Below are 60,948 nucleotides of genomic sequence, written 5' to 3'. Positions count from 1 at the left end.
TTGAGAAGAATGTGTATTCAGTTGCGTTTGGATGTAAAGTTCTGTAGATATCGGTGAAATGCATCTGGTCCAGTGTATCATTTCAAGCTTTTGTTTCTTTGGAGATGTTGTGCTTAGAAGACCTATCGAATGTAGAAAGCGCTACATTGAACTCACCAAGTATAAGTGTATGATTATCTAAGTTTGTCTTAACTTTGGTTTTAATTGATTGATATATTTGGCAGCTCCCACATTCGGGGCATATATATTGAGAATTGTTAAGTCCTCTTGTTGGATAGATCCGTTAAGTATGATGTAGTGTCCTCTTCATCTCTCACTACAGTCTTCAGGATATATTTTGGTTTATCTAAGGATGGCTACCCCTGCTTTCTTTTGAGGACCATTTGAATGGTAAATGGTTCTCCAACCTTTTATTTTCAGGCTGTAGGTGTCCTTATGTCTAAAATGAGTCTCTTGTAGACAGCAAGCAGATGGGTCCTGCTTTTTCATCCAGTCTGAAACCCTGCGCCTTTTGATGGGGTCATTAAGCCCATTCACATTCAGAGTTACTATTGAAAGATAGGAGTTTAGTGTCATCATGACATGTATTCAGTCCCAGTTTTTGTGGATTGTTTCCTTGGACTTCCTTTTTCTTTTACAGGGTCCCCTTTAATATGCTTGCAGAACTGGTTTGGAGGTCACATATTCTTTCAGTTTCTGCCTATCTTGGAAGCTCTTTCTCTCTCCTATTCTTATTGGGAGCCTTGCTGGATAAAGTATTTTGGCTGCAGGTTCTTCTCTTTTAGGACCCTGAATATATCCTGCCAGCCCTTTCTGGCCTGCCAGGTCTCTGTGGAGAGGTCTGCTGTTAATCTAATATTTCTCCCCATAAATTTAGAGATTTCTTGTCTCTTGCTGCTTTAAGGATCCTCTCTTTATCTTTGGAATTTGCAAGCTTCTCTATTAAATGTGCAGGTGTTGAGCGGTTTTTATTGATTTTAGGGGCGGATCTCTCTATTTCCTGGATCTGAATGCCTGTTACCGTTCTCAGATTAGGAAGTTTTCAGCTATGATTTGTTGAAATACATATTCTGGACCTTTGTCCCTTTCAGCGCCCTCTGGAACCCCAATTAAACATAAATTTGCCTTCCTCAGACTGTCATTTATTTCCCTTAATCTATCCTCATGATCTTTTGTTTTTCTTTTTCCTCAGTTTCTCTCTCTGCCACCAACTTTTCTTCTATGTCACTCACTTGTTCTTCCACCTCATTAACCCTCGTCGTTAGGACCTCTAGTAGGGGTTGCATCTCATGTAATTGATTTTTAATTTCAGCCTGATTACATCTAGATTAAGTCTCTTTAGTCCTTTATACTTTTTTCGAGAGCCACCCAGTAGCTTTATAATTGTGCTTCTGAATTGGCTCTCTGACACTGAATTGTAATCCAAATTTTTTAACTGTGGGAGAGAGAGCTGTTTCTTTTTTTTTTTTTTTTTTTTTTTTTTGAGAGGGCTGTTTCTGATTCCTTCTTTGGATGTAAGTTTTTCCTTCTAGTCATTTTGCTCAGTGCAGAGCAGCCAAAAACAATTTGTATTGGGAAAAGGAGAAAAAGAGCGAAGAGAAAGAAGAATAGAAAAAGAAAAAAAAAGAAGGAAAAAAGAGAAGAAAAAAAGGGGGGAAGCAAAACAGAAAACAAGAAAACAAAAAACAAGAGGGAGTAACCTCTGATTCTGTATACTGTAAATCCCTCAACTTCCCCTGGAAATTTCCAGTGCTGCTTGGTCAATAATTTGTTTTTCCCCTGTCCGTCTAGCAGGTCTTCTGGCAGAGGGGCCTGCTGTGCTCATTCTCAGGTGTCAGCACTTGGGGGAGTTGCCCCCATGCTTGGTGCATGGCTCAGTGAAAGTTGTTTAACCTTTTTATCCTGTGAGGCCACTGTGAGCCTGTGATTATGCTCAGTGGGGGTTGTTTATCCTGGGAGGCCCCAGGAGGAACAATACTGGTGGCGGCCAGCTCTCCAGCCCTGGAGTCAGCTTCCACAGTAACTACGGAGCTCTCAGTCTGCAGGGGCCTGGATGCTCCAGGGGCGGGAGTCACTGATCTGCACAGCTCGGGGCCGCCGGGTGGCAGGAGTATTCTTGCTGTCCTGTGCCCTCCTGGCTTCTGCCTATTCGGGGGTGAGCGCCGGATCTTGGGCTGTGTCCCCGGTGCCCTGTGCTCCCGGGCCTGCGCTCTTGGAATTGCACTCCCGGCCACACAGCTCCCTTCGTGTGGAGCCTCTGCCGGAGCTGCCTCTGAGCTGCTCCCGGGGTCGCACAGCCCCCTCCACGCGGAGCCTCTTCCCCAGCCGCCTCCGAGCTGCTCTGGGTCCAGCCGGGCGCGTGCTGCAGCCATTTAGGGAGCTCGACCACGGGGTGTGGGGTGCTCTCCTGGGGTGCAGGTCCTCTGTTAGTGTCCCAGGGAGCCTGAGGGCATCCCGACTGCTCTGGGATCCTGCTCCAACTCCCTGCGACCTCCTTTCTGTCCGAGAAGATTGGTGCAGCTCCTGCTTCTCCAGGACAGGGCTTTCCCGCCCTGGGGGCTCTCGCTGGGGCCTTAGCCCGACTCCTGGTGGGGCTCCTCTCCCTTGGATTCCTCTTCTTTCTTTTTTTCCCCCATCTTTCTACCTGAAGAATGAACTCTTCTCACTATAGCATTCCAGCTGTTCCCTCTTTAAATCTCAAGTCAAATTCATCGGTTTTCAGGATGATTTGAAAGTTATCTAGGTAATTTGGTGGGGACAGGTGACTTGGCCCTACTCTTCCACCATCTTGTCCCGCCTCGATCTTGAAGTTTCTTCATTTGGGGAAGTTCTGGTGTATCCGTCGTGATGGCATATGGCTGTCCTTTTGCTTTCTCACAGTTCTCCCTATATTTATTCTGAAAAGAATAGCAGAGATTAGCCTAAAACCTGACAAGACGGTAGCAGAAATTTCAGGCAATGCATTCATCCCCTTGTGATAAAAAAAAAAAATCCAGCAAGTTCCAACAATTATCAGTTATAACAGCTTTCTTTTTGTCCCCTACTCGATTCACAGCAAAAATTATAATAGATTTGTTATTTGTTATTCCTAACATGATTGGATACTTAAGACAGTAGAAATTTTATTACAAGCTATGGTCTCGAAAATGCCCTAATATGATTCAAAGTTTTTATTGTCTGAATGCACACATAAAAAGCCTGAACCTCAACAGTTTTAGAAAATATATATATAGAAATTGAAAAGATTTGATTGATAACACAATGCAAAAATACTCAATGCTGACGTTGCAGCTGAATCTCGATGGCTTGGATAGCTGAGACACCAGCTGAATTAATGGCAAGTCTGAATTATGGAGTATTTTGAAAAGGAATGCAATTTTATTATTTCTGCTACATATACAATGAGTTCTAATAAATAAAACACTAAGAGCTGTCAGTCTAATCTGTAGGAGCAGAACCTCTGATTGACCAAAAGGCATGTGGATTTAGGTTCATCTTTGTGCATGTGTGTCAGACCTCTCTATACTGCCCATGGCAAGTTTTTGATGGTCAGTGGCTGAGGTTGCAAGTGGCAGAGAGCTTTGGGCCTGTTGTACTGCTGTCGGGGGCCTCTCCCTCTGCCAGTAGGGGCTGCAGATGCCTAGTAACCAGCAAAGACAGGGCCCTTTGGGGGCAAAAGGATTTTTTCTAGTGTGATGTTGCTTGGGAGGGCCCAAATGTTGCTTGGGAGTGTCCGTGTCTTCACTGTAATTTCTGGAAAACGTTACCTCAGACCTCCCTGAATGGAGAGGTCTAAGTTTGGAGGGAAATTTGACAAAGCCTTCATTTGAGGGAACAGAGGAGTGTGTGTCCATTTCTCTGGCCGCACCGTAACTGTACATGGAAAGTTAAGGACCGGGGACTTTCAGCAGCGGTGATTATGCACCTGACCCTGGTTTTCTAAACTACAGGTTCTTCTTCCCTATATGACTCTTAAAGACCTTTTTATATATTTTTAACTAGTCTACTTAAGGGGCATCCTGCTCAGACACAGTGTAAAGAGGTGTTCTTTAGCTTCTGTGAATGGATTTCAGTTGAATCTGTATTTAGGACTTCAGGATTCTAGATTAGCCAGAAAACTGTGAATAAATATCAATAAATGCCTCATAATAGGCCTCCTGTTTATTTTGTGGGAATGATTTCAGTAAGGAGGTTTCTCTGAAACTGCAATGGTGCAAATGAATTACATGAAGGGAAGATTCAAGAGTCACAAAAGCTTATGTTTCTGCAGATAAGTTTTTGTCTCCTACAAGGTTGAAGAACAATCTAGCTGGCGCCCAAAACAGAGTCACTGGAGATCAGTAATTTCTCTATAATAAAACCAGATTGGCACAAGATGTTAGAAACTCACCGGGCCAAAGAGGTCCTGCATCTTCTGGCTGTGTACAATGTACACAGGTCATGAACTTCAAAGAATCCAATTTCTTCCAGATAACCTTCTTCCTCTCCGCTGGATTGGCTGGTACTGGCTGTGCAACACCAATGCCGGTTTGGAAGGTCCTGATGGTTCATAGTCCAATGTGGTCGTCCTTGTGGTAGTAGTTTCAAAGATTTCTGTTATTGTCTGAAAATGAGACATGCAGTTCCAATGGTTATGGAAATAAAAATGGTGATGGCATGATCTAGTTGCATACGCATTATCCTGACCTCAAGTCAGACTTGCACCCTAGGGGTGCTTCAACATGTCTGAAACAGACCAAGGCGGCAAGCCATGTACTGTATACATCACGTTACAGAAATCTGAATGCTGATTGCTCAGGAGGGTGTGGAATCAAGAGGTCACTCCCTCTTCATTTGCTACAGTGCCTTAAAATTCCATTGGTAGGAAGGAACCCAAACACTTTCAGGTTGGATAAAACTCAGAAACACAATCTTTTTTTTTATTTTTATTTATTTATGATAGGCACACAGTGAGAGAGAGAGAGGCAGAGACACAGGCAGAGGGAGAAGCAGGCTCCATGCACTGGGAGCCCGACATGGGATTTGATCCTGGGTCTCCAGGATTGCGCCCTGGGCCAAAGGCAGGCGCTAAACCGCTGCGCCACCCGGGGATCCTGAAACACAATCTTCTTAAACATTTACAATCTTCTCAAATCGTTTGGGTAGAGCCAAAGCAAACTTGGCATCAGGGAACAAACAATTAAGAAGATCAAATAAAGCTCACCTTGTTGACTTCATATTAACTCTAAATGAGTCTATGAAAAACCTGCTTGCTTTTTCCACAGGTCTTCAGGCCTCTCCCCTGCAGTCCTAGGCAAAGAATAATGAACTTTAAAGGAATGAATCACATCAGTATCACAAGTGACTACCATCCTTTTGGCTTAGTCAGTTAGTTAATGTGAACTAGAGTGCCATTTATGCTAACAAATGCTTAGGTGGACCAGGATAAGGACGGCAACATAAGGGGGTAATCATCCTTGTAACAGTCGTACACGTGCAGTAGGTGGGAAATTACGGTTTCTTATGCCAGGGTGTACAGAAGAAACTAAGGCCAAAGTTTAGGTCTGGTCCAAGGTTAAAAGTACCGTATGTAAGAAAAAATGGTAAGCAGGCAACTGGTCCATCCATGTGATGGCAGGACTTCCTTCACAGCTAGTATCATCTCTACCAAAGCAAGAGTCCTTGCATCACTTATGGAAAGGGAAGCTGAACCAACAAGGAAACCGACATCTGGGACAACTTCCCCTGGTGTCATCAGGTCGTTGCTGATGGGCTGCTTTCTGCTGCCGTTGCTGGCAAACAGGGATGGGGAGAAACTAACCGACTGGCAGCAGCTGCAAATGTTAGGTCTCATGCAGCTCCAAGCCCTGTGACAGCCATCCTCTGTGTGCCGTGCTCAAGAGAAACAGATCTATCCAGAAAGGAAGCATGAGTGAGCTTTTTCACCCTAAAAAAAGTTCCACCTTGGAATATTCACGGGAAAGGCTTTGTGCTAAAACCTCAGTAACGTTTCGTTGCACCATCGGGGGCAAAGGCAGAGATGGTACCCAACAGGTTACAGCTCTCTACGACAAAGCTGCTGGTCACCCTGCAAGTCACCCGTCCGAGGCCCTGGGATTGCGACGGGTACCACGTGCTGGCAGCCTCTGGCATTATTGCAATTAGCACCCACTGCGCCAACAGCGCCCCACGAATGGTGGGGAATGATGCCCAAGCACCCTGGGTGTGCTGGAGAGCAAGAGCAGGGACACGGCCTGTCAGGGGCAGCATTTCTCGCCGGCTCCCGCAGCTGTGGGGCGCAGGCAAGGAACGGTCGCTGCCCCCCGACCCCGCGCGTGCCAGCTCAGAGCCCCGGGAGCCCGTGGCAGGTGCTGGCGGCCTCAGCGTGCACCTCAGGCAGCCTTACCTGTCTGGCCCTTACTTGCCCCGGCACCTCCTCGTATATGGCGTCCTCCACCTAGTACTGCAAACAGAGGCAGAGCGGGCGTGAGAACACAGCAGGCGGCCCTGTCCACTGCCCGCAGTTGGGGGCGCCTCCCGCGTGCCTCCCGCGGGGAGGGGCATTATCTGAGCCCAGGCGACTTGGGGCGGCTGGCGGTCCCGTGAGGGCCGCCAGCCTGGGTGGGGTGCAGGGGGAGGAAGGGGCTCCCCGGGTGCATCGTTAATGGGCGGCAATTTCCCTGGAGGCCAGGAAAACCTCTTCTGGGAGCCAGGGCCTTGTTCGCAGCGAGGCGGCAGGACGATGCGGGAGGCTGCTGTCTGCACAGGAAGGACCTCGGGTAACGCGCTGTGACCAACAAGGCGGTGGTCACAGGGCCGGGGAAGAGGGCGGCACAGAGAGGAGAGCCAGAGGAACGCAGCACCCAGACCACCTTTGTCCCCAAGGCCCCCAGATGTCCCGGGGACGAGTGGCCCTCCGGGGAGAGGAGACGGAGCCCCGAGGCCGGGTATGAGGGCGGCAGGGACCGGGTGGCACAAGGTGCGGGCAGGCCAGGCCGCCACCTGCAAGGTGCCCCAGGCCCCACCCAAGGTCAGAGCCACTCTGTACTCCCGGCGTCACCGCCCGCCGCAGGAGCAGGTGCGGTCGGGTGGCCGCAGACACGGGGGGCCGCAGTCCCGGCCCCGCCACCCAGGCCCCCGGGACAGGCACGCGGGCCACTCGGCTCGCTCTCTCAGGCCACACAGTGCACCTCGTTCTATGCTTCACGTGTCCCTTCTCTGCCACCAAAGAAGACGCTCGGGGAGAGGGGAAAGCCAAGGACCAGACCTCCTGCAGCCAGGGTCCCGCCTGTCCCCCGGGTCAGCCAACTCTTTCAAGTTACTTGGCCTTTGCCCCGAGGCCACCAGCTCTAGTCCATCAGCAGGGACTCGCCCAGGGTCCCCCGTCTTGTGCTTCCCCTGCTCCCGCACCGTTTCTTAACTTCGACCCCAATACCCATCTGGGTCCTTAGGCAGAGCCAGAGATGCCTGGGCTCCTGCAGGACACCGGGTTCCTCCATGACGGGCTCAGCCTTCATCACATGGGAAATAGCGTTTGGCCGCTTGGGGGCGGCTGTTTGGTGGTGAGCCACAGAGAACCCCGCCTCTGGCCATACAAAGCATTGTCAGTGACTTGAGAAGGGATGTTACATCAGAGTGAAGGATTCACGATTTTGGATTTTCTTAGCACCCAGGGAAAAGCAGTCCTTTGGTAGCTATCCAACTTTACCTTTGTGGGACTCTCACCCTTGGCAGATGAAGCTTAGAAATAAGCTGATAAAAAAGCAACAATACCCAAATGGTTGGCATTAACTTACGTGCCAAATCCCACATAGTTTTTAGAGCTATGTCCCTAATTGGTTAGTGCATCCTTGCTTCTTTTCCTTTCTGTCCAAATTTCAACTGGAGTCAAGAGTGATAGTATGATTTTATTTAGATGTCTGAGACCCCTAACAGATGTTTTTAAAGCTAGTTCCTGGTTTTGAACTCTTCCCTGACCATCTTCCCAGATTTGCCACCATTCCATTCTCTGTGACATCTTTTCTGAGGTCAGGGAGACCTTGGGTGAACACTCCCAGGCAGGGAGTCTAGCAGTTAAGCAACTGCTGGTCAGTAATAGGAACAAAATGGCGAGGATGAGATGCCGAAAAATAGCCCCTTCCATTTTTTTGGCATCTAGTTAAATCACTCAAGTCTAACACCAAGGACAACTTCCAATGACCACTGAACACCGTTATTTTAAGAAAAACAAGGGAATTTTTTAAGTTGAAGGCTACAAAGTATTACTGGCATTACTACCAGAGGGAAGGCAATTTAATTTATAACTGTGTCAGCGCTTAATCGTGATTATTCTGATTTTCAGATTATTCTGATTATTTCTTTGCAATTCTAAATCCCACATAATTACAGTAAAACTGAACGTAAAATATTCCCTTCTCATGCTCTCCTAACGATGCTTTGTGAAGTTATAATAGATGATGTATTTTATTTTGCAAATGATTGATTCACCTACAGTACGGCTTTGATTGTCGCTACATAAAATACTTGGCTGTCAGAGTCCGTTTTTCTCATCTTACCTCCACCACCTCCTCATATTCTTCATCAGCTGCCATTTTCCCTGAGTAGTAGTGGCACCTACAAACTTTTCAGGTTCCAGACAAATGAAAGATACATTAGAATCTACCCTCGGACTGAAATCAGAACATCAGAAAAAAAGAATTTAAGACGTATCCACGCTACACATCCCTAGATCTTTGTAGGCTAAATGAAAGGAGAGATCTGAGTACAGGTCTAAAGAACTCGGGCCCCAAATGCCTTTCTCTGGATTCCCTCAGCAACATGCCAGGTATGGCTACTTCTAGCTACACGATCAATTTAGTTCAAGTTGTGAAAGGAAGTGGAGGTAAGAAAGCGAGAGTTTGGATCCAGAGAAACGTTATTTAAATTGCTAAATACTTGCAGAAAAACACTTTTAAGCAAAGTATTAGTTAAAGGGAGGTCAGCTCGGCTTCCAGAAGTTAGTTTTGGGCCAGCACCAGGATGCTACGAGGGTGCCGTAGGTCTCTAAAATGCTTTCCTACTTGAAATCAGACACATACAAACAATCTGTCAGTAGCTTTAAAAGAAAAATAGAAACCTCAAGGCAATGGGGTTATTCTTTTCCTAAACACCATTGGCTTGTATGGATTTTTCTCTTTTGTGTCTGTAGCCCTTCCTCAAACCTGAAAAACAAGACACGTTTACACCATTGACTGAAGCGCATCAAAGATCGTGGGCCTTGGGTCTAAGCTTCTAATTCGGGAGCTAGGGAAAGGGTCTCCCGGGGCCTCTTAGGTTGATGCCAGAGAGTGGGACGTGCTTGATAAAAGTGGATGATGACCTGGAGCAGCTGTCCCTTTCATTGCCTAAAGATATTTGCCGTGTAGACCAATACCCCACCATGGCTAGTTTTGTTAAGCTAGCGAAACCGCCGCCCCTTCTGAGGCAGATGAGGCCCAGTAGGATGGGATAAATATATAGGAAGCCAGATCTTAGAGCCCTTTTCATACTCATACATTTAGAAAAAAAAAAAAAGGCAAAAATTTTTGAGATTTTTTTCTGTTAAATGAGAAAGTCCACCGGGTCAAGCAACCAGGGGATAGTCCAGGGCCTGACTAACCTCACAGCACAGGGCAGATGCGAGTAGGGCCCGGGAGGGCGACAGGGCCACAGACTTCGCTAGTCATGTTCCCATCGCGATTTCCCCAGTTAGGATACCAAGCTTTGGAAAACACTTCAAGGGAAGCTGCAGAACGTCTCCAGCAAGAACATTACGAGAAAAAGCCACCAAGCAGCCTTCGCTGTCCTCTAGCACATCAATTTCCTCAGCAGCAAAGCCTCTCCAGACTCTCCCCTCCCGAGAGCCCCAGGCAGAGCCAGCGCGATGCCCAGTCTCCAGGTGACCACACGGCCGCGGCAGCCAATCAGACCCTGAGTCGCTCGAATTTCAGAAGCTAAATATACTGAGTGATCCCCTGAAAAGCAGCTGTTCATCAATTCCAGTAAAGGATAAAGGGTAACAGACTGCTTGCTTAGAACTACTCAAACGTAATGGAATTGCACTTAACTTCCAGCATACGGGCTTCCAGTTTAGGTTTCATCTCTCATTTCCTGCAACCCTGTTTAATACCACATTCGTGCAAAAGAATCTAGGATAAAATAAGCATGTCTTTGAGGGGCTGTGACCCTTCTGTAGCTGCTTTCCTAAGGTCACTTGCCTCATTTTCATGGAGGTAAACCTATTCCCTCTTGTACAGCTCCCCAGGTGAGCTACAGGTAAGTTACAGGTGCAAGAAAGGAATAAAATCCATGAAACCTCAAGTTGGCAAAACCAATGTCTAAAATCATGAACAAAAGAAATGACAGTGGGAAATGGTTGATGTGACCCTAGATAAGCTGGCCACAGAGCGTAAATAGAGAGAATAGGCTCCATCCTTTTTCTGTTACTAAGCCAGAAAGGGATGCGGAGACCTTACTGATTATCTTCTCCCTCCCTGGGTAAGGCTGCCTGCTAGCAATACCGAGCCGCTTTCCTAGGTAACCCAGCTTCTGATTTACAATTCAGCCAGGTAGCTTCTAGAGGCAGAGTGTGAACACAAGCACAAAAGCGTTCAATTTTCAAACAGCAGAAGCAGATACAATCTAAATCAATTACTAGGAGAAGATAATGCCCTATTAGGTAAGTCTGAGTGTATGACACTGAGTTGACAAAATTGACCCAGCAATTTTCCATCTGAAGACAATTTTCACTGACTTGGTCTCTCTCTAAACCTCTGTACTAAAGCAAAACCCCTTTTGGTCACTGGTTTCTTGACATGGGTTTAAAATTAAACATGTTCTTTTTTTAGCTAAACGTTAGGAAGCATTGCCACATTTCAAACATATGTACCTCTCCGCCTTCTGTGATTCAGACGGTGGTAAATAAAATTGAACAGGACTTTTAACCATCTAAACCAATTAAACCTTGTTCACTTCCTATGTTCTCACAGGTTTTATGACCAAGGGATATGTGTGTAATAGGACACCATTCCATTGGCAGATGTAAACTAGAACTGACTTACTCTTCATTATGTTTTAAAAGATGGTGTTAAATCGGAAAAGAATTCAGGCCCATTTTCTATGACACATAGGATAAAACCATATAAAGTAGAAAAATAAGCATAGACACTCGAATGCTAACCTGGAACTCTGTCCCCTAGGCATGAAAGAGCCAGTCTATATTTCTGTCCTATGTATGACCTTTCCCGTGGAAAAAGAATAAATGATCCCTGATCTATTGATGGGCTCTTATCACACGCCTTGCACGTAGTAAGTGCTCCATAAACATTAGCTATTATTATTTTTATTATCATATTTAATAGTTATTTTATTTGATATATATTCTAGCTAATAATCAATATTATTAGCAATAATTATAATCACCATTTTAAAATATTTCATTTATTCATTTCAGAAAAAGAGGGTGAGCAAGGGAAGGGCAGAGGCAGAGGGAGAAGCAGGCTCCTGGATGAGCACTAAGGCCAAGGCACACCTAAGCCGAAGGCAGACGCTGAACCCACTGAGCCACTCAGGCGTCCCTTATTATTAGCGTTTTACGACATTTTATTGGAATCTTCATGCTTTACTCTGTATTAAACTGAAATATTGTGACACTTCTGAAATCAGACAGTAGTTTGTCCAGGAATTTATGAACCAACAGGAGTTTGACGATAAGCCTACACAATTGACAAGAGCAAGGCAGGGTGAAGTTAGGTGCCAGGAGCAGAGTTTCAGACAACGTGTCCCTAAATGTCAGACAACAGAAGTATCCTGTCTGGGGACCAGAGTAGACCTGATGCACAAGATGGCACTGTAACAGAGCTTTTGTCTTTGCAGTTTCCTCTTCTTTTTTAAGGTTTATTTATTTGAGGGGGGGGGGGGAGAGAGAGAGAATGAGAGCACACGAGAAGGAGACCCAGAGGCAGAGAATCTCTTGCAGACTAGACTCCGTGCTGAGCGTGGAGCCCATCTCACAGCCCTGAGAGCAGGACCTGAGCCGAAATCAAGAGTCAGAGGCTGACCTGACCAAGCCACCCAGGTGCACCTGCTTTTGCAGTTCATTCTCTTCTATTTATAATTTTAATCAAATCATACCTACATATCATTAAGAATCAAATAGTTTTTGTGAGGCTTGTTCCTAAATTGATGCTCCCTGTTCCCACCATTCCTCTACTTTCTCCCTCCACACAGACCATCGTTTTAACTCTTTTAGTTGAACCTTTCATGATTTGTCTGTACACATTTAACAAAATGTCTCTGTAACTTTTTCCTGATATTTCTGATATCTCACAGACATTATCTGTTAACTTCCCACCTTGGAATGTGAGGCTTTACAGCTCTTCCCTACGAACCCCCACTCTTACCAGACATACGCCTCATCTCAGCCCAGCTTCCTCCCCAGAAAGTCCTTTCTATTTGTGGAACTCAGAATTCAATGCTTATGATTAGCAAAGGCTATTCACAGAGGAACCCCATACACTATGATTATTTTTCTTTTCCTGCACAAGTTTGTTTTTCTGCAAATTGGGATTTCTCTCCTTCTCTTTCTCTCTTTTCCCTTGGCTCCATTCTTCTAGGCAAGCAATCCTCAACAGAACTTTCTGCAACGACAAGAACATTCCATACCAGCGCCATCCACCACGGAAGCCACCAGCCACGAGTGACTACTGAACATTCAAAATGTGACTGCAGAACTTAGTTGTTCTACTTTTTATTTAATCTAAACCTAAACAGCCACATGTGGCTGGTGGTGGTGGCACTGAACAGCGCAATTCCAGAGACGGATCACAACTATCTCATACTTTGTATATGACTCTGCTCTCAGGGTTTTCAGTGACCTCAGGCAGCAAGCATGGCATCACTGTACCCACCTCATCCTTGATCTCAAGGAGCCTTCTGTTCCGTGGGCCCTCGTTTCCTCTGTAGGTGATGCTCGGCTCTCATCTTGGTCCCCCCTTCACTGTCATTCTGGGGGATTGTGTAGATGATAATATAAAAAAATCCCATTTCTTTAACTAATGTTTATTGAGCATGTTCAACGTACCAAGGACTAGTCTCGGTGCTTCCTTCCCACAGCATCACTAGTTGACCAAGCAAGATATATGTTCCACTTCTTGCTTGTTAACAAAACCACATTTTAGTTTGGCACAAAAATATCTTCATTTAAAAGATATGCTCCTCCTCAAATCCCAAGAGTTAGGAGTAAACTATGTCACAGTTTTGCCAGTAAGGTTGAAGTGTCATCCTAGAGATTAGGCTTCTAGGAAAGGTACAAGTTTACTGATGTGTAGGTCCAATCCAGCTGGCATGTACGGTTCTCCTCTTGCCATTCTTCCCTTCTCTATGCCTAGAACCCAGGTGTAATGTCTGGGACACAGCAGCCATCTTGAGACTATGAGGATAAGTTGTACATTAAGAATGGTAAAGCCAGAAGGAGACTTAGCCTTTAATGACTTCCTTAGTTCTTAGATTTTGTGATAATTTTATAGCTTAATACATTTTGTATATCTGTATTTTATAGATGATTATATTCTGATTACTTTAAATGACCCTATATTTTACATATTATTTTTTCTATTTTGCAGTTTACCAAATCCTAATAAAATGTATTACTTTTTCATGCTTATTGATCCTTTGCAACTTTCACTCTGTGTATTGCCTGCCCTTCCACATCTCTTTTACATTGATTTGTAGGCATTCTTCATATACTATGGATATTAGCTTTTGTGTCTTGTAGACGTTGTGAATATTTTCTCCAAGTTGTTTGTTGTATCTGCGGCCATAGAGATGTTTTAAATGTATTTGCAGTCAACTTTGGCGATCCCTTCTTTCCAGTTTTGACACTCCCTGTTGAATGAATTGAATTTGGAATTTGAATTTGAAATATTACTTTTAGCAACCCATTGAAATAGCATGTATGTTCGTCTAGTGGCTTTCATGGTCTTTTTTCTTTTTTTTTTTTTTTTACTTTCTGGGTTTTTTATTCTTTACTTTGATTATGAGGTATAATAAACAACTATCTAAATCTTATGTGTACAGTTTAGCAAATGATGGTAAAAAAAGCATCCATATAATGACCACTCAGGTACAAAAAGGTCATTTTTATCCTGACCTTGATGGTATTTATTTCCTTGCTTTTATTTTTAGTTTTACCATGGCCTGAAGCATTGCTAAACAGTATCGTTTAGTTTTGTCTGTTTTTAAATTTTATATAATATTCATGCTATATGCAATTTTGTAACTTCACTTTTTACTTACTATCATGTTTGTTGATTGTTATTATTTTGTTGTTGTTGTTATTATTGTACAATATTCCATTGTATGACTACACTTCCGTTTTACCCATTCTACTGTTGAGGCAGAATGGAGTATTTCCAGCTTTTGTCATTTAAGAACAAGATGAGATGAACATTCTCGCATGTTGATTCTGGTAATCATAAACAATTAAATGATGAGACCATGTAAGTAAGTAAGGAGTATGCTCATCTTCAACTTTAATAAAACATGCTACCTGCTTCCCAATATTGGTATCAATTTATATTCTCAGCAGTTGTGTGTCCTCCTAACTTTGCTACCACTTGAGATAAAGCTTTCTAAACTTTGTTCATCTTGTAGGTGTGTAATGGTATCATCTTGTGGTTTTAATTTGCAATTTTGTGACTTGCTAGTAAAGTTGAACTCCTTTTCATATGTTTATTAGATATTTGCGTATTCTATTGTTTTTTGAGAAGTGTCTGTTTAATTCTGTTGCCTATTTTTCTGTTAAGTCGCTGGCCTTTTGCTCACTCATCTATAAATCCTCTTTTTCTGGATAATAATCCTTTGATAGTTAATGTGTGTTGTAAATATCCTCACCCTCTCTGTCTTTTTATTATTTTCGTACTGGCATTTGATGAACAGTTGTTCTTAATTGTCATGTAGTCAACTTCATCAAGGTTCTCCTTTGTGACTAGGAGAGTAAAAATCCTTCTACCACAAGGTCATGAAGATATATATATATAAACACACATATATGATATATCATATATAAACTTCATATATGATATATTTATATCATATATAAACTTCTAAAAAACTTGGGACTTTTATCCTTCACATATAGTCCTTAATTTACCTGGAAATTATTATGTTCTTGGATATGATATAAACGAGAGTTTTATTTTATTTTTTTGCATATGGATAGCCAATTTTGCCAGAATCTTTTACTAAAAAAAATCCATTATAGCTCTTTAGTATGTTTTGATATCTGTAGGGTAAGCAGTCCTCACTCATCTAAGATTCACTTGGCTAGTTATACTTCCTTACTTTTAGAAGTACTAAGAAATAGCTTATCAAGTTTCATGAAAATTATCCTTGAGTTTTTTAGGATTGCATTGAATTCATGGATTTATTTTGTAAGAATTGACACTTTCACACTTTAATCTTCCCATCCGGGTCCTAGTTTACATCCATCAGCAAAGTTTTCTGTTTTCTTTATATAGATCTTGCACATTAAGCGGGACAAGTGAATTCATAGGTATATTAAACATTCATTTTCACGGTACACAAGATTTTGTATAGAACTTCTTTTATACTAAATTTATTTTTTATTGGTGTTCATTACCCAACATACAGAATAACACCCAGTGCTCATCCCGACAAGTGCCCCCCTCAGTGCCCGTCACCCATTCACCTCCTCCCCTTCCACCACCCCTAGTTCGTTTCCCAGAGTTAGGAGTCTTCACGTTCTGTCTCCCTTTCTGATATTTCCTACCCATTTTCTCCCTTCCCTTCTATCCCCTTTCACTATTACTTATATTCCCCAAAGAAGATGTGGTTTATGTATCCAATGGAATATTCCTCAGCCATAAGAAATGACAAATACCCATCATTTGCTTCAACATGTATGGAACTGGAGGGTATAATGCTGAGTGAAATAAGTCAATCATTCCTTTGTATAGAATTTCTAATAGTACTTATCAAGTTTCTTTTTTTGTTACTATTGATTTACCTTTGGTATTATAAACTTTTTCATGGGGATCCCTGGCTGGCGCAGTGGTTTAGCGCCTGCCCTTGGCCCAGGGCGCGATCCTGGAGACCCGGGATCGAATCTCACGTCGGGCTCCCGGTGCATGGAGTCTGCTTCTCCCTCTGCCTGTGTCTCTGCCTCTCTCTCTCTGTGACTATCATAAAAAAAATTATTAAATAAACTTTTTCATGAAATTCATTAGGATTTTGAGAAAGGTGAATATAAAAGTGGGTGCTCAGTCAGCCATCTTGAACCCCAAGCACGGACACAGCATTTAGAGCAAATTTTGGATAGGACTTGAAGAGCTGGAAATGACAGGACGAAGAGCATTCCAGGATTATAGACAGGACGAGCAATCACATAAAGGGGGGAAAGTTTGTGGCATATGTGGGGAATGAAGATTGATGTGGTTTAGGTCAAGAAAGGTATATGTGGAGATATAATGGAGGACTACAGAGTAGAAGCTCTGCTGTGGAGGACCCTGAATGCCTAGCTAAGCGGGACACAGTGATACAGACTGGCATTTCAAATTGCTCCTCTCTTCATATGGTGTAGAGCTGTCAGTCACACATTAGCAGAGCAGAAATACATCACAAATGTACATCATACAGCATACAGAGTTAAACATATTCAATGTGGGACATGCAGATCCAGTAACACAGCAGGATATAGAGATACGAATAAGAGCTTTCTCAAATTATCAAAACACCCAGGTGCTATCTGCTTTCCAAAATCTATATTGAACAGAGTAAGTTTCACCTGGGTTGCACACTTGTCTTTGTAAATACTTCCTCTAAATACGATCTCTTCCTACTGATGTTGCCTAAAGTCAGACGCCACGAAAAACACATAAACATGAAAGAGGGAGATTTAAAATGTTAAATTACCTGTGACCCATTTCCCTGATTTCTTGTAGGACTCAGAGGCTTGTTTTCTGTGTGAGCTCTTCTTTACGTTTTATTGCAGAAGAGTCCTGACTTTGAGGCAACATGTCTCTCAATCTCTGCCCTGGAATGAGAACAGGCAAGGATGTTTTGTGTGTTTGGCTTCTAGTCTCCCCTCTCCGCAACCCGATCTAAAATTGTTCTTTGAACCCCACTATGCCTGGGATGCCTGAGTGGTTCAGCGGTTGAGCGCGCCTGCCTTGGGCTAAGGGCGTGATCCCGGGATCCGGGATCGAGTCCCACATCGGGCTCCCTGCACGGAGCCTGCTTCTCTCCCTGCCCGTGTCTCTGCCTCTCTCTGTGTGTCTCTCGTGAATAAATAAAAATCATTTCAAAAAAAATGAACCCACTATGCCAGTTATTGAATGGCTATGCAAATAAATTATCAGCATCTACAACTTATTGCCCATCGCCAGTGGTACTTCACAAATGAATGTGGCCTCAAAACTACCCACCATTTGCTTCGACGTGGATGGAACTGGAGGATATTATGCAGAATGAAATAAGTCAATCAGAGAAGGACAAACATTATATGGTCTCATTCATTTGGGGAATATAAATAACAGTGAAAGGGGAAAAAATAAGGGGGAAATAGCAAAAAGGGAGACAGAACATGGAAGACTCCTAAATCCGGGAAACGAACTAGGGGTGGTGGAAGGGGAGGAGGGTGGGGGGTGGGGGTGAATGGGTGGCGGGCACTGAGGGGGTCAGTTGACGGGATGGGCACTGGGTGTTACTCTGTATGTTGGCAAATTGAACACCAATAAAAAATAAGTTTATTATTAAAAAAATAAAAAATATAAAAACCCTTACGTGTGATTTCTTGACTGGTCACATCTATACCGACATGCCCAGGAGTTTAACAAGCAGCAGAGACCTTTGGTTTCTGTGCCATTGTGGTTAACCCCCCATGGTGGTGACAGAGCAACATTCCAAGGGATCTCAAAAAGGAATCCAGGGCTGCAGAGACTGGGAGGGCCTGGGAGCGGAATGCAAATGCACCTGAGGTGCCCAGGAGGCTGAACCTTCAGGAAGAGGACAGGGCGACCTCAGTCAGGGTATTCCGGGCAACTGAACAGGAGACCCTGCAAGAGGCTCTGGCGACGCATCAGCCTCCAGGGCACATCCCGCCCAGAACCCGGCCCTCTTCGAGGTTTGTGACTGGCTCCTACTTTCTGGAACCAGCAGAGAATGTTCCTCCAGAACGGGGACAACTAAACAACCGTCCTACATGCAGGGAACGGGCAGAGAAGAGGAACTTGGACATGTTCCCTGAGCATCCTCAGAAAAGCCAGAGGAGCCCCCGTCCCGCTCCCTCCAGCTCGGTTCACCTCGAGAACTGTTTGTGCAGTTGCACAAGGAGGAAGTGAGCGCAGACTCATAGGCAGGTGCCCCCCCTCCCAACCGCGCACCCGCCCAGGACACAGTCCAGCCGCAGCCCCCCGAGCTGCAGCTCAGGACTCAGGGGCTGCCCCGGCAGCTGCCGCCCGGAGTGCCAGAGACCACGCAGCCTCCGTCTGCACACCCGACGGTCCCTGCACCCTGCTTGGCTGCACCTGCTGCCCTGCACACCTGAAGCGTGCCCGCCGCGCCATGGTGGCACCTCCCCTTCCCCGAAGGAGCTGCCTGCACTTAGAGCACCTCCACTGAGGTCCCTCCCCGCTCTCTGGGCTGGGCTCTACATATCCCATGGCCCTTCCCCAACAGGAGGAAGGGAAGTCCCCAGAAACAGGTGGCACTGCAGAGGGGGCGTGGCTCTGAAGGCAAGCCTCCCCTGCACCTGCCTAGGTCTCAGGAGGGCACCCCACCGGGAAGTCACTGCACCGCGGACCCAACTCGCTGCCGCCCTTTGGCGCACCTGCAGTCCTGCGTCCCAGCTGCTGTGTCTACCTCCCTCCTAGGACTTGGGTCAACACGAGAAAGCACACTGCCCCTCTAGGGCCGTGGTTCTCAAAGTGTGATCCCAGGACCAGCAGCATTAGGATCACCCAGGAACTTGCTAGAAACGTGGACGTGGAGTCTTGCTCCAGCCTCTGGAATCAGACATTGCTGGGTAGGGACCTAACCTCCCTATTTTCATAGGCCCTCCAAGTATCCCACAAGATTCGAGAAGGCCAAAGTTGGAGAACTACCCTTGCAGGAGGTCTGTCCTGGCACCCGACCTCCCTCGTGGCTGTGACAATGTCCTGCTCCCGCTCCCACTAGGCGCCCACATCTACTCAGTGCCTGAGACCGCCAGCGCTCCCCGGTAGACCTCTCCTCTCCCCTGGCGGCGTCTCTTCTCCATGGCTTCCACTGCTCACCAGCTGGTCAACGCAGCCTCCCCGCAGGCCCCCCCACCTCCTCTCCATCTGCCACCATGTTTGCGTGTGTCAAATGCACATCCCTAGCGCTTCAATTCCTCAGGGTCTCAGTGGCCCCTCCAGGGCCCATCTTTGAAGGCACCGTGGGTACGAGGGGACGAGGCTGGAAGGCAACGTCAACCTTGGCCAGGCTCTCTGGCCCACAGGCAGGACTCTGTTCAGGAGGAGAATGGGGAGGGGCCGGAGCTAGGTCTTTCTCTGCCTCTGTAGTCTTCCTCAGGGAAGGTCTTACCCCCTCGCGGCCCTGGGGCCCCGTCACGCCTTGTGGCTCTAGCCCTTTCTGCACTATTCTCTTTGGCTCCAGGATTTCTCCAGAGATAAATTTGCCCTCTGCAAACTGGAGATAAATGCTTGCACATTTCTCTATCACACAGAGCTGGTGGAGCCTGAAATGAGAAAACTCTCTTTTTTTATTTAGTTCACGTGTTTAGTTAAGTAACCTGTACACCTGGTGTGGGGCTCAAACTCACAACTCCAAGGTCAAGAGTCCCGTGCTCATCCGTCTGAACCAGACAGGTGCCCCTCGAATGAGAAAATACTTTAAGAAGCTTTGAAAACTATTTTGTGGCACAGGTTACTTTGCCGATTGGTGACACCAAATGTCCCACCCTGTTTATGCCATTGCACGACGTCGCCAACCCTGCTACAACGTTTTCTAAAAATCTTTTTTTTTTTTAAGCTTTTACATATCTGACATCGAGCCAGTGAGCGCAAGATGTTCCTGATTCAGTTACATCCCCAGCCTCCGTTAGGCCCAGGCTCCCTTAGTCTACGGACCGGACCGGACCGCAGGGTGGGTTTGCCTGTAACAGGACACCAGAGCCCCTCGGGATTTGCCGGCGGGTCCAACGCCACCCCAGCCTCCCGCTAATTAACTACACCCTCGGCTTAGTGAGGATGGAGAGGCGGCAAGTGCCTGATGGGGGGGGTAACCACGGGCCTGGACATGTGCCCCCCACCCCCAGCCCTGAGCACACACGCGGCCCTTGGGTCTTTTTAAAAGTAAGTCACAGGGCAGCCCGGGTGGCTCAGTGGTTTAGTGCTGCCTTCATCCCAGGGCCTAATCCTGGAGACCTGGGATCGAGTCCCACATCGGGCTCCCTGCATGGAGCTTGCTTCTGCCTCTGTCCGTGTCTCTGCCCCTCTCTCTCTCTCTCTCTCTCTCTCGGGTCTCTCATGAGTAAATGAATAAAATCTTTAAAAAAAAGAAGTAAGTCACAGACTGTTGGCTGCCCCACTGCTTTGCCTGCGAAACAACTCGTTAAAATTAAAAATGAGTGTGACTTCATGTTTGGCACACATCCCGGGGCCAATGTCCACTGTACGTGGGTTTGCTCCTCTCCAACCATTAAGCACACTTACATGTGCGCGTGTGTGTGTATTCATTTCTGGTGTTGCTGTCAACACCATTGGATGTGGCACGTTCTGACTTTTAACGTGACGCTAAGGCGATGATCATTTGGTTGGATTTATTTTTATTTTTATTTTTTTTTATGATAGTCACATCACAGAGCGAGAGAGAGAGGCAGAGACACAGGCAGAGGGAGAAGCAGGCTCCACGCACCGGGAGCTCGACGTGGGATTCGATCCCGGGTCTCCAGGATCGCACCCTGGGCCAAAGGCAGGGGCTAAACCGCTGCGCCACCCAGGGATCCCGATCATTTGGATGGAAATAATCACGTTGTCATCCAATATGTCCGTCACATTAAGAGGAACTTAATAAGAAAAGGAAAACCACGGTGATTCTTCAGATCGTTAAAGGTCATGTGTTTTCAATGCTGGACATTTAAAATTCCTCCGAATGTATTACTTCAAAGATATCCCATTTTTACCTCGCTCAAAAAAAAGCTGTGTTTTGTTACTTGCCCTTAGCTGCAAATCGAGTTATTTGTAACGGAACCGTGGTGCCTTGACATTGGGACCATCCGGTCCACCTGAAGAGCTGCCCAGAGCATCAGTCGGGAAGGGGGAGGCCTATGTGCTCACCATCTGTTTCCCACACTGCCTGAGGGAAGATCCAGAAAATCCCAGCACTCGGGGCGGTGACCTGCAGGTCCGACGCCAAAAGGAAAAGCAGCTCCTGCCACCGCCTGAACTGCCCGCAGCGCGATCACCACGCCTCAAGCTCAATGGTCGAGGCACGATGGGGCTCCGGGTTCTGGCTCAGGTCACCGTGTCAGGGTTGAGCGGGCCCCACAGGGCCTGGCATCCCCGACGGGCGCCCCCTGGGCTCTGCTTTAGGCGCCGTCCCTGCCCGCCCGCTGCTCGCACGCTCGCTCGCTCGCTCGGCAATAAAGGAATCCTTCAGAAACAACAACGAGGGGCATGTTACCTAAAGTCAACTATACGCATAGACGCGAAAGGAACACTTTTCTGTTCAACATTTGAAACAACTTTGTGGACGCGGGGTGCGGGCGGTGGAGCGTCTTGCTCCGGCCCAGGGCGTGACCGTGACCCCGGGGTCCCAGATCGAGTCCCAGACGGGCTCCCTGCGAGGAGCCGCCTTGTCCCGCTGCCTGCGTCTCTGCCCCTCTCTCCCTGTGTCTCTCACGATTGAGCAAATAAAACCTGAAAGAAACCGTGTAAGAGGCGACAATGTCCGCATGACGCAGAGCACGAGAAACCACTTGCGGACGGACGACGTTCCCTGGAGCCGGGAGGCCCCGGGGGCGGGGGCTGCACCTGCGGCTGCGGGCCTGAGCCTGCCCTCGGCGCCTTCCCGCCTCACGTCGCGGCCGGGACCGCCGGGCGCCAAGGCCTCGAGGCCCCGACTCGCTCGCAGACTCGGCAGGTGGCCGCGCGGCGCGGAGGGCTCCGGGGACTCGCGGCCGCCCCCCCGCCCCATCGCGGTCGCCCCGCCCCCCACGGCCCCCCTCGCAGTCGCCCCGCCCCCGACGGCCCCCCTCGCGGTCGCCCCGCCCCCCACGGCCCCCCTCGCGGTCGCCCCGCCCCCGACGGCCCCCCTCGCGGTCGCCCCGCCCCCCACGGCCCCCCTCGCGGTCGCCCCGCCCCCCACGGCCCCCCTCGCGGTCCCCCCGCCCCCCACGGTGCCCCCCACGGGCCCCCCCCGCCCCCCTCACGCCCCGACCCGGCCTCCACCCCGGGGCATGTGTGCGGGGGTCTCTGGGGCGGACCCCGAGCTTCGTGCAGCCGCAGCCGCGCGCACCGCCGCCCCGGGGGTTCGGGTTGGCCCGGCCTCGGCTTACCCCTCAGGGGACGACTGCGTGTCCCGCGCCGGCTTCGGCGACCCGTCGGGGTAGTGGGGCCTCCCCGGAGAGCCTCTGCGCCTCCGCGGGCGCCTTCCCGAAGCTTCTGCCGTCGCCGCCCACCGCGCACGCGGCTCCGGGTCCGGCGCGGGCTTCCGGCTTCCGGCTTCCGGGCGCGTCCGCGCGGCCTTCCGGGGCCCAGGCGGCCTCGGGGCCCCTCGCGCGGAGGCCGCCGCCGCAAGGCCCGCCGGGAGACGCAGGGGGCCGGGCCGCCCTGGCGCGCGGTGGGGAGCGACGGCCCGTGTGGGGCCGCGTGTGGGGCCGCGAGTGGGGCCGTGGCCGCCCTGGGGAGGCCGCTTCCCGCTGCTGACGGCCGCGCCCGCCGGGTTCGCGCCGCACCTCCCCGCCAGGCGCCGGAGAGGGAAGCGCACGCACAGCCTGGGTCCCCGCAGCCGCCCTTGGTCCAGGCCCAGGTCAACGCCCTCCACCTGGGTGACGTGAGTGTGGGGCCGCGGGGCGGAGACTGCGGCCTGAGCTTGAGGGGCCGCGCCGGCAACCCCTTCGGGGCCTCTGATATTTATATATATATGCATATTCACATAGAGAGAGAGAGAGAGAGAGGGAGATTACAAACAGTGGGAGGGGCAAAGGGAGAAGCCGACGCCCCACTGAACTAGGAGACCGACATTGGGCTCCACCCCAGGAACCTGAGATCGTGATCTCGCTGAAGGTAGATGCTTCACCAACTGAGCCACTCGGGCACCCCTGCTTTGTACTTTATACATTTATTTGAGAAAATCTTTTCAGAGGATTGGGATTTGAATCGTCAAGGAATTTTTGAAAATGAAAATAACTTCAAATAATCAAAATTAAAAACTCTTGGTCACAGCTAAAGAGAATGAGCTGGTGACAGGGCCAGGAGAGTAATTATGTAGAACGGGCTCAGACCTCAGGGTTCAAGTCCTCCCTCTGCCATCGGCTGGGTGCATGACTTTGGGCAAGTTTCCTGACTTCTCTGTAAAATAGAGAGATTTATTTTCCATCTGTAAAATAGAGATGATAATAGTATCCGTTTCATATGATGGTTGTGAGGATTAAGCGAAATATATATGTCATGTAGAGGAATGTTTGTCACAAAACATGTCCTATGTAAGCACTTGTCATGATTACTGCCATCTGAGAGGTTTGAGCGAAGCATAGCCATGCTAACAGTTGGAAATGGTTGGGAAATAGGAGAGCAAAGTGTGGAAGGACCAACAGTAAATGTTAATTACACACTTACTCTAGAATAGGTAGGTCTGAGGGGTTCACAAGCAAACATAAGCTGTAGTTCATCACACACGTGTGTGCACAGTTTTTATTTAAAGATACAAAGGGAGGAGGGGCAAGATGGCGGAAGAGTAGGGTCCCCAAATCACCTGTCCCCACCAAATTACCTAGATAACCTTCAAATCATCCTGAAAATCTACGAATTCGGCCTGAGATTGAAAGAGAGACCAGCTGGAATGCTACAGTGAGAAGAGTTCCCGATTCTCTCAAGGTAGGAAGGAGGGAGAAAAAGAAATAAAGAAACAAAAGGCCTCCAAAGGGGAGGGGCCCCGCGAGGAACCGGGGTAAGGCCGGGCCGAGTGCCCCCAGGACAGGAAAGCTCCGTCCGGGAGAAGCAGGAGCTGCACCAACCTTCCCTGGCGGAAGGGCACCCGCAGGGAGTAGGAGCAGGACCCCAGGAGGGCGGGGATGCCCTCGGGCTCCCTGGGACACTAACAAGACACCTGCGCGCCCAGGAGAGTGCCCCGAGCTCGGTAAGGGCTGCAGCGCGCACGGCGGGACCCGGAGCAGCTCGGAGGGGCTCGGGCAGCGGCTCCGCGGAGGGGGCTGCACGGCCGGGAGCGCGAATCCAACAGCGCAGACCGGGAGCACAGGGCACCGGACACAGCCCAGGATCCGGGCTCCCCCCAGGACAGGCAGAGGCCGAGAGGGCCCAGGATAGCAAGGATGCTCCTGCCCCGAGCTGAGCAGAGCAGCGGCCCCGCCCCCCAGAGCCTCCAGGCCCTGCAGACAGAGAGCACCGTAGTTACTGCGGGGGCTGAATCCAGGTTTCCAGAGCAGCCACTGTGGTTGTTCCTCCTGGGGCCTCACGGGGTAAACAACCCCCACTGAGTCCTGCACCAGGCAGGGGGCAGAGCAGCTCCCCCAAGTGCTAACACCTGAAAATCACAACAGGCCCCTCCCCCAGAAGACCAGCTAGAAGGACAAGTTCCAGGGGAAGTCAAGGGACTTAAAGTATACAGAATCAGAAGATACTCCCCCGTGGGTTTTTTGTTTGTTTGTTTGTTTGTTTTTTGTTTTTTTTTTTTTGGTTTTTTTTTTGATTTCTGTTTGCTTCCCCCACCCTTTTTTTCCTTTCTTTTTTTTTCTCTTTTTCTTCTCGTTTTTTTTCCTTTTTTCTTTTTTCTTTTTCTCTTTTCTTTCCTTCTTTCTCTCTCTTTTTCTCCTTTTCCCAATATAACTTGTTTTTGGCCACTCTGCACTGAGCAAAATGACTAGAAGGAAAACCTCACCTCAAAAGAAAGAATCAGAAAAAGTCCTCTCTCCCACAGAGTTACAAAATCTGGATTACAATTCAATGTCAGAAAGCCAATTCAGAAGCACTATTATACAGCTACTGGTGGCTCTAGAAAAAAGCATAAAGGACTCAAGAGACTTCATGACTGCAGAATTTAGATCCAATCAGGCAGAAATTAAAAATCAACTGAATGAGATGCAATCCAAACTAGAAGGCCTAATGACGAGGGTTAACGAGGTGGAAGAACGAGTGAGTGACATAGAAGACAAGTTGATGGCAAAGAGGGAAACTGAGGAAAAAAGAGACAAACAATTAAAAGACCATGAGGATAGATTAAGGGAAATAAACGACAGCCTGAGGAAGAAAAACCTACGTTTAATTGGGGTTCCCGAGGGCGCCGAAAGGGACACAGGGCCAGAATATGTATTTGAAAAAATCATAGCTGAAAACTTTCCTAATCTGGGAAGGGAAACAGGCATTCAGATCCAGGAAATAGATCCCCCCCCTAAAATCAATAAAAACCGTTCAACACCTCGACATTTAATAGTGAAGCTTGCAAATTCCAAAGATAAAGAGAAGATCCTTAAAGCAGCAAGAGACAAGAAATCCCTGACTTTTATGGGGAGGAGTATTAGGGTAACAGCAGACCTCTCCACAGAGACCTGGCAGGCCAGAAAGGGCTGGCAGGATATATTCAGGGTCCTAAAGGAGAAGAACATGCAACCAAGAATACTTTATCCAGCAAGGCTCTCATTCAAAATGGAAGGAGAGATAAAGAGCTTCCAAGACAGGCAGCAACTGAAAGAATCTGTGACCTCCAAACCAGCTCTGCAAGAAATTTTAAGGGGGACTCTTAAAATTCCCCTTTAAGAAGAAGTTCAGTGGTACAATCCACAAAAAAAGGACTGAATAGATATCATGATGACACTAAATTCATATCTTTCAATAGTAACACTGAACGTGAACCGGCTTAATAACCCAATCCAAAGGCGCATGGTTTCAGACTGGATAAAAAAGCAGGACCCAACTATTTGCTGTCTACAAGAGACTCATTTTAGACAGAAGGACACCTACAGCCTGAAAATAAAAGGTTGGAGAACCATTTACCATTCAAATGGTCCTAAAAAGAAAGCAGGAGTAGCCATCCTCATATCAGATAAACTAAAATTTACCCGGAAGACTGTAGTGAGAGATGAAGAGGGACACTATATCATAGTAAAAGGATCTATCCAACAAGAGGACTTAACAGTCTTCAATATATATGCCCCGAATGTGGGAGCTCCCAAATATTTTAATCAATTAATAACCAAAGTCAAGAAATACTTAGATAATAATACACTTATACTTGGTGACTTCAATGTAGCTCTTTCTATACTCGATAGGTCTTCTAAGCACAACATCTCCAAAAAAGGATCCTACACCCAGCAGAAGAAGAGAGTTAATTAAGATTTGAGCAGAACTCAATGAAATCGAGACCAGAAGAACTGTGGAACAGATCAACAAAACCAGGAGTTGGTTCTTTGAAAGAATTAATAAGATAGATAAACCATTAGCCAGCCTTATTAAAAAGAAGAGAGAGAAGACTCAAATTAATAAAATCATGAATGAGAAAGGAGAGATCACTACCAACACCAAGGAAATACAAACGGTTTTAAAAACATCTTATGAACAGCTATACGCCAATAAATTAGGCAATCTAGAAGAAATGGAAGCATTCCTGGAAAGCCACAAACTACCAAAACTGGAACAGGAAGAAATAGAAAACCTGAACAGGCCAATAACCAGGGAGGAAATTGAAGCAGTCATCAAAAACCTCCCAAGACACAAAGTCCAGGGTCAGATGGCTTCCCAGGGGAATTCTATCAAACGTTTAAAGAAGAAACCATACCTATTCTACTAAACCTGTTTGGAAAGATAGAAAGAGATGGAGTACTTCCAAACTCGTTCTATGAGGCCAGCATCACCTTAATTCCAAAACCAGACAAAGACCCCACCAAAAAGTAAATTACAGACCAATATCCCTGATGAACCTGGATGCAAACATTCTGAAGAAGATACTAGCCAATCGGATCCAACAGTACATTAAGACAATTATTCACCATGACAAAGTAGGATTTATCCCCGGGACACAAGGCTGGTTCAACACTCGTAAAACAATCAATGTGATTCATCATATCAGCAAGAGAAAAACCAAGAACCATATGATCCTCTCATTTGATGCAGAGAAAGCATTTGACAAAATACAGCATCCATTCCTGATCAAAACTATTTAGAGTGTAGGGATAGAGGGAACATTCCTCGACATCTTAAAAGCCATCTACGAAAAGCCCACAGCAAATATCATTCTCAATGGGGAAGCACTGGGAGCCTTTCCCCTACGATCAGGAACAAGACAGGGATGTCCACTCTCACCACTGCTATTCAACATAGTACTGGAAGTCCTAGTCTCAGCAATCAGACAACAAAAAGACATTAAAGGCATTCAAATTGGCAAGAAGAAGTCAAACTCTGCCTCTTCACCAATGACATGATACTCTACATATAAAACCCAAAAGACTCCACCCCAAGATTGCTAGAACTCATACAGCAATTTGGTAGCGTGGCAGGATACAAAATCAATGCCCAGAAATCAATGGCATTTCTATACACTAACAATGTGACTGAAAAAAGAGAAATTAAGGAGTCAATCCCATTTACAATTGCACCCAAAAGCATAAGATACCTAGGAATAAACCTAACCAAAGAGGTAAAGGACCTATACCCTAAAAACTATAGAAGACTTCTGAAAGAAATTGAGGAAGACACAAAGAGATGGAAAAATATTCCATGCTCATGGATTGGCAGAATTAATATTTTGAAAATGTCAGTGTTACCCGGGGCAATATACACGTTTCATGCAATCCCTATCAAATACCATGGACTTTCTTCAGAGAGTTAGAACAAATTATTTTAAGATTTGTGTGGAATCAGAAAAGACCCCGAATAGCCAGGGGAATTTTAAAAAAGAAAACCATATCTGGGGACATCAAAATCCCAGATTTCAGGTTGTACTACAAAGCTGTGGTCATCAAGACAGTGTGATACTGGCACAGAAACCGACACATAGATCAATGGAACAGAATAGAGAACCCAGAAGTGGACCCTGAATTTATGGTCAACTAATATTCGATCAAGGAGGAAAGACTATCCATTGGAAGAAAGACAGTCTCTTCAATAGATGGTGCTGGGAAAATTGGACATCCACATGCAGAAGAATGAAACTAGACCACTCTCTTGCACCATACACAAAGATAAACTCAAAATGGATGAAAGATCTAAATGTGAGATAAGATTCCATCAAAATCCTAGAGGAGAACACAGGCAACACCCTTTTTGAACTCAGCTACAGTAACTTCTTGCAAGATACATCCATGAAGGCAAAAGAAACAAAAGCAAAAATGAACTATTGGGACTTCATCAAGATCAGAAGCTTTTGCACAGCAAAGGATACAGTCCACAAAACTAAAAGACAACCTACAGAATGGGAGAAGATTTTTGCAAATGACGTATCAGATAAAAGGCTAGTTTCCAAGATCTATAAAGAACTTCTTAAACTCAAACCAAAGAAACAACCAATCCAATCATGAAATGGGCAAAAGACAGGAACAGAAATCTCACAGAGGAAGACATAGACATGGCCAACAAGCACATGAGAAAATGTTCTGCATCACTTGCCATCAGGGAAAAACTAATCAAAACCACAATGAGATACCACCTCACACCAGTGAGAATGGGAAAATTAACAAGGCAGGAAACCACAAATGTTGGAGAGGATGCGGAGAAAAGGGAACCCTCTTGCACTGTTGGTGGGAATGGGAACTGGTGCAGCCACTCTGGAAAACTGTGTGGAGGTTCCTCAAAGAGTTAAGAATAGACCTGCCCTACGACCCAGCAATTGCACTGTTGGGGATTTACCCCAAAGATTCAGATGCAATGAAATGCCGGGACACCTGCACCCCGATGTTTCTAGCAGCAATGTCCACAATAGCCAAACTGTGGAAGGAGCCTCTGTGTCCAATGAAAGATGAATGGATAAGAAGATGTGGTTTATGTATACAATGGAATATTCCTCAGCCATTAGAAACGACAAATACCCACCATTTGTTTCAACCTGGATGGAACTGGAGGGTATTATGCTGAGTGAAGTGAGTCAATAGGAGAAGGACAAACAGTGTATGTTCTCATTCATTTGGGGAATATAAATAATAGTGAAAGGGAATATAAGGGAAGGGAGAAGAAATGTGTGGGAAATATCAGAGAGGGAGACGGAACATAAAGACTCCTAACTCTGGGAAACGAACTACTAGCGGTGGTGGAAGGGGACTAGGGCGGGGGGTAGGGGTGAATGGTGATGGGCACTGAGGGGGGCACTTGACAGGATGAGCACTGGGTTTTATTCTGTATGTTGGTAAATTGAACACCAATAAAAAAATAAATAAATAAATAAATAAATAAATAAATAAATAAATAAATGTAACTTGCTAAATAATTTCTTTCTTTTTTCTTTAAAGATTTTATTTATTTCTTCATGAGACACACACACACACACACACACACACACACACACAGGTAGAGACACAGGCAGAGAGAGAAGCAGGCTCCATGCAGGGAGCCTGTTGTGGGACTTGATCCCAGGACCCCGGGATCACACCCTGGGCTGAAGACAGATGCTCATCCGCTGAGCCACCAAGGGGCCCTCTTGCTAAATAATTTCTAAGTATAAAATCAACTTCGTGAGCTAAATATTGTCCGAAAAGACACCTAAAGTGTGTATATTTAGGAAAACCTATGAGGACAATTAGTCCCTTCCTTGTGAGGAAAATTATCCCTTCTCAAACATTCACTCTTATTTGATCTGATGGGTCTAAAAAAAAGTCCTTAAAAATGGATTTAAATCCAACTTCATTTCAATCACTTTCTTCAAGAATCTGGTTTTTGACATCAATAGAATCATAATTTTAAGTATATTTAGTTCTCAATTTTATATAATCAACCGCATTTCATCTACTGATGACTTAAGACATGTTTTCGCATTTACATTTTTCTGACGTAATTTCCTCCTGAAGCAACATTGTCCAGGCTCCCAAAAGTGTCTACTTCTCCCTTTGGCCACCTTCCTTCTGTTAATACACAGCCTTATTTGTGTGTGTGTGTGTGTGTGTGTGTGTGTGTGTGTGTTCTCTCCCTCCTGGTGAATTTAAATGTGGAAATATCAAACAGTAAGTTGATTTCTTGTTGGCAGCTTAATAATAATATTTAGTGGGAAAAAGGTAAGGAAATTAATAAAAATGGGCTTGATTTCCCTGGCATTCAGTTCTGTGCAGCTTACCTTTGACCACTAATGACTGCATTTGTAGTGACCACTAATGGTCTTCATTTGTAGTGACTCTACATGTTACCCTGGAGAAACAAGCCATCATCACGTCTTTATCTTAATCAACAGGAGCTTTGCCTTCTCAGACTTTCTTCATTGCATGTAGAGACTGAGATTGCATCCACAGAAAATTGTGTTTGCTCCCTAAGTGACAGGATAATTACTCCACAGTGCTTTTGCTGTGTGCTGATGACAAGTCTGAGCAGGAGCTTGAGGACAGGGATGAGGAAGGACATGGCAAAGGGGGTCAGTGCCATAAGTATTGATTCATTACTCTCCCCAGCAAAATACTAGTCATTTCTGCCTGAGAAGAGGTCAAATATTATACTCAGGAGGGCTCGTAACCATGTGCGGGACCCCACAATGAGGTGAGGGCTAAAACAAGTCTTTTCTGAACTGATCTTTTGACTGTGCAAGTCCTCCCAGGTGCTGGGGGCAGATCCAAGAGGGCAGGGCTGGGGTCAGTTAAAAGCCATCTGGGCATCCCTCTTCAGACTCACCAGCCTACTCTAAGACACGAAACAAGCTTGATTTTCAGTATCATTAAGTTTCACTTTTTCTGTAAATTGTGTTAGGTAAAACTGAAAGTGGGGAGAGGGACCAAGGGGGAGGAGGAGGGAGGAAGATTCCAAAGCAGACTGCACTGAGCATGGAGCCCATGTGCGTCTGGAACTCATGACCCCGAGATCAGTTGCTGAGCTGAAACCAAGAGTCAGATGCTCAACCAACAGAGCCACCCAGGCACCCCAGGTAAAACTCTGTCTTACCCAATTGTTTTTCTACACTGTGCCAAAAATTTATTCTGAGTGAAAATACTCTGAATTTAACCCCTCAGAGCAGCCAATGAGCTAATGTACATTTGCTCATGAGTTATGGCCAATGAGGAGCCTGTAGAGACCATGCATGTGTGCTACAGAAATTAACTGACTTGCCGGGCTAGCTCCTGTGAACCAGTCCAAGGGAGAAAAGTTCTTCCATCTGACTCCCTGACATGGTTTCAACTGTGATGTTTTGTGAACTAGAGAGTATAGTTTGGGTGTTAAAATATTATGTAATGAATCCAACAGATGATATGAAAATATGCACTCCAACACTTTCCATACACTGTGTAATGTGACTCAGGTTAAGCAGAGAAGGAGCATTTGTTTGGTGAGTGTGACCCAAATAAATCAGGATAGAATTCACAAATTGGTTAATATATACCCTGCACTATTTCTTATGTGATTGGAAAGAAGTTCAGGGGTTCGATTTCAGTAAGAAATGCCATGTGCAAAGATGCACAAGACATATACTTCCAGTTTGGGTACATTGTAGATGCATTAATCTTCTATTTTTTAATAACCGATATTATTTAATGCTAGTGAATCCACTTACGTTTTAGAAACAGAATAGAACTCCATCATAATGTAGCTTACTTATATTTAGATTGGGTAATAATTATGATAATTACAAAAATTTACTGAGTCCTTAATATAGGCTACATCCTATCCTAAGTACCTTACATGTGTTAAGTTATATAATCCTTTCAACAATTCTATGGAGTAATTATTATTATTTTCTTCATTTATAAAAGGGGAAACACGTATGGAGAAATCAAGGACTTTTTTTTAAGGGATACACAGCTGGAAATTAGTAGAGTCCAGATAATCTGATTTTAATCTTTTTTTTTTTATTTTAATCTTAACCACTAAGGTACACTGCCCCTGTGAGTATAATATGGCACTTGTAAGCATGGCACTTAAACAAAGTAAAACACATGGTAACTAAACAAAATAACACAAATGTAATATAGTACTTATGGTCAGTAAATCAAAAATTATTACATTTATAAAGAAGTACTATGGTTTGTCATAAATTGTGTTTATGTGGATGTCTCTAATATTTCTTAGGAGAGAAGTTGTTTCTGTTTCCACCAAAGTCAAAAAATTGCTAAAATATTATACTTAATTATGAGTTTTAAATCTATTGATCTTTAGTATCATTGTCCACTATGGAAGAGCTGTGGTCAGTTCCATATAAAAAAAGGGTAGTTGGCAGTTTTTGTTCAGATTTTATTTATTTATTTATTTTAGAGAGAGGGTACACACCCACGTGCAGGCCATGCAGTGGAGAGGAGCAGGAGAGCATCTTATGCAGACTGTGCATTGAGCATAGAGCCCAATGTGGGGCCTTGATCTCATAACCCTGAGATCACAACTGAAACCAAGAGCAGGATGCTTAACCGACTGCTTCACCCAGGTGCCTCTTGGCATTAGTATTAGTCATTTCAAAAGTCATTAAAGGGTTGACTTGATCTCTCTGAATTTGTTATATGCCCTTGCTTTTGTTGCTATTGTGATTCAGTGTACCATGGTGACTGCATTATGCATTCTCTGTAAGTTTGGACAAATCCACAACCTTATGAAAGCTCAGTGTTCTCATCTGGGTGAGAATATTGGTTCATGGGGTGGTCAGGAGGGATAAATGAAATGTGTATAAAGTACTGCTATTATCACATTCTTACCCCTTAACTGGGATGCTTACTTGCCATATATGATTTCTTGGATAGCCCTTCATTAAACTTGTGACTAACTCATATTTGTGTATTTGCAATTCTTTGGTGCTTTCTTCGTTGACTGTCATACGACCATTCTACAAACAAAAGTGAAAATGTACTATGTTGCAGGCATTTGGGCAATGTCTTTGGAATAACACATTTCTGGTTGTCCTGTTAATTTTCCTAGGATTGGTTTTGCATTAAAGGATGATTCATTTTGAGTGGAGTATTCCAGTCTTCTGGATAAACTGTACTAAAACATGAGAACAGGGCATTCCTCTTTGCTCTGTACATACTCCAGCTAATGATGGTGGAGACATAATTGCCTTGTCCCCAAGTAACATCAAGGATAAATAAATGCTCATGAATGCTCTTTTCTGCTCTTATGACTCAAATACACAAGTATTTTTTTGTTCTATATTCCCATGAGACATATCTCTGGCTTATCTGATTTGGCTAGTTTTTTTTTTTAAGATTTTATGTATTTATTCATGAGAGACAGAGAGAGAGAGATAGAGGCAGAGAGAGAGAGAGAGAGAGAGAGAGAGAGGTAGAGATATAGGCAGAGGGAGAAGCAGGCTCCATGCAGGGAGCCCAATGTGGGACTCAATCCTGGGACTCCAGGATCATGCCCTGAGCTGATGGCAGATGCTTAACTGCTAAGCCACCCAGGTGTCCCTGATTTGGCTAGTTTTATACACTCCTCAGTTTCTTATCATTAGTCCTTTCCTTTCATATATGAATATCCAACATAACTTAATATAAAATTTTAGTGCAAACTGTGTACTCATAGGATAATATTTTTTTTGATGGATTGAAAGGGAGGGATATTAGCACCTGCATTTGGTACAATGAGCTTATTAAGAGTTTATGTGGAGTTATATTTCAGGTTAATATCCACTGTATTTTAAGATTTTACTTATTTATTTATTTGAAGAGAGAGAGCATAGCATGAGCAGGGGCAGAGGGAGATGGAGAGAGAGAATCTCAAGCAGACTGTGCTGAACAGAGCACAGAGTCTGACACTGGGCTTGGTCTCACAACCCTGAGGTCATGACCTGAGTGGAAGTCAAGAGTTGGGATGCTTAGCTGACTGAGCCACCCATCACCCCTGTGTAGTATATTTATTTTATTTTTTTTTATTTTTTTTTTTTTTCCCTGTGTAGTATATTTAATAGTAAGCTCTGTTTGTGAGGAAATGATTCTTTTGGAACAAGAAAATAAGCATTATTTGTTTACATCATCTCTAACAAAAGATTTACCTGATAGCCCTTCATACTTCCCAGTAACACAAGCTGAACTGTGGAGAAACTGAGAATAAGTGTCTCTGGTCTGCATGATCCTGGTTGGTTAGCTATCTGGTTTCTGACTTACTGAAGGATGTCTCCGGGCTGAATTAATGGCCACACATCTCCTGGTGATCCAGTCATTTCACAGAAGCTGTTTTTCCCTTTACACTTTTTACCAGTAAGTACCTTCCTAGTTGTGGAGATGGATTCTCATGAAAAAAAATTGAGTGATCCAGCTTGAAAAGAGAGTAAACAAATACAAATTCTAGTTCAAGGGTAAGTTAACTAATGATAGACACAACAAATATTTGTTACATACATTGAATAAAAATGACATTAATAATTTGACATTTTTCAGGATCAAATGAACTTCTTTATTTTATTAGATATTTCAGGGATAAAGCTTAAGTGTAAATAATACCCTGCTATCCCTGCAGTTTAGGAGCAGTGCTGAAAAGACCAGAAGTCTTTCTTTCCCACAATGATAAAAATACAATAAAAAATAATAATCAGATACCACCTTCCATATGCTAAGCATGGCAGTGCTACAGAACAATGCATTAAGTAGCTATTCTGTGCATACTATTTTAAAAACCTATATCAAGTGCTTGAGTGATAAACATGCAAACTGCACACTAAGACAAAATTTGAGTTTGAAAAAGAAGCAGGCAACCTCAACATTATAGGAAAATAGTTCCCTTTTTCTAGGAAGTTATAAAGAGGATACTTTGTGGCACACGGGTGTAAAAATTCTCTACCCTACTAGACCTCCTTCAACATTGACGTCCATTTTGCCAATAAAAAGAAAACCTAATGAGGTAGAAAATAATTAATCATAAACTCCATTAATATGAACCCAAAGTCTACACTTACTTTCTAAAAAATAAGCTAAGGGAGTGAAGAAAATATTAATGTAATATATAATGCAAATGTATCTTCCCATGTTTGGAGATTTAAGACATTAGAGTCTGTTACCTTAGGGAAATGGGAGACGGAATTTCAAAAGCTAGAGAATAAATTGACAACGTGGTAATTTTCTGAGGGTACTACTCAAGTGGCAGCAATTATTTTGAAAAGATTATTGTGAAATGTGTGGACCCTGGAGGGTACTTAGGACTAAGCCATCTGTGTATAGCCATACCACTTGTCATATATAAAGATGTTCCCTCCATCCAGGCTTTGAAGTGTTGACACTGCATTACTCATCCCTTCTGGTCTTTATAGCTCCACAATGGCACATGAGGTGAGGGGCATTTGGGGATTAGCCCACAGGGTACAACACCCCTTGAAAGGTAAAGAGAGGATCTCCAAAAACTTATTCACAAACATCACATTTTCTTGGAGCTGGCCAACTTTTAGGAACATTAGTCAACTCTCTACAAACTGTAGAGACTCTTATTTTACAGATTTAGAAAAAAACTGAAAATGGACATCATAGTTCTAGTGGTCTGAGGACACCACATATCAAGATATCAGAGTCTTGTAACACTTTCATACTTGAAATTATAGCCTAACTTATACTTTTGATTTTTTTCTATGGGCTAGAGATGACAAATAGAATAATATTAAAAACCACAAACATTAATTCTTATTTTCAGATGAGAAGTGGAGATCCTGTGATGTTAGGTAACTTCTGCAAACTGAGAAATTAGGAAATTCTGCTTTGAATCCAAATCTGTCTGACATGTAGACCCACATAGATTTTTTTTCAATGGAAGCTTTTAGATGAGGAGACATATTTGAAGACTGCTTAACAGTAGAAAGATCTAGACATGGTAAAATGACTTAGGTTTCAATTACAACAAGATATCTCCTGAGATTGCATTTTATCTTGTTCTATTTCCCCTAATTGATTTATTTCCAGTTATAAGTTATCCTCAAGAAACTGGCTCATGATCCTGTTGTTTTATATACTGGTTCATTATCCGAGTAAGCATAGTTTCCTCTAAACTAAATCCATGTGATCTATATTTTAATAAAGAGTGTAGACTCTATATTGTGCGGGAGTTCTGAGCCCTGAATCATGACAAATCAAAGAACACAAGTTATCTGAAACTTCTCTGGAATGATCCAGAGCTTCTTGCACCTCATTGTACTCATCAATCCCAGTCTTGGTTGCTATTGTTAGACAATACACTATATTTCCCTGGAACTGGCCTTCCATACTATTTGGGGGATTTTAAAGTCATGAATGATTCTACTAACATAGCTGACAAAGCTGGAAGCAATCAGATTCATATCCAAATGTACTAGACGAAGAATTTGAGATTGTAGAAGTCTACTAGCTCTGCTTGGATATATTGGTCACCATGTCCCAAGCCAGGATCATAAGGGCTTCTGACTGATTCAAGAGCAGGTTTTGCTGCTGTGTTGGAAGAGTTTGGTGCCAGCTGTCCGGTGATGACTTTGTTACTTGGGACAAAGTAAGGTCTAAGGCTTGTAGGATGATTAGAAATTTAGCATGTTCTTAAATTCTTGGTAATTCTGAGTCCCTGGTGATGGACTCAAGCTTAATTACATAGGAAAGATCTAATCTCCAATGTGTGGAGGGGTATGGTGGAGTGGAAAGCATCCAGTACAGCCTCCAGATTAAGCCAACCCTGACTGGAGTTCTGGCTGTGGAATTTGGAGACCATATGATCTTGGACCAGCCACTTGACCACTCCAAGACATTTTTCCAATCACAAATTTCTCACAATAATAAGAAATTCATTCATAGGGCTGTTGTGACCATCTAAGAAAAAAGTCGTATGAAGCTGTTCTATAAATTGAAAGGAATTGTTTAAAGGCTAGCTTCCTCAGAGCCTTTTTTGGAAAGGGACTAACAGTATAAATCCAATAAGAAATATATTAATGCCTATAGTTAGTTACTATTTTTTTTTCTTATAGATGATGCTGATAGAGTCAAGGTTAACTAAGAGGAAATCTCTCAACAGTTTGCAGTAGTAAGTGACATAGAAGGTAACTGTTAGATACAGATTAAGGAAAGTCCACAAATAATAATTTGTGTTTATTCTCAACATATTTAACAATAATTAAAGGTCATAGAAACCTAGAATTCCACACACATAAGTCCCACTTCTCTTCACAACCATGAGCAAAAATCCTCACATAATTCTTGCGGCAGACTTGTGGGTTAATATTAGGGAGTAGAAAATAATGTGATTTTGGTATCTTATAATGAAAATTTCATTTCTATTTAGTATTATAGTGCATGAGAACTGATGGATTTATTGTCAGAAGGTTTGGTGTGTGTGGTTGGGATTTTCCCTCAAAATATGGGATACATGACACTTATGTTCCCCTTCGAGCAGTCCAGAGCAGGAGAGGCATACAGGGCTGCTGCTAGGGTGAGACATACTTTGTTCTGGCAGCTGAAACGGCTTTCTATCTGAAAGATGTTTCCTTCCCACTGGGCAAGACATGTCCTACGTATCATGGTGTCAAAATGAGGATCCTAAGAAATCCGTGTTGAAGTTCTAGAAGTTGTCATTATTGTCAAGTCCTGGAAGCTATATGCGTTTCTACTATAAAGGTCAAATTGAAGCCAATACCCAAATTCCTCAGTAATTGGAAATGTTTATTAATAGAGAAACATCCAGACTTGACACTTAAGCAATTTCATTGGCTGCAAAATAAGATGAGTCTTTGCAGCCACCTTCATTACCTCTCATTTCTTCAAGCTACCCATTTCTTGTAAAATAACTGCAATTCCTGAGGTCTGTTGCTGGCATTGATGTTTCTGAAGCAGGTGTGTTGTTTTGCAAGGGCTGCCCGGGGAAGGAGCTGCTTTGCACATTGGTGACCTCATGTAGCATGCTCTAAGATAAGGAGTAAAAAAGGTGAGTTCATTCCTGCATAGTAGGATAACGGATGTGACATTTGAAAATAATTTTTGTTATGAAGTAGAAACTTATATAAGACTGTATGAATTATTAAAATGACAAGACGATTCCAATTCCAATTAGTAAATTCTATTATTTTAATGTCGCTAATTAAACTTAAAATATTTAGAAATTGTTACAAAGTATTGAACAATATTCAGCAGGAGGGCAGCCCTGGTGGCTCAGCAGTTTAGTGCCACCTTCAACCCAGGGCCTGATCCCGGAGACCTGGGATCGAGTCCCACGTCGGGCTCCCTGCATGGAGCCTGCTTCTCCCTCTCCTTGCCTGTGTCTCTGTCTGTCTCTCTCTCTGTGTGTCTCTCATGAATAAATAAATAAAATCTTAAAAAAAAAATAGCAGGAAAGCCGATTCGTAGTGATAATACCAACAGCTGACACACGTTGAACTCAAACTATAGGCCAGACTCTGTCCTGAGTGCTTCATTGGATTTATTTATAATTGTCATGTAAGATACATTGAGGCTTTGAGAAATCAGGTCATTTGCTTATGATTACTAATTCAGTAATGCCTTTCTGGGACTCCTACTGGTCAACTTCCAGAGGCCACATTCACTGCGTTGCCGCCTTCCCATCATGTGCTTTCTGCTTGGGTCTTGGGTTTTCTAAGCAACATGATGTGTACGTAGAGCAGTATACAGCAAACGCTGCATTACGTTTGTAAATGTGGACGGGATCAGATGCCTTTTTCATAGGGATGATGCTATTTAAATACTGTTTCAAGGCTATCTTGCATTTCTTCTTCTACTGATTATCCCCCAAATCAGTGTGGTCAGAAGAAGGCTATGTTGGCAAAGAGAATATACAGTAGGGTTGTTCAGTTACAGGCTGCTCATCCAGCAAGGGCGTAAGTACATGCAAAGCACTGTGACAAAACCTGGGAAAGGTCTGGGAGATGTAAATGCTTAACCTCTGGTATTGTCCTTCCCTAGGTGGACACACCAGAAACCAGAGCTGAGTGCTGTTTTTGGCTTAGGCCTCTGCCTTCTGTCATGCTGGGCTTGCTGGTGGTACATCTGCACATGCTTTCTCTTCCTCAGGAGACTTCCTTCTGTGGCTCCCACTGACCAAGCCCTGAGCAGCAGTGACAGTTCTGTTCAAGCCCCAACTTCTTTACCAGCTCAGACTGGCTCTCTTCCTGTCTCAGTTCTTATTACCAGAAAAATGTGCTTTTGTGGCAGTTGACGTTCTTGTATCATTTTTGCCTGCTTAAGAAGAGAAAAACATGTGCTGCAAACTCGGGGACAACGTCACGGGCATTATCTTCATCTGTGTATCTTGGCAACAGACTTTATACACTCCCAGAAGGTAAAATGAAGACTCGTTGATTGGTGCATTTTTATAAATTTTGCTCATTTATGTTTATTTAAAAAATTGACTCCTATAGCTTTTCCACTTTCCAGTGCCGTGTGATTTAGGCATAAGTTCTGTGACCTCTCAGGATCTAATTTAACAGGAAGATTGCAATAGAATGAAAAGCTGAGATATTTTGTATTAAGAAATGTCTTTTAATGGATACAATGTGAATCTTATATTCATCCAATTTTCTCTTGCTGAATGTGCTGTTAGTACATATTTCTGTTTTGGGATGACCCCTATTCCTTGTAATTTTACTACATAAACAGTTGATAGAATCCTGTTTATAAACCACCATTCTTCAGGAAGAATTGGTGCATTTTAAGTGAAGAGCTCTTATAGAGATCATCTTCACAAGGAAATTACTTCCCTCTTTTTAGTAGGAAATGTTAGAGACGTTATTTTGCCATGATTCTCCAGGCTCCATCTACATCAAGCATTTGAGTTGTTCATGTCTCAATATAAAGGAGGACTGTAACTTTTCAAGATACCCAAATCTGCTGAGCTGAAAAGTCTTGTTACTCATGACTCAATACTGATGAAGAAATGAAAAGCACTCAGATTTGTTTTGTGGTTGACAAAGCAGCTCCATTTTTTGTTAGTTTCCTGGGCGTCCCTTTTGCAAAGTGTCATCTATTCATGTACTAAGAGCTTCTCACGAGTCATGGGCTGTCATAGAATCTGGGCTACACAGTTCACATTCGAAAGGTCCCTGTCCCCACAGGACATGCATTTATTTAGTGGGACAGATGGACATTTAATGACAACGATAAAAATATCATGCTCCATGCTCTCTATGGCACAATTCTGAAATAAAAAACCCCAGAAGACCAAAACTTCTGCATAATTCCTCTGGCTTCTCCTGGCCTAAGTCAACAAAAGGCCATCTATAATCTTTATTCCTCACAATTACAGTGAATAGTCATATCTTAGTTACAGAAATATTAATGCGCTTGATCTGGGGTTGCTGCCCCTGGTCCTGTGGGGCACACAATAAAAGTAGAATATATGCACTGTATTGCTTTTCTAAGGTAGAAAACGCCTGAATTCTCAAAGATATTTGGCTGTAAGGGTTTCAAGTAAGTGTCTGCCCTGTGTAATGTGGGCAGTGATAAATCTTATGAATAAAAATAAAGGAGGGAAAGTGACAGGAAGTGCCTGGAAGGGCTCTTTCCTTTCCTGAATTTAGTGCATTGGATCCTTGCTGCATTTACAGCTCTCCAGTGTCGTTAAAATAAGATTTATTTTTGTTGTGCATTTGTGTTCTGCAGGGCAACTTTGGGATACTGCACCCTGCTGCATCTTACCCCAAAGCAGGATCCCAATACACGCTTCTTTCAAAGTTCAGATGTAGAGAGGTTAAATATCCTCGAATCTAACCACTGGGCCCTCGCAGCTGTCTATCTAAGCACATAGCTGCCTTTTTCAGAACAGTACTCCCAGGACAGGCTTTATGACTTCATTTTCCTCGTGAGCATCTCCTACCACCACATCACTCTCAAAGCCTGTGGTGGCCTCTTGGCATGATCAGAGAAGTGGACGCACATTTTCTGGGCAATACTGCTAACTCAGGTTTTTTCCCTCTACTCATGATTGAAGAATGTCACCTTGAATTTTTTCATTATCACTTTATATTCATTAAGTATTTTTCTTAAGTTCATGTTGAAGATGCGTTTATTCTAAAATAATATTCTCTGTTAACACTTGAGTTGAAATATGTATGGGATATCAGCTATCTGACCTTGGCAATTTAAAGTCCCCCCAATTTTTTAAATCATCTTTAATTGAGAATGATAAATAAACTCACCTGTCAATAATACTCTGATGTTAACTACTGTTATTCTTATTTTTTCAATGATTTCCACCTTACTAGATTGTTTTGAGTATCAAATGTCCTGATGGGTATAAAAATTATTTGCATGAGCTGATTTTTATTCACTGTTACTTATGGTTCCTGTGGTTAGTAGAATGAATAGGCGACTTCTAGAAATATGCCAAAAGAAAACTAAATTAAGTATTATTGACTACATAAGATAAAATATCCACTTATCAATTTTAGGAAAGAATGGCTTAGAAGGAGCCACATGTGAAACACGTAAAGCTTAAAAGTAGGAAAAAAGTCAGACTTGAAGTTAGGAAATGAAGGTTATTAGATCAGAAAAATTATCAAAATTAGTATGATATAAAATACAAAAAAATGCACAAAATTTATAAGATTTTGCACATGCTCATACTTCTGCTTATGCAGAATTGTACAATTCTGTACAAAGTTACACAATTGTAACAAATAATCAGAAGGACAGGAAAGGGTTTTATTCACTCTTACCTGCAAGAAACAGTCTAATAATAAAACTTTGAAATGGCATGTATGAAAGCATTTATATAAAAAATATTTTTTTTAACAAGTGTCTGGAAAAATATCTGGTCTGATTGCTTTCTAGTTGCAATTTGCATTTTTGCCAAGTACATTTGTCATTTCAGATTTAAGTCACAGTTATTCTAGATTGACTTTCTACCCAATTTAAAAGTATCCATTAGACAGGTTGATGATAAAATATTCAAAAGTGGTCTTAACTGCTTGTTTTGAGTCATGATGATACCAATGTGTCCTCTTCCTTGCCTCTGGCAAGCCTGGAACTAGACATGGCTTCTAATACCCAGATGGCACGTTCTGAACAGTCTGGAAGCGAGGAGAAAGCTGGTGAGCTGGGGCAGTGTCTTCACAGCTGCTGCCAGGCCTCTCTGTGAACGGATGATTGTGGTGCAGCTTACAGAGGACAGTGTGAAGTGGGGACAGGACACTAGGCCCGGGGGTCGCTAACTCCCTGAGGAGGTCTGTGAAGTCTCCTGACCTCACCAGGCTTGGGCTCCTTTATGGGCTAAATCCAAGCTTTAAGATTTCTTCTAGTCCAGAATGTTTTACTTTTATAAAGCGTGTACCCAGGTGTGCAAAAGAAATATTCTTTTTCTGTCAATTGTTGCGAAGTGCCTCTTCTGCCAAGGCCAGACAGTATCTTTGATGTATGTGCTGGATTTTGTTTAGTGACATGTAAACCCGTCACTGACTGTCCCATCATTGTCACTCACTGTGGCTGGGCTGTCAGGTGGGCTCACCTGACCATCTGTGGGCATCTGCCCGAGGTAGTGCGTGCCCAAGCTCCACAGTCTCCGGCCTGGTCCTCACAGTCACTCCTCCACAGTCCCTCCTGTCATGACCCAAGACAATGCCACACATCTTCTCTCTTTCTCCCACCCTCTTGCTCCTTCTTGGCCAACACCTCCAGCTTTCTTGGAGGTGTAAAAACTATAAGCTATTGCCTCATGAAGACAAACGGGAACGTCGTGTGTCGCCTGGGCCAGTCTCACCTCTCTGATGTCACAGCACGTGCAGAGGCCAGGGCAGCTCTTGAGGCCCCCCTGGGCCTGGCCAGCACCCCTGCCTGGGACGCCCCGAGAGAGGGCAGGGTGCAGCTCTTCCTGCCCAAACCGTCACCATCGATTTCCAGGCTACCTGTCCGGGCCTCCTCGTCCCCTCTCTCAGAAAGGGAGGAGAGTGGCCAGACCAAGATGAAATATTCTCCAATATCCATTAGCAGATCCAAACCTTGGGCCCATGATGAGAGAATGCTGGTAATTCAAAAGCCATGTTGTTCTCAAATGTATTAACGAGGGGATCAAAATCCTATCTTCCCAGTTAGTGCTGAGCATAACTCACATCATACTCTGTATATACCCAGTGAAGACAGTTTCCTGAAGGCAGGTGTGCACGTGCTGGGTGTTTGCTCCTCGCCACAAGGGTTGACCTTGGGTATAAACAGGGTACATGTGCCCACGTGCCAGTTCATACTCGAACATGTTTGTCATCACATATTTGTTACTATTTCATACTTCTGTCTTGATTTTTATGATAAGATACTTGTGATAAATGATTCCCTTCTTAAGGCTAACATGACATACAAGGGTAATAGAAAGAGTCTGAATTTTTAAAGGCTGTCAATATTGCAAAATTCTGAGGTTACTTGGGCACGATTGGTAACTATTATCTTTTATTTTTATGGCCCTGAACAGGGTGGAAAATGTGTATTTCCATTTTAATATCCCTGGAAACAGATGACTTCACAGATTTTTTTTTTTTTTTTTACCATACAATAATAAATGATTTGGGCATAAAATTTTGCCTTTCAAAAAAAAAAAAAGATGTCAGTGACATCAGAAAAATGACAGAAAAGGCAGCTCCTACTTCCCGTAAACCAATACAAAAAATACAAAAACGTTGAAAAGTATCCAGAAACTGTCATAGCCAACTTTGTCAAAAGTCTAGGAGACAAAGTTTACTGCAACCAAGCTAATTACTGCTGGATTCAGAAAAAGGCAACTTCGAGCTGGTAGGAAAGTTCCGTGATGTTTCCATGTGCCCCCAGCCTGTCCCCCCAGCTGGATGGAGAGCCCAATGGGAACGCTGGCCCTGGTTCTAGGAGCAGAGCCTGCCTTGTGCACACACGGTGGCCTTGTTTGCTCTCACCGGAAGTTCCCACACAGGCACCTGTTTCTGTTTCACTAACTCAGACCTCATCCGGGCTGGAAAAGTGCAGGTGCTGCTGGGAGCTTTGGAAGTGGAGGGGACAACTTGCAACTGCTTGGGGCTGTCCTTGAGATGTTTCCCAGCCCATCCTAAAGCCAGAGAAGAAGAGCCTGGGAGGATTTCCTGGAGACATTAGGGAATTTCAAAGCACTTCTATGTGCTGAGGAATTTAGAAGCCTGCAGGCACATGTAGAAAAAGTACAAGGCAAGCTCAGAAAACATCTGAGGAGCCCTTGTGGTCTCAGACCCCCACCGAGCTTGGGGGAAGGGAAGGCTGGCTGAATGAAGACAATCTGTCAAGATTCACACAAGTATTTGTTGTCCCTTCCCTTGGCTTTAGGGCAGCCAGCGGGGGGGGGGGGGGGGGGGGGGCTGGCGGGGGGGCTGGGGAACATCACAGGCATCCCACCTGGGAGTGGGAGTTTGTGGAATGTTAGCCTGGGCTTGGTCCTCAGAGGCCTTCTGCTCCCTCATCATTTCCCCCTGAAAAATTCTGACCCTTAAATCATTAAAGTTGTTGAAGGCGGGAGTTCTCATCTTCTGTACCTTCTTCCTGCTGAACAGGGGCAAAGAGAGGTCCCTGCCTGTGCGTCACTGTGTGTCAGTCAGGAACCATATCGGGGAGTTGGGAATGAGAGAGGCAGTTGGATCCCACATGGAAAACACACATGAGCCTCCCTGAGTAGTTGGAAGTCATGTCTGGGAAAGTCTTGGCACCAGGCAGGGAGACAATGGAAATGACAACAAAATTAGATTAATAATATTATGAGAAAGAGAAGCCTGCATAAGACCTTTGATAGTTGACCACAACTTTCCTGAAGTCCAGGAGTTTTAACCAGTCACAAAAGGAAAGAGAGGGATTGCTTAAAGCACCATCTTGAGTATCCACGTCAGTTAGAAATCCAGAAATATTTCTGCGGTAATCTGGAACGTGCACATAGCATCCTGTTGTTATGTTAGCATGCGTTTCACTGCGTATAGCAGTTAGAGCATCTCATGCCAATCTATGTATTTTTATGTATTTGCGTTATTTTAGTCTTTAATAGGGAAATACTATTCCTAGTGTCATTGAGGGCTTCGACTGTGTACTTATCAAGAGCTTCCATGTTCCAAACAACATCATCCAGTCCCAAAGAGGGAACAAAGATGGATGCTAGGCGGTCAAATCAATGAAATACAGAGGGTCACCACTGTTGTTTTAAATTTGGAAGGTTGGCTGGGTTGGTAATGGTTTTAATAATATATCTGTGCATCCAGGCGAAACACAGAATCCAGTGGCCTACCAGCCTGGAGGAAGCTGTGGCCACAAGTTAGAGGAACAGAGCCACTGGGTCCTGTCAGGAGCCAGTCATTTAATTCTGGGCCTCCTTGAACTGCGGTGAAATATCAAACGCAATTTGGTTTTGGATGGCCACCCTTTGAATGTGTGGGTGACCACGAGTTGGGTCTGGTTAAAGGTGGCTGTTGTACACTTGGCTAAAGCCTCCATTTGCAATTTTATATCAATAGAGGTTGCTTCAGGATAAATATGACAAAGGAATAAAACCATCCAGAAGCTCCCTTTGTTTGAGGTCCAGCGTTAACAATATCCTAATTACAAGAAATCTCTGGCAAATGGAAGAAGACTTGTCTCAGGAGATGAGGACATCCCCAAGTGCATCATCCAATGCAATCATAAGGAAAGTGGGATCATCCAACATCTCCACAAGTCCATGGTTAGCCCCACGGGGCGGGGGTACACTCTGGCTTTTAAGGAGCGATTTTGTTATCCCAGCTACATAGAACTGGTCAAGGTGATGGTTGAGTTATACAATTGTTGGAGAATCCTATTTTTCAGTTCAAATAATCATATGCCACTGGGGTCCTGTTATTATCCCCACTGAATAACAAGCAAGAAGATTATCCATACATGAGCTATTGTGGCAATTTCTCTGAAATTTTACAAGTTTTCCATCATTTGTTTTTAGAGCTTTTAGGAAAAAGACATTTTAGTTTTTAGTGACTTTAAGTCAAGAGATGGGAGAAGACTGGAAACCTTAGTTGGAGAGCCATAGCCAGATATTTAAGAAAAAATTTAATATTTACAAAGATGTGCTACTGAAACATAATTTTTCTCTATAATCACTTTCATTTCCAGAGATAGCCAAATCAAGACTAATTTGTTTGTGAAACAAGTCCAATTTTAACAAACTTGTTCTAATTATTTTTTATAAGCTCAGCAAGAATAACGTTTGATCATGTAGATTCAGAATCTGCTTGGCTGGAATCTTTTATAAGGAATCTAGATTGAACTCTCAGTATCCTCTCCAGGCCAGAAGCCAAGCCCAGTACTTGCCATCAGATGTGCCTGCAATTCCTGTAGATTTGGGGGAATTCCTCTTCACGAGGTACCCAAAGCATCCTGAGGTCCCTGTACCTGCCAGGAATAAGAGTCGTTACTCACCTGCCGCTGGGATCTCTGTAACCAGGTATCAGGCCAATATTTCCAAGGGGACTTATGGCTCCAGGTGTCAAAGTCAACCTCAGTTCCTTAAAGCTGTCTGATCATATCTGAGTCTATGCTTCTCTCTCTCAAATATGACATTCCAGTCAAAGCCTTGGTATAATAACCAATGTTTCCAAGGGTGTCCTGTTACAAGGAGAACTATGCAAACGACATGGTTGCTATGGAAGAAGGAATATTCAGAGACTTCTTGAATTTCAGAGAGTTCAGGTAGGGAGAAAAGTTAAATGCTTCAATTTGTTCAAAAATGAATATTCTATCACATTTCTGTAAGTCATAGATATCTTAAGAGCAAGATTCTGGAAGAGCAAAGATTAGAGATTCTGGAAGAGCAAAGATTAGAGAATCAGTAATGTTTCAAACAAGAGTCACAAACTATAATCTTCCTCAGTTTAGTTAGTTCTGGAAATTCTTACCCATTTTAGCTTTATGATTTTAATGATACTAAAAACCTGTATTTGTCCTAAAAGTCCTTTTTATAAATCCCCTTGAAGATGAAGCACATTTTGCAAGAGAATAAGTACAATTACAAATGACAAAAACTCTGAAATGGACATGGTTAAAGATCTGATGAGAGCTCATATATAGTTGGCAAGGAAATCCCGGTATTTCTGTGACATGTAACATTTTAATAATTGGAATGTTAAGAGATGATCTTTTACCAGAACATATTAAAACTTTAGGAATTGCATGTCATATCTCTGGGATAATTAGAGCATTTACCCAAACATAACCTGAGGTCTATCCTTATTGGTTTGACTTATTAAGGTCTATTAATAAGGTCTATCCTTATTGGGCTTCCCGAGTAACTTAACATACCGAATAAACAAGCCTGGTTAGTCAAAGACTTCACTGACAATTTAAATCTGGAAAATGTGCTTTAAAAACCTCAGGAAGTTTTGAAGCACATGCCTAAATACCCTTGGTTATACTCCACATGTTTCTCATCCTCCTAGCAATGGCTGAGGGACAGAAACACACAGCACCGCACAAAGCCTCCTGAGTCCTAGGGTTGGGAAGGACACGCTGCCTCCTCTGCCACATTGTGTTGGCAAGTCACGAGGAAACAAGGATTGGGAAAATAGGCACCCCTCTTTATTGAGAGAAACTGAAACATTACATAAGAGAGTATGAATCCAGGAGATTTAAAGAGATGGGGCCAGTAAGACAGTGAATCTCTCACAGAGAGATTTCCTGCAGGAAACAGTGTTCAATAAAGTCCACTCTTGATAGTGACAAATTTTGCAAATTGTTTAGATATTTTTCCATATTTTTATAAAAGCTTACTTTTACTTTTTAAATTGTTATTTATCTTTGAAAGTACATTTTTTTTTATTTCCTAGAAAAATACTTGGTGCTGGTGTTTAAGAGGAAAAAAGTACAAACTCCCTCCCCCTGCTAAAGAAATGTGAAAAAAAAAAAATCAAAATGACAACATAGCACTTCATACCCATGAGGACAGCTATATTCAAAAAGACCAGCAATAATGAGCTTTGGTGAAGAGGTGAAGAAATGTAAGAAGAAATGTAACTCTTGTCTGTCGGTGGGAATGCAAAATGGTGCAGCTGCTTTGAAAAAAGTTTAGCAATTCCTTTGCAGTTATGCTTACAGGTATTGTATTACCTGTGTCTTATTCCCCATTGCCCCTGCAAAAAAATCACCACAAACGTGGTGGTTTATCAAGTACATACACTATTATCCTACTGCTCTGAATTCTCACACAACTCACGTTCTGCATGTCTTCTATAGGAGCTCCAGGGGTGAACCACTTCCTTCGGCTTTTCCTCTTCTAGAAGCTGTCTGCATTCCTAAGCTCCTGCCCATCCTCCCCACGTCCCCATTTTCAGAGTAAGCTGTGCTAGGTTGAATTCTTTTCATAATAGGTTATTTCAGCCTCTTCTGTCTCTTTCCTCCACTTTTATGGACATGTGATTAGATTGGGCTCACGGGTAATCTAGGATAATCTATCTTCAGATCAATTTATTAGCAATCTTACTTTCATGGGCAACCCTTCCCATTTACCTGAAATTAGGCTGTGAACATATCTGAGGATCTCTGTTTCTGTCTACCACACTTGCACTTCCACTCCTAAGCACACACCCAAGAGGAGGGAAGACATACATCTATGTAAAAACTTGCACATGAAGGTTCATAGTAGCCAAAGAGTGAACACAACCCTCCTGTCCATCCGCTGATAAATGGATGAACAACAATCATATCAATGGTGTCATTAATATCGTGTGATCTTTACAGGAAGAAAAATTCACAGTCAATATTAGGAAAATCACAGAATGCTTCACGGAGGAGGTGAAATTAAAGTTGAACTTTGAAAAATAAAAAAATAAAAATAAATAAAAAAATAAAGTTGAACTTTGAAGGAAAGTAAAGGGCAGAAACAATTACTATTATGCTCTTTAAGCTAGAGACACATTTTAATTATCAGGTGTTATTCCAATGACTACTTTAGCAGGACTCTATGCAGAATACCGTCATATGATAGGTCATTATCCAATTTCATTTATTTTCTCCAGGAGAGTGGCACATTATTATTCTCATTAATCAAGTAAGATGGATTCCCCATGGCTGGGTTATATGGGATGATAGATCAAGCCACAACTGGTTCTGTTCGGGAAAAGCATCCTAACCCTCCTTCCTTTAAGATTAGAGAAAAAGAAGAGAATAGACCAGTTATCACTAAAGAAAACATTCACAGGATCCACTCTTCAATCAAACTACACCTTTCATATTTGGGTCACAGTTTGAGTGTTTGCAAAAGCCCATGCCTTTGACAAATGCAGCACAGTATTGGTGCCTGCCCATTGTTCTGCTTGCTCATCCCTTTTCAAACAAGCAACATGTTCATCTCTCTACTCATGGGGACCAAATGCAGTTTAATTTACTCATTACTGGGATGCCTGGGTGGCTCAGCGGTTAAGCGTCTGCCTTCAGCTCAGGGCGTGATCCTGGAGTCCTGGATCAAGTCCCACATTGGACTCCCTGCATGGAGCCTGCTTCTCCTTCTGCCTATGTCTCTGCCTTTCTCTCTGTGTGTCTTTCATGAATAAATAAATAAAATCTTTATAAAAAATAATAATTGACTCCTTACTTCTTTTTGGCTATTTCAAATAGTTCAGTTTTGCCCAATATTGATTGTTTTGTAGCAATATAGAACACTTCTGAAGCTTTCCCTTCAGATGAGGAGAAAATCATCCAAGTGATCATTATCTCTGACATAATCTTGGGAAGTGTGAGTATAGGTGCTTTTCTCTACTTCCTGAAAGATGGTGAGGATGTAACACAAAGACAGAAGCCTGAATTAATGTATCAGGAGCTGGTGATGACTCTATTTTGCTGTTCTCTGCTCTCTTCAATGGTATTCTATTTGAATCTTTTACTATTTGACAAAAACTTCAAAAAGCAGAGTTCATGAAAATGAAATTGGAGTAGCAAAAAGAGACAAGCTACATCACAGTAAAGCAAGTGGTAGAAATCTGAAGATAATCATTAGCGCCTTCTTTCTGTGGAAAGGAATCTCTTATTATTTTTGGCAGATTACCTAATGGCTGATAATGCAGACAGTGTATTTGAAATCCAAATGAGTTCTCCAAATTTCATCACAGATGTTGGTTGAAGGCTTGCCTCATCAGTGTACAGCACCTCTGTCTTCAAAGGAAAGGAGAGAAGAAAGCCCTTGGGTGGAGAGAAGGTAGAAAGTGGGAGCAAAGAGCTGCTGTCTGTTCACTTATACCCAAGTCCTTTTGACTTCAATCAGCTTCAGCTTCTTGGAAGGGAGAACTTCGCAGTGGGATAGAAAGTGGAGCTTCACTAATAGTAGGAAAGGGGATCAAGGCTTTCATGAGGAACTTAATCACTTGGATGCAGAGTCTTGGACACTGGAGAGTCCTAAACATTCTCCTGGCTTGGCCAATTTTATCTTTCCTGCAGATGGAACTTAGTGTGAGTGCTCATGAGATATGTAGATGCTGGAGCTCAGAACTGGATACGAGACCATCATAATGTTACCTGAGTGGTTTTCACTCATGGGTTACAGATTTATGGTGTTTGGATCCCCAAAATGAAACCTGCATTATAATGGATTTACTTAAATTAGACTTCCATAGTATCCTTGCTTCTTTTCCTCTTCCTCCTCCCCATCCCGATTTCTAAAACACGAATGACTAATAATTACGATGAGTGTTTTCTATGTGTCAAGTAATGAGCTATTTACCTTTACAAGCATTTCCTCATTATTTCTTACTGCAATCACTGGAGGTAGGAAACTTACAGCAAGGAGGGTTAAGCAACTTTTCTAGGTCACTTGCAGATGGGATAGAGGAAATTGAATTCTGGTTGGCATGAAATCATTGATGTTGGTGAATCAGATGATTGAGGACACTTGATCCTTCCTTTCTCTCCTACATAGAGAATAGGAAGGAACCTGGCAAAGGAATTGGCTTCCTATGCCAATTCCACTGGTAGATGTGTACCATACGCAGTTCAACCTGGAGCTAGCATGGTTGGGCTACGGTCACTGATTGGAATTCATCGGAAATATAGTGAGAGTTAAAGGTCGGGTGATCCCCACGCCTCAAGCTAACGGGAAATAACACAGGTCGAAGGTGGAATTGTCAGAAACAATATGTAAGGGGTGAGGCAGGAAGACTTGAAGAACAAACTGAGCCATCAGATCATCAGAAGACAATGGAGAGAAGAGGAAATCAAGAATGAGCAGTTTTGAAAAGGAAGTGAGGAGCCAACAGTGTGAAATTCTGCAGGACGAGAGTAAGGCAGTAACTGAGAGATCATAGGGATGGGTAGAGAAGACCGTGGGGTGATGGTGATGCAGGTGAGCACATGGCAGCACCACGGAGCAGCAAGAGGGAAGGGCTGGGAATAGGAAGGTGGACCAGGATCCTTTTTACAGGGTTCACACGTGAGAGGGATGAAGGGGTCGTGGGCTACAAGACACCTCACAACGGAGGGATATTCACTCCAGCCTCTACGATGAGGAGGGCGTGTTCCCAGGCTAACAAAGGAGATGATGGGGACCATGAATTTACAGAAGGGGCTGGTTTTATCACGTCTCTAATATTTTCTCCCAGAGTCTGCACTCATTTTCCTCATGTAGACCCTTCTCCATTCTCCTTAATCCTCTTTTTCTTTCTTATCTCTTCTTCTTCTTGCATTCATGCTTACTCTGGCACTTGCATCCAGAACCTGTCTGTTAACAGGTCCCTTCATTTGCACGTCTTCTATTTCCTCCTCTGCTATCTTAGGCATTTTGCCAGATGACTGTGCCTATCTTGATAGAAGTTTTTTCTGCTGATGTGACGTTGTTGATAACAGTTGATTGCTGGTTGTGGAAAATACCAGTATTTTACTCTGATAACACTTGTGTAGTTTATCAGTTATAGTCCATGCATATATTTAACCCCATGACCTAAGAAGAATCCCAGGTCCAACAAACCTGAAGAAAGAGTAGATATGTTTGCACCATATTCTAATACTATTTAAACAATAGTTTTTGAGAGAGAAGACACAGTGAATGTTGATTTTCTGCCTCAGTTGCTCAGAAAAGGACCAAACCTTCACTCACAAATAATCTGAAACAGAAACCTCAAAGATTGAAATTACATAACCACTTCACGCTTACTGACTCTCCTGGTTCTTTCAGATTCTCTTATTGGGAGGGATGTGACCATCTCCAAGCTATGAAACACTTAAACAAACCAGGGGAAATAAAAACTCTAAGTAGAAGCCTTATTATGACTGCTTCAGAAAGTTGATCAGAAAATAGTGTTTTCAACATGTGCTTGTCTTTGAGATTGCTGGATGGACATGGAAGTCACATAGCTGCTTCTTCCTTTCTGACTGATGCTCTACATGGAGTTGATGCTCTACACCAAGCTACTGCTCTGCAGCAACAAAGGAATTGGAGTGCATTTTCTTGGTGTCAGAGTGGACCACTCATAACCAGCAGAGCCACCAGCATTGGCTGATTACAAACTATCTCTAAAAACATCCACTGCTCAGATGCAATTTCAAAAATAGGATAGGCTTATATTGGACTACACTGGGGGATATTGTGCATTCGCTGGAGCAGCATACCTGTAATAGAGCAAACAGAAAGCATATCTGACAAAGATGATTCTTGAAAAACTTTACCTTAAATATATTTACTTCTAGTGTTATGGAAGTTGGTAAAAGATCTCAAGTTTATAGTCTTGAGAGATGGTAAAAACCAAGTTTAGACCACAGGCTTTTGGCTCACATACATCTAGTTTCCAACATTGACTTTGGTCTTAGTTGCTGTGTGACCAAAGGCAAGTTACACATCCTTCCTGCGCTGTTGTTTGCTTATCAGCAAATAAAACTACAACATCTATCTCAGAGAGCTCTAGTGAAGATTATGGCCTGATATTCATTAGGCTCATATATTACTATTCCTGTTGTTATTTTTCCTGTTACTCAGGAAATAAGTATAAGGGAGAGAGTGGTATGATTTGGGTCAGAAAATAAGAGATGGAGAAAGAAGAAGAAGAAGAAGAGGAAGAAGAAGAAGAAGAAGAAGAAGAAGAAGAAGAAGAAGAAGAAGAAGAAGAAGAAGAAGAAGAAGAAGAAAAAGCAAAGATTCAAACCAAAACAATTACTAAAGAAGATGGCAAGCCATATGCAAACCAAAAAGATCTTTTTTTTTTTTTTTTTTTGGTTAGTATTTGCCTCTGTTTTTTAGCCTAATGCTATATGGTAATTCTCTCGTGCTAATATTTTGACATTTTGGTATTAGAGGGCTGATTTTGCTCATTTATTTTTGGTTGGATGAGAGATACCCTGGCTTTCATCTTTCTAGGAAGTACTATCACACCTTAATTGAGTACCAAAAAGATATATTTGTCCTAGAAGTAGGAGGATTATGTCTATCGTCCCCAAAACAAATGTTATACAAAGCAGCCAAATTCTAGCAGCCAGGCTCTTAGAGCGGAGGCCTGTGGCCTTGGAAATTCATTGCCTCTTTCAGTAACAACTGATGGACAGTAACCTTGTCCTTCAAAGTGTAAAAATGAATGGATGAATAAACCTAAGGACTCATGATGGGTGGCCCTGGTGTGCGCAGGGTACAGAGGGTCGCTGGTTGGTAGGATGAGTAGTTAGATATACTAGGCATTTGGTCACATGACTGCACCATCTGAAGGTGCAATGAACTAAGATTTAGATACTAGAGAAGTGGAAGGAGAATAGAGAGAAAGCCAGCAAGGGAACAAACTTGATCCTTTGGAGTAAAGACCCAGCAGAGTAGGCCAGGGACTCAGCTGGACAGTTGGCCTCCCAGGGGGAGGGGGCTTCCAGTGGACTCTGCTCACCTGAAGCAGCCTTGTCCTCAGAGCTGAGCTAGTTGTGTGCTTCTTGCACTGGGAAAGTTGTTTGAGCAGCGGATGCTAGATGAGTGTTCTCATGAACACAGTCTTCCTACAGCAAGGAAAGGAGCTTGTGTGGTCCCCAAGGTACAGAGGAAGGGCAAGGAAGTACCCTATGCTCTCCTGTTTCCCTTCCTTCTCCACCCTGGGGGAAATGAGAGGCTCTGATTTTGATATTAGGAGATACCTGGAGTGGTGTACGCATGTATTCTGGGTAAGAACCCTATGACCTCGTCTTCACTTTGGCTTCTCACATAGATAACCTCAAAATTATAGATTGATAATATATACCCCCCCACACCCAAAACCTTGAAACTTCAAATATAAATCTATTTGCCTAAATTCAACTCACCAAAATCAAGTTTATCAATTGGGATAATTTCTGAATGACCTATTAGATACATTTGCACGTTTCTTTAAACATTTATAACATTTAGAGCAATGCATATATTTTTTTTTTGATTTCTGAAACTTTTGAAGATCTCTATAAAGTTTAGTTATCTGGCTCCCATTTTATTTTGCTAAGAGTCTTTTAAGGTTTATTGCATTTACTTCTCTACCACACGGTGAGAGCTGAGGCTATGAAAGGGGGATCCCTCATCTGTGGGAGACTGTCAAGAGGAAGTTCCATAAATTGGGCATTTAGTACATACTGGGTGAATTGACTTTTGGCAAATTAGCTCTCGGTAAACTGGCTTGCTTTCTGGAACCTCAGGAACGAAATCTAAAAGATTGCTAACTGCTTTTCATAGGAGTATTCTTCTTCTCCAGAGAAGAATCAATTTCCCAGCAAGTAGAATAAAATCATGCTAGAGGGGGGACAGGTGCCCTGCACAGGGTTATTTACAATTAGAGAAAGGTGTGTTAACATGAAAAACAAGTCTCTTGTTAGATTAAACAAGGCAAAACCACAGGCATAGGGGGCTAGTGTTATGGAGATTTGGGGATGAAGAAAGGGTTTTCTGTGCAAATAACTGTAAAAATCCTAACAAGGATGATTTCAAAGCTCACTGAAAAGCAGAGTCTTCCACTAAAAGGGGCTGTTTTTCTTCTGGTTGTAAAAGAAAATCCTGTTGGAGAAAGGAGAGTGCTAAGTTATCCAGTGGTCCTGAGACTGTCAGAAGGAGTAGCTGTTGCTGGGAGGAAGAGAACATAAGGACAAAATTGATTAGAGCCATAAACGGAAGTCCTTCTTCTGGAGGGTGCATTTGCTGTTGTGGAGTGAAGGCATTCACACATGAAGGAGCACAACAGACTTCTTTCTTCTTTTCCACAAGTACTAGCATGCAACACTCATTGGTTTGCAAATAATAGGCTAATTTCCCTCTTGCTATGTTACATATATTTTTCCCCTGACAATTGGTGGGTGGGCATAAAAGAAAACTTAAACTCAAATTAGTTTGAAAATTATTAATATTGCCGATATAACTGAAAAGCAACTATGCTTTTAGAGTATTGTTGAAGTATTTGTTCATTGAATGTGACTTAAAGAAAGAAAACGGGTTTATTTTATAACAAATATACATTTAACTACAGATTTGTCTGTTGCGTCCATCAGAAAGGCTTAAAATTGGAAATGTAATTAGATACAAACAGTACAAAACTAACTGAAAATTTTTTTCTAAAGATTTTATTTATTTATTCATGAGACACACAGAGAGGCAGAGACACAGGCAGAGGGAGAAGCAGGCTCCCTGTGAGGAACCCGATGCAGGACTCGATCCCAGGACCCCAGGATCACGCCCTGAGCCAAAGGCAGATGCTCAAACACTAGACAACACTGAACCACCCAGGTGCCCCCAGAACTAACTTTCACAAAGAAAAAATAAATTCAATAAGGAAAAGGAGTTTTAAAAATTCTAGTCAGGGATTCTTCGCGCTGCCTTAGTATGAGCATAAGAAAACCTAGAGCAGTTATACAAAACATAGATCCAAGCGGACGTCTGTGGGACAAATTTCAGAAAGGAAGAGGGTTCTTCTCATGTGGGAAATCTTCAGGAGGGTCCTTAGACATTTAACCAACTCATTTCATCATTATGAAAGGACAGGTTTTGGGGGTTTTTGTTTGTTTTGGTTGCCTTTACTTCAATGATAAGTCTATGACTAAAACCACAGGTTTTCTTTCCATATGGAAAACAATACTGTCATTATTGATTATCAGGGTAGGAGTGATTTTCCCTGAGTCTGGAACCTTCTCCATCTCTGCAGAGCTCTAACGTTTAGTTTCATTGTTTCCCCATTAATTTTTGCAGTAGCGTATGCTTCTACAAATGCTACATATGCTTCTATCAATCCTTTCACTATCTTTCTCCATCGATCTTGAGTTTGAGGATATAAGAAGCAATCTTTTGCTGGTTTCATTTAATTTAAATTTGGCATCTTGAAAGATAATTTCATCATAAACATTTATATCCATACCCTGTTGTCCTCGTGTTGAATTGTTTTACTATTATTAACTGACTCCAAGGACTTTGTTCATCTTTTTCATTTTTATTAACTCTTCTCCCTAACTTGTACAATCCCTTAGATGTTTTATATTCACTCTATATCCAACATTTTGAATTTTAATGGTATATTTTTATGCTCTGCTTATTTCTCCTATCTCCCGAAGAGTGTCTCTAGAAGAGTTATGGATAAGTCATAAAATCCAATAAAGATGCATTTGTCAAACTGATTCATTTTCCCAACTCTGTCCCTGTTAAATTCATAAAAGAATCCAGATTTCTGCAGATATTTGACTACTGTAGTGGAAATGATAAGAAGTGCAAGAGTCATCCAGGCACAGATATTAAAGAGAGCCACATGAGAAAAAGCACTGTCGCTTAATGCTAAATTGTTTCTTCTCAAAAGATGAGGCAATTGCCTAAGTAGAAAAATTAATCATAAAGCATGTTAAATCATCAAGCAGGGTGAAAGTTGGCTTTTAGGATTCATAATAATTAGTTTGGAGAACTAGAAGTTGTAACTTAATAGACTTGTGAGATCAACTCACAACTAAGTAAGTTCATTTTACTTTCAGATTCAGCAGACAAGGCAAATGCTTTATAGAAAACAAAAGTGTCCAAATTTATTATAAAACCTACAGTTTTAAGTCATGGAGCTTCAGTTTTTATATGCCACCTGTTAAGTAAATAAATGGCTCTAATCAAAACCTTAATATAGAAGTTCATTCCCGTTTTTTTTTTGTCCCCTTTCCTTGTCATATTTCCACAAAATTCAGTGCTTTTTTTGTTCTTGTTCCTAGCATCCCATAAAATTCAGTCATAATAATAATAGTAAAGTTGATCACTCTGGTTTAGTTGTCAGAAGCAAAATAGCTGAAAATAACAGACTCAGATTTTCCCTTGCTTGTTTAAGGGAACAACCCCAATGTCTTCTGTGTCCTTGCAATCAACACATTTTTTTTTTAAATCAATTGTTTTACACCTTGTATTTTTTATCTTTTCCTCTGACACTGAAGACATAATCCACTTGTTTTCTGATCACTGTGTTTAGTTCCAGTGGGAAATTTGTTTCTGTTGTCTCTTTCATCATCCTGTTGGCTCCCAGATTAGGACAGGATTCCTGGTTGATGACACTGACTCAGATTTTTTTCCCCCTCAAATTTAGTGGACACCATACCCTATTTCTTTTCTTATCCTTTTTTCCATGTTCTTTTCTCTTCTTATTTTGAAGATACCTGAAGACACAATTTATGGATACCTTCCTTCCTCTTGCCTCTTTTCCCAAGGACTCTCTTACAAGGTACCTTGGGCTGGGCTAAAAGTCTGGTTGACTCAAGGGAGTATAAACACATTTTTTTAAAAAAATTTTAATTTATTTATGATAGTCACACAGAGAGAGAGAGAAGCAGAGACATAGGCAGAAGGAGAAGCAGGCTCCATGCACCGGGAGCCTGACGTGCGATTCGATCCTGGGTCTCCAGGATCGCGCCCTGGGCCAAAGGCAGGCGCCAAACCGCTGCACCACCCAGGGATCCCTAAACACATTTGATCCTTCTCTTTAATGCTTTTTCATTGTCCCAGGACCAGACATCCTGTATCTTTTCACCCTTTACCCTCAGACAAGCCTATGGGGTTCTTCTTTGATATGTTAGTGGAGCCCTTATAGTCTAAGGGATTAGAGGTAAATGGCCTGAGGGTTGGCCATTAGACCAGTTATTAGTAACAGGATACGAGTTTTGTTTCCTTTCTTGCCTTCAATTTCATGGTAAGGCAAGTCCATAATTAAGGAACAGGCCTGGGGACATCTGATTTTGCTGTGGATATAAAGCTTAATTCTGTAGAGTCTTCATTCTGCAGGCAACACAAAGACACAACCCGGAATTATTTGCTTATTGATGAAATATTTCCAGGAGTTTTACATGTATATAACTGGTGGGCCATACTATATAATCATGTAAAAAATGGCTGCTTTTCATAAACATATTTCCCCTAATACAAATCTCTTGGGATTCACGCCTATCTTTTCATATGATAAACTAAGCCTAATTTAAATTAAGAAGGAATTGAAAATTGAAAAACCATGGTGTTCATTCAGCCTTCATCTTTAAAAAGTATGTGGCAATCATAATTATCAAAGTAACCCCAAATTAAGACAGTTTGTTAATCTTAATTTTACTGATGAGGAAATGAAGGATAGGGAGAGGTTAAGTGAGTCACCTGTAATTATACAAAAAATTAACAGTAAAACTTGGACAGAAACTAATATAACTGAATCCCTGGGTACCTTTGTTATTTGGTTTGTTTATTGTTTATTGAACAGTAATATTTCCTAATATAAAGAAAAATTGCCATTCAAGATTTTTAGCCTCCTATTATTAACTTACATTCTAAAAATTATAGAGAAAAAAAACATGCTTTGTAAAAATATTATGATATGAAGATGACTTAGACATTATTTGTATAGTTTATCAAAGACATTGTGAAATGGTGCTTCTTTGAGTCCACATAGAAAAACCCTTTTTGGGGGATCCCTGGGTGGTGCAGCGGTTTAGCGCCTGCCTTTGGCCCAGGGCACGATCCTGGAGACCCGAGATCCAAACCCACATCGGGCTTCCAGTGCATGGAGCCTGCTTCTCCCTCTGCCTGTGTCTCTCCCTCTCTCTCTCTGTGACTATCATACATAAATAAATAAAAATTAAAAAAAGAAAAGAAAAACCCTTTTTGGAGCTATTGATACGTGTCAAGATCACAATCATTTAGATTCTTGCAGCATCAGCAAAATGGAGTTGAAAGTTAGGGAAACATCTCAAGCACTTGTTTGAATGAACATATGTATAAAATATAATGATCTTCTAAATTCATTCTTTAATCAAACATTTATTGAGCCGTTACTATGTGTAGAATTTATTCTAGTTTTTTTATTTTGGGAAAATGTGTACTTAAAAATGCAATTCTAGGGGAAATGTGTACTTAATACTCTCAAAATTAGGAGAAAGTAGTAAAGTTTTGGGTCTATCTTGAAAGCCATCCTAAATTCTATCAGGCCCTCTTTGGGTTCCTTTCTATCCTGCTATTCTTGTTTATAAACTCATTGTCAAATGATTGATTAAAATAGTGCCTGTTTCTATTCTGAATGTTGCCCTTTGTACCATGTCAGGAAATATATGAACTTACTTCCCTTTTTCAGTGTTTTATATCTCAATTGTCAGTTCCCAATTATTTCATTCTTCTTGCTCTGATTTATGATTTCAATTTCCCCCCTTTTGTTTACTTTGTTTCAGATTATCTATTCTATTTTATCTATTTTGTTCTTTTTTTTTTTTGATGAATATTTCTTTGACATTCCCTGACATCAAGGCAATAACATTGGATTTGCTAGCAAAGATTGGTTAGAAGTCTATTTCCTTTTGAAAAATAGCCATTTCTAGAAAGTGTTTATAAAACCAACTTTTGTTCTTTAGTAAGACTTTTTTTTTCAGCTTTTGCTTCAAGTATATTTTATCTGGCCATGGTACTTCATAATAAATTATAGACATTTATTGATTTTATTTTCCTGGGGGAAAATACCTGTTAAATGGCTAATGGAACCCAGAAAGAAACGAATATCTTCATGCTCAAGTGGAAAAAAATGTGTTTGATTCCCTTTAATCTGTTGAGAAAATGAATTTAAAATTTCTCAAAGATTAGAGAATATTGACATGTGATAACCCATGATATATTATGTGCAGTAATGAATCCTATGAAGTTAAAATAATCAAACCAAAATGACCAAAGATGATCCTTTGTCATTTTCACCTGAAGTAACCCAAGAGCATCTACTAAGTGACTATCTCAGTATTGTGAGTTTTAAAGGAATAGGCATAATTACATTTGATATTATTTTGGAACACATTTTAAAAGAGCACTAAAAAGGGAGGGATTCATGGCAAGACACACTACTCTATTCATAAATCTCCCCAAAGTAATAATTATTGCAATATGTTTTCTTCAAAAATGTATTAAATTTCATTTGATGACTTGTTTAGGACAAATGGCTACATCCATCGTAAACCAACACTTTCACTTCACATATATCAGCTGAAGTTCTTATAATTGTGAGTTTTCTAAGTGCAGAAAGAAAATACACTAAATGGTTTTTTATATAATTTCAAAATAGCAGATAAAAATTTAACCATATTCCTTGTATTTAAAGAGTATTTCTCCTTAAGAATATGTATCTTTAAGTATATATTTAAGGGATCATCATGGTCAAAACATTGAACACTATCAGCATATATGTATTATTTACCTTCTATTTGAGTTTTTGTAAGATGAATAAGGTCAATGTTTCACATTTATGTTCACATGTATGTTCACTATCATTGTTCTTCCAATGACTACTAAAAAT

At 42.8% G+C, this 60,948-nt stretch overlaps 2 long non-coding RNA genes across 2 annotated transcripts; one reads left to right on the top strand and one right to left on the bottom strand.

Annotated features, from left to right (window-relative positions):
* Positions 1–2,636: 2,636 nt before the first annotated feature.
* On the bottom strand, positions 2,637–22,672 carry LOC144299389 (uncharacterized). Its single transcript, XR_013366125.1, has 7 exons — positions 22,556–22,672; positions 16,930–17,050; positions 8,535–8,599; positions 6,386–6,442; positions 5,204–5,289; positions 4,391–4,603; positions 2,637–2,897 (listed from the first exon to the last, which is right to left on the bottom strand). It is a non-coding gene; the product is annotated as an uncharacterized LOC144299389 (long non-coding RNA).
* A 194-nt stretch (positions 22,673–22,866) lies between these two features.
* Positions 22,867–41,456, top strand: LOC144299406 (uncharacterized). The gene is made up of 3 exons (XR_013366149.1): positions 22,867–23,052; positions 23,996–24,095; positions 39,194–41,456. It is a non-coding gene; the product is annotated as an uncharacterized LOC144299406 (long non-coding RNA).
* The last annotated feature ends 19,492 nt before the right edge of the window (positions 41,457–60,948 follow it).

Source organism: Canis aureus, chromosome 27, assembly GCF_053574225.1.
Source record: "Canis aureus isolate CA01 chromosome 27, VMU_Caureus_v.1.0, whole genome shotgun sequence".
NCBI lineage: Eukaryota > Metazoa > Chordata > Mammalia > Carnivora > Canidae > Canis > Canis aureus.
This window is presented reverse-complemented; position numbering and strand designations above follow the sequence as displayed.